The following is a 67,738-nucleotide window of genomic DNA, read 5'->3' on the forward strand; positions in this document are numbered from 1 at the left end:
AAGTGCGCAAAAGTTGAGAGAATTTGAGCAGTCCACCTAAAGGCTTGTTTGGCTGCTTGCAAATCCGCATTTCTACTAATTCCGCCTGAGAGATTTTTTAGTGTGACCATCACACGAGGTGGTATATTACGTGTTCCTATATAAATGGTGAGTTATGTGTGTTAAAAGGTTAATAACTTAAAAATTAAAAATTTCCACAACTTGCATAAAAATACGTGATATACCATCCGTGTTCCCGTTACAACTAAAAATATATCCAAATCACCATCCTAAATGAGTAAGTTGACACTTGGCAGGACTAAAATGCAAGTCAACAATGGCTTTTAGCAGGTAGGTGAAAGTGAAAGTGAAAGGGAAAGAGATGTACTGCCTAAACAATACCATAATCTTAATTATTGACTGTGATTTGTGCCTGATTAGTAAACCAAGACTGTACTTGGCTTGGGAAAATATGCATTACTAGACCTAACTATGCTCGTACTATTTGTCGAAACTTCTCGTATCAGACGATAACATACGATCAAGTGTTACATCGTTCGGACTATTATTTAAATAATAGTATACAAATTATGTAAACAGATGGCATGAGTATAGTATACAAGTTTAACGTTTTAAAAAAAATTTCCATATTCTTTTATCATGTGACAAAGACACATCTACAAGTGATAATGTAAATTTTTTACTCCTTAGTACACTAATAATCGTATTTAATTATTGTGCACCAATAAGTCATGAAAGTACCATTAGTACCAATAAATCAATTTGTATATATGCAATGTAAAAGTGATATGCACATGAAGCAAATATTTTTTTTTGGTTTAAGAGTCAAACAAACTACGTTTAAGTATTCATTTTTGAGTTTTAATTTGATTGAAATTTTGATTCTTAAAGATAATTTGTAAGTATTGGTTAATAAACGTTTGTAGGTAACTTCATTAGACTTTTGTTTTTATTTGATACTTAAACCTTTATTTTAGACGAAAGTGCCAAGTTATATAAATGGACAATGTGAATTGAACCAATACTTAACAATTTTAATTCAAAGACCAAAACTCTAATAAAGCCACCGTCCAAAGATCAATACTCCAATTTTATCATATATTTTATAATGCAATATTACTTATAGTCTATAGCTTGTTGGTTCTGGAATGAGATTCACTTCGGATCTCTGTGTTTAGAGTCCGCTGATCAAGACATTCCCACCGTTGGAGATCCAGACCGTTCAAGTTTTTGAGTTTTTATGAAGTGGGTTAGTGAGATAGGTTAATAGAAACCATAAAATTAAAATTTAGTGGTTCAGATTTCTCAATTTGCATATTTCACACACAAAAATCTGGAGTGGTTCATAACATTTCACATCCATTTGTTGAAAAAAGGTTTACGGTACGAAATTCTTTCTATGCGTGCCCTAAATATGGTTATAAACTGAACGTGCCTCATTCTTAACAGTATGCAACGATAAAACTTTGAGTGTGACTCAAATTGAAAGAAAACATAAATAAAATTGTTGAGCGTGATAATTATACCATCACCTGATGTTATTAAAATATGGGTGAATAATAAATTTAATACGGTAAAACCCTTTAAATTAAGAATCATATTATTCATACACTTATTTTTACTTTTCACATAATTCTCTTAACTTTTAACAATCTGATCGACAAAAAAAAAGTATGTAAATGCGGCTACCATACGCAGGTCTTATGCTGTGCGTATACGGTACCCACTACCCAGCCAGGCCTTTCTTTCTGTTTGCGTGAGAGTGCGTATTACGCTTCCGGCCTCGCTGGACCAACAGGCCCAAAACCCAAAAGAAAACCAAAAAGGAAAAATGAAAAAAAATCACGAAAAGCAATCAAATATTATTAACAGTTCCAAACAAGTTTACTTAATAATACTGAGAGATCCAGAGGATTGTCATTGGATTATCTTTGTAAGCATCCTGAAGATTTTTAAATCATATTTGTTCATAGTATTTTGTACGATTAGAAATCATTATAATTTTTTTATTTAAAATTAAATATAAACAGTATGTGATAAAAATTGATTGCATAATATACGATGAATATATGTGATTGAAAGATTTTCGAGATGCTGAGAGAGAGAGTCATGACTGCAGTATCAGTGTCTGCTTAACAGCCAAGCGTCCCTTCCCCACTCCCTCCCCAGCTTCCTTTATTTAATTAATCTGAAATTAAATCTAATCTCTTTCTCTCTTTCTCTCTTTCTCTCTCCTCTCCACAACCAGATTTAAATCACAATCTAGAGAGAGAAAATCAAACCCAAAGAGCAAAACCCACTCCCTTTCTCTATCTAAAAAAATCACATCATTTTTTGCAAAGCTCCAACACTCTCTCGTTCTATCCTCCTCTCTCTCTGTACATCTGCGCCTCTGTGTATTTTGTCTGCGATTTGAAACCCTAGGCATTTCGGATCCCGAGCTACATTTGGATGTGAAGGAGCGTGCGCCACTCAGATCGGGCTATGGAGGAGTTTTCCGGCGACGGAGGTTTGACTCCGATGACGGATTACAGTAACGGACCGGTTCACGGCGCTACGCCGACACCGCCGCCGCTGACGGTGTCCGGATCGTTCAAGGAGGGGAAGAGCTCCTCGCGGAGGAGAGGATTCAGGAAACCGAGTATGGATGGCGACGAGTTGATAAACCTCTTGCACGGCTCGGATCCGGTCAAGGTCGAGCTCAATCGGCTCGAGAATGAAGTCAGAGGTGCGAATGCGGCTCGATCCGCTGCTTTTCTCGAGATTTGCAGTCGGTTTTCCCCTAGATTCCTGGTGTCGTTTTGCCGTTTTTTACTGTCGTTTTTGTGTGTGTTTTGCAGATAAGGACCGGGAGCTAGGAGAGGCACAGGCTCAGATCAAGGCTCTCAAGCTCTCTGATAGAGCCAGAGAAAAAGCTTGTGAAGAGGTTATTTTCGTCATTTTATATTACTCTGATTTTTCCTTGGTGTGCGTACAACTATTATGTTTAAACATTGGCTTAGTCTTAATTTTTCCTTAATTGTAGAACATTACATTTAGCCCAATATTTCCCTTCAATTTTGTGGTATATGTATTGGAAATTTTCGGAGTAGACGACTTAGATTAATTACTACGGTTAATATGGAATCTAAGTTCTATTAACTGATGGGCAATGGTTACTTTATTATTTGGATCCCATTTCTGGAGTACTACTTGTTCTTCCTGCTATAACTTTCATATTAGTTGCCTATTCAGAAATTAACATGTTTTCATTCCTTTTTTGGTTCTGGGGTAAATGTATTTTAATTCGAGTGAAGTTATGGTAATTGCGTTGGCAATTATAAATATGTCGCCGAAATGGTTGCTGAATTTTCTTCTTGTCTATGTTTTTGTTACATTGCAGCTCACTGATGAGCTGTCAAAGGTGGAAGAAAAGCTGAAGTTAACTGAATCACTTCTAGAAAGCAAAGTATGATTTGAATCTGAATCTTTTCTTAAGTTTTTTTTAAGTGTTGCTAACTTTGGTTTCTATTATGTATGCTTGTTATCACAATTCTACATCGCCAAAAAATGTTTTGCAGAATCTTGAAATAAAGAAAATCAATGATGAGAAGAAAGCTTCCATGGCTGCTCAGTTCGCAGCTGAAGCTACTCTACGGAGGGTTCATGCTGCTCAAAAGGATGATGATATGCCTCCGATTGAAGCCATTCTTGCACCTCTGGAGGCTGAGCTAAAGCTTGCCCGGCAAGAGGTACATTCTCTCTTACCCGAGGAGAACACGATTCATGTGGTACTTGTAGGTGTAATTGATTAGTTATATTTAATTCTTACAGATTGCGAAGCTTCAAGATGATAACAAAGCTCTGGATCGCCTTACCAAATCAAAAGAAGCAGCTTTACTTGAGGCTGAGAGGACTGTTCAGGTTGCCTTGGCTAAGGCCTCCATGGTGGATGACCTTCAAAATAAAAACCAAGAGTTGATGAAACAGATAGAAATTTGTCAGGTAGTGCAAGATAATGCATGATATTTCCTTTTTAAAGTGGATTAGACATTTTTTTTTCCTTTTGGGAGCAGTGTTTGGAATTGTATAATTGTAGTTTCACACTCTCGTTGTTTGACTAGTATGATTTATTTGGTATTTCTGCTGCTTCTGTGTGCTAGGAAGAAAATAAGATTTTAGACAAGATGCATAGACAAAAGGTTGCTGAGGTTGAAAAGCTTACTCAGACTGTGCGGGAGTTGGAAGAGGCTGTTCTTGCTGGTGGTGCAGCGGCAAATGCTGTGAGGGATTATCAGCGGAAGTTTCAGGAGATGAATGTAATACGCCAAACATATTTAAATGCTCAATTTACCTGTAATATGCAGTTGAAAGCATTCTTAAGATTTAAGAGGTTTGGGTTTTCTTTCTCAGGAGGAAAGAAAAACTCTAGACCGGGAGTTGGCCCGTGCAAAAGTAACAGCAAATAGAGTAGCTGTAGTGGTAGCAAATGAGTGGAAAGACGCTAATGACAAAGTGATGCCTGTAAAACAGTGGCTGGAGGAACGGAGATTCTTGCAGGTAGTGTTTTCTATCTTCCTTTTGGGGTTAGCTTTTGGCTTCTTACTGGCTTTCTGAATTCTGTGTTTGGCTTCCACCATTTACCGTAATGACCAAACTGTGTTCTTACAGGGAGAAATGCAGCAACTTCGTGACAAGCTTGCCATAACTGAGCGAGCTGCCAAGTCTGAAGCTCAATTGAAAGTAATAATCTGGTTCTGCAACCAATTCCAAATCTGTTTTCAGTTTAAATTTGGGGTGTTATGTATAGTAAAAGTTCTCTCTCTGCTTTTAACAGGAAAAATATCATATGCGACTTAAAGTGCTTGAGGAGAGTGTGAGAGGTAACAGTCTTAACCGCAGTACAGCAGAGGGAAGAAGTACAAGCAATGGACCCTCTCGACGTCAGTCCCTGGGTGGGGCTGATAACCCTCCAAAATTAACTTCCAATGGCTTTTTATCCAAGAGAGCTCCTGTCAGGTCTTTGACCTCCAGCACCAGTTCAGTGTTAAAGCATGCTAAGGGCACATCAAAATCATTTGATGGTGGTACAAGATCATTGGACAGGGGTAAGGTTAACTTGAATGGTACAGGCCCCAGTTTCTCCGTCAACCAATCTTGTGAGGGTACAAAGGATGGCGAAGCACAAAATAACTGGAAGGGAAATTCAGATGATAAGCCTGAGTTCTCAACAGTGGATACAGAGGATAGTGTCCCAGGGGTTTTGTATGATTTGTTGCAGAAAGAGGTTGTGGCTTTGAGGAAAGCTGGTCACGAGAAAGATCAAAGCCTGAAAGACAAGGATGACGCTATTGAGGTCGGTACTCTTTTCTATCAGTCTCCTAGTTCTGTAATGTACACTCTTGGTTAAGTGTTTGGTTATGATTATCGTCTTTCAGATGTTAGCCAAGAAGGTAGATACCTTGACTAAAGCAATGGAGGTTGAAGCAAAGAAAATGAGAAGAGAAGTTGCTGCCATGGAGAAGGAGGTAGCTGCCATGCGTGTGGACAAAGAACATGAGAATAGGGCCAAGCGGTTTGGTCATACTAAAAGTTCCGTCAGCAGTGCTCAGGTGCTCTCTGGAAGGTACTTAATTTCAATCGCTTACCACCTGTGGTGTCTCAGATCACATTAGTTGTTCGGTAACTTTGGTTGTACCATTGAAGATATGCCATTTGCTTCGGTTGAAGCAAAGAAAATGATAGTGTTGTCTCTGTTGTGATTATTGGTCTCACCAAACTCGTAGAGATTTACATGTTTCACATACTGTGCAGGGGTCTCGCACGAAGTGGGTTAACACGCAGCACCCAATGACAAAAATCCAAATTTGCAGCTGCAGAAAGGCATTAATCCTCAGAGGCCTTGTTGTTCCTCCGTCGTTTTTCCACTTTTTAATTTTATTTTATCCTGTCCCTTCCCCCCTACTGCGATTGATTATAAGATAGTAGCTGGCATGCCGATGAAACTGTGTTCACCAAAAGCTGGTAAAGGAGAGCAACCTCGGAGAAAGAAGTTGTCGGAATGCCTGCCTCTGACGTAGATTGTTATTCCCGTGCTTGTTAGAGAGAGGAGCATAAGAAAAGAGAAAGGGAAGAAGAAGATTATTGACTTTTGGGCTAACCTACCGTTTGTGGCGTCGTCTCGTGAGTGGGCAATGGTTGTGTTGTATAGGTAGCTTATTGGGTTTTGTTACGTTGTTGTATGTTTTGCAGTTTATATTTGTAATTGCAGAAGCTAGTGTGATTGCTGTTGGTTAAGGGCTTTGTTAATATTCTTGTAACCAGATCAAGATTAGATCTTTTGTTGCTTGTGTTACTTCATCTATACTCCACTGTTGGTTTATCTCTCTATCTCTCTATCTTGTAGACATGTTAAAAGTTCTTGGACACTCTTAGTCTTACCTTACGAGCGGATTTTTGAGGGACGGATCTACCGGTATGTCTAACAATTGAGTTTTGGTTTCACCACGCAAATGAATTTGGACACTCTCCGAACCTTGGTGTCCGAAGCCTAAAGATCAAGAAATTTGGGCACTTAGTTTGTAAAAAGAGAAAGTGGAGCCCTTAGGCCATCTCCAACTGATCCGGCCAAAGGGTTATGGGGTTAAAAATAGATTGAAATTACATGAAAATCGTCTTCAACCCAGGGCTAGGCCAAATGGCTCGTGGGCCTCATCGGGCCAAAAATGTGAAATTCGGCCAACCGGTTGGCCCAAACTAGCCAACCAGCCCCGGGCTGGCCCAATAATTCAAATCCAATGGCTACTTGGCTTCAACATAACGCTAGCTAGCAACGGCTAGCTGAAGCCAGGTGACCGTTGGATTTGAAATTTTTTTTTTGTTTGGGGACAAAATTTAAAAAATAAAAAATTCTAATTTTTTTCTATAACTACCTAAGTCATTAAACTTAAACTACATTAAACAACACAATCTCCACCCTAGTACCAATTGGGGGAGTTATTCAAACATAAACAACATTAAAAAAAAAACATTCATACAACCAATTACATCTTGACACATGGCACTCGAAATCCTATCTGAAAAATTATTGAGATTACATATCGACAAGAAATCTAGAGAGTTACTCACATATCAACACGTGGTGCTCGAAATCCTATCCGAAAAATTATTGAGATTATGTATTGACAAGAAATCTGGAGAGTTACTCACTTTAGCGACACATGTTACTCAAAATCATATCCGAAAAATTATTGAGATTACATCTCAAAAAACTATTGAGGTAGTTTAATTTAAGTAACTATATTAATTCAATTAAAATAATAAATTATGTTTGGCCTATGATCCTTTGGTCCTTTTGGTTCGAGATGGTTTTTTGTCATAGGGCTATGTTTGGCCTTATGACCCTTTGGCCCCATCGGTTGGAGATGGTAAGAAATATGGCTTGACACTGTTCATTAAAATATTCATTTATTGGAGGGCTATAGGGTTAAAGGGAGCCCTTTAGCCATCTTTCAGATGGAGATGGTCTTAGTTTGTGTGAGGAGGGTTGGGGGCCATTAGATGTAATTTGAGTGATCTGAATTGCCTTGTCCTTGGACACTTCATAGGTCCATGCAAATGGGCCCCAACTTTGCCGAAAGGGCAACATATAGCTTAAACTAAGATGATCAGTTGTATAGGCATATTTTCCAGTCATTGAAGATGATTGAATATCTAGGTTAGACCAATTGGTCAAAAGTAGTATATGCATTGGTTAAGAGAAGTTTATGCATTCCTTTCCGCTAAAGTAATTTAATTTTTCAACAAAACAAAAAAAGAATTAGAGTAATTTATTTGGAATGTTGCCTTGTGCAAGAAAAGTCAAGAGGAAATTGTAGCAATGGTCATTCAACTAAAAATTCATGACTAGTGGTTATTTAACTCATCAAAACATGCAGTTATGGTCATTTTAGTCAACTCCGTTAGAATTTCCGTCAAAATAAGTCAGGTGCCTCACACATGAGGCTGAATCCAATCGTAGTAAGGGTTCCTCAACTTTAACCCAATTATAGCAGTGGTCCTTCAACATGAGTCATTTTGATGAAATTCTGACGGAGTTTACGAGAAGGACCATAAATGCACGTTTTGATAAGTTAAGAGATCAATGATTATGAATTTTTAGTTTATGGACCATTGCTTTAATTATGTTAAAATTGAGAAACCATTGCTATAATTTTCTCAAAAGACAAACACCAAAACTCAAAAGCAGCTCCACCGAGAAAAATAAAAATCGGTGTGTATTTTCATAAGTGGGCTTGGGTGTCTAACTTTAGTGGGCCTCCGGCTATAAAAGCCCGTAATTGTATACATATTTCGTTGTTTTCCGGCTATTTTTATTTACACTCACCACGAAACGAATCAATCGCCCGCCCAGAACTGAAAAGCGCGCCAAGAACCCGCGCATAACAATTCTCATGGCCATCGACTCTCTCGTCCTCGGTAGTTCTACCCCTCCACCTTCTTCCCCAATACTCTCTCTGCGTTTTCTTTCTTCTGTTAATATTTTTTTGCCCTAAAATTGAATCTTCTGATGTACTCAGGCGCCGGGCAAGAGGTCGGTAAGAGCTGCGTGGTGGTGACAATCAATGGGAAGCGAATCATGTTCGACTGCGGAATGCACATGGGCTATCTCGACCACCGCCGCTACCCCGATTTCTCTCGCATTCCCAAATCGCAGAACGAGTCGAACTTCGATCACTCCATTACTTGCATCATCATCACCCACTTGTAAGAACTCAAATTTATTTTTATAATTATTGATGGTTTATTCGAGTTAGCTCAGTATTTGTTGATTTTTTGCAATTGGGTGACGCAGTCACTTAGATCACGTTGGGGCTCTTCCTTACTTCACCGAGGTCTGCGGTTATCAGGGTCCAATTTACATGACGGTAAGGTGCTCGATGAAATGTCTCCGTGAATTCATATTTTGGTGGTGGTGTTGTAATGATTTTTCGTGATTGTGCTGCAGTATCCGACAAAGGCACTGTCTCCTATAATGTTGGAGGACTATCGAAAAGTGATGGTGGAGCGAAGGGGTGAGGAAGAGCAGTTTTCGTCTCATCACATTGCCGAGTGCATGAAGAAAGGTACATAACCTTTTCATATGATTTTGTAGTAAGTTCCTTGAACATTGGAACCGATTCATGTTTTTGTTGTTCGGGGGTGTTTTCTGTATGGCTCCTCAATGCAGTAATACCTGTGGATCTGAAGCAGACAGTGCAGGTTGATAAAGACCTTCAAATCCGTGCATACTATGCAGGACATGTAAGGCTTGTTTATCTCTCATATTGAATGCATTGTGTCTTGATAGCCATGTTTTCGTGCACCGCAACTGAATTATACCTCTACTATTTGATGTGTCATTCCTTGAGTCCTAATAACTTATTATACTTCTAAGGTTCTTGGAGCGGCAATGTTTTACGCAAAGGTGGGAGACGCCACTATGGTGTACACAGGAGACTATAATATGACACCAGATAGGCATCTTGGAGCAGCTCAAATTGACCGACTAAATTTGGACCTTCTTATTTCAGAGTATGGGATGTCTTTCTTTTGTATATTGTTTGGACTTTGCACCTCAACAATTGTTGCACATTCAACTTTTTCTTTGATCTCCTTTGTTGACGAACTTAGGGTACAAAACTTATGCTGCATGAAATTTTTGTTTCCCGTGGACTTGCTTATAAGTAGGCTTCTCCTAATATTTTCCTGTCACAGATCCACTTATGCAACAACCATTCGCGATTCAAAATATGCCCGGGAAAGAGAATTTCTCAGAGCTGTAAGTAAATGATAAAGTAGAAGTGTCAACAGTTCATGTTATAGTTTTAACTTGAATTACGAGAGTCATAATAATCAAACTATCGGTCCTTTGATATGCAACTCCTTGCTTTAAGCATCAATTTGCATACATGTTTTCATGCATGCATTCATTTGTAAAACCTGGTGGCAGTCAAAATTGGATACAAAAGTTTTCTTGCGTTTGTCCCTTAAAGGCAGTTTTGCTGGTTATTTTTAATGTAATTTAATTCAGGTTCATAAATGTGTTGCTGCCGGTGGAAAAGTTCTAATTCCAACTTTTGCTCTTGGAAGAGCTCAGGTATTATGCCACACCAATTCTAATTCCTTGTATCTTTATGTTTTATCTTGTTCTGTTTCTTTTTGTGCTAATGTTTTGGTAGCCAATGCTGAGCCCTGCTTGTGAAATTTGTTCGGAAAGTAATCTAATATTTTGTAGGAACTCTGTATCTTGTTGGAAGATTACTGGGAGCGCATGAATCTAAAGGTTCCTATTTACTTCTCAGCAGGTTTGCACTAGCTGCTGTTCTTTCCTCTCCACATCTATTAACTGTTTGCAGGAACTGTATGCTTTTCTGTCAAATGCTAATTTTCATTGCTTGCATAATTACATCAATTGGATTAGAATATTTTGAGACCTATACAAGGGGTAATTGAATCTTTGAGATGATTCTAGAAACCTATCGACGTGCCTGAAAATCTTTTACAGTTTCTCAATTTCTGGGAGTGCCTTCATTTTCCTATTGGTATATAGTGGTGTATCAAATTTCTACTGACGATGTTAATTCTTTCAGGTTTGACCCTTCAAGCCAATATGTACTATAAGATGCTTATCAGTTGGACCAGTCAGAAAGTCAAAGAAACGTACTCCACGCATAATGCCTTTGATTTTAAGAACGGTACTTTTTTTATCTGACTTGCTGAAAGATTAAAGTAGTAGTTTATGAGAAATCAAGATACGATGTTGCAACGTGTAATCGAAAAAAAGAAGATACAATCTTACTCTTTGGGATTGAAGCAGAACAGATTAAGAGTGAGTAATTTGTCAAGTACCAATATAAGATGTTCATGAAAAGGGGGAACTGCTCAGCACTATTATGCACATATGATCACTCTATATTTTAAGTAAACTTTACGAGAATTGATTCTGGAAAATATTATTCCATTGCTTGATATCTAATTGTTTAACGAGGCCTCCATCTTACTCTTATTGTTTTGAATGTTAAAGCTCACAAGTTCGACCGTTCGATGATGCATGCTCCTGGACCCTGTGTTCTGTTTGCCACACCAGGGATGATCAGTGGTGGCTTTTCACTTGAGGTTTTCAAGCACTGGGCTCCTTCGGCGATGAATCTTGTTACACTGCCCGGGTAATTGCCTCTTTCTGTTTCATATGTTTTAAATATCAAATTTTATGCTCAGATATCAGTACTAAACTTCTGGGTTGGAATTTGAACCTTTCAGTCATTGTTCCTCTTTTCTTTTCTAGGTATTGCGTGGCTGGAACCATAGGGCATAAATTGATGTCGGGAAAACCCACCAAAATTGATCTGGACAAGGACACACAAATTGATGTTCGATGCCAGGTTCACCTTTATATTCCTTGAGTTTCGATTTAAGTCCCGTTACAGAGTGTGATTATCTGCGTGCGAAAATCACTTTCTGGAGTGTTTGGCTTTTGATATTTTGATTGTTGCTTACATATACAAGTCTTATACATTCTTTTGGCGTTACCAGATTCATCAGTTGTCTTTCAGTCCTCACACAGACGCCAAAGGAATTATGGATCTTGTAAAATTTCTCTCCCCTAAGCACGTCATACTTGTTCATGGCGAGAAGCCGAGGATGGCGATTCTAAAAGGAAAAATCCAGTCGGAGCTGGGAATTCAGTGTTACGACCCTGCAAACAATGAGACCGTGTCAGTCCCATCAACCCACTACGCGAAAGCAGTAGCTTCCGACACGTTCATCCAAAGCTGTTCGAATCCAAACTTCAAGTTCTCGAAAAGAAGTTCAGAAGATGAACATGGTTTGAGTTTGGGAACCAGAAATTCGACTCCAGGACTGCAAGTAAGCGATGAGAGGGCAGCAGAAGGGGTTTTGGTTATGGAGAAAAGCAAAAAAACCAAGGTAGTACACCAAGAGGAGCTTATGCTTATGTTAGGAGAGAAAAAGCACCAAGTACAATTTGCTTATTGCTGCCTTGTTCAGACTGGCAACTTGAAAGAGGCCAAAAGCACTTCTGGAAACGACGATCAGCTTTGCAAATCTGAGAGAGGCTCTCGGCTTCTCCGCAGATTATCTGCGAAACTTTCAAATGAGTTTTCTGAGGGGAACATCCAAGACTTTGAGGATCACCTTGAAGTGGCATCGTTTCGCGCATCCGTTTGCTTGAAGGAAAACTGCCCTCACAGATTACTGGATGGCCATGGCGTTCGGAATAAATCTGAAGAAGCAGTTTATTTCTGCTGCAGTTGGGCAATGGCAGATGAGAAGCTTGCATGGCAAGTCATTTCAATCTGTCAAAACTTCTCCATGCATGAGCAAAACAAGGGGGCTTCTACCCTGTAGGCAGTCCCCGATGGTCGGGGACTTATTTACCCTTGGAACGTCACGGTGACAGTGTCTCAAATTAATAATCTATTATAGTAGAATATTAAGCACACGACAGAGCGTTATTGGCTTGAGATCGTTTCAGATGGTGGCAGATCTCGAGAGGAGCACGTGTGAAGAGAACAAACGTACGACACATCGTGCGCCGCTATCAGAGAACAAACCGCGTGTTGTCCAACCCTATCAGCACGTGGTGGTAGATCCTTTTGGAGACTTCTCTGGGTTGGATGCTGCAGCTGCTGCTTGTTTGGTTGACCCCGTTGACTTGTAGGTGGGTGAGTGGTAAGGAAGCTAGTAGGTTTATTTATTTATTTATTTTTTTCCGAGTATATCGATATTTTTACATTAAGGGAAGGGGGTTTGGCTAACCAAATGATGGGCAACCTAATTTGGTATTAAATTCGTCATCCATGAGATATTCGAACCTAAAATCTATCACTTGCAAGTAAAGAGGAATACCATAAGACTGTAGTACTGAATGGCGAAAGAAAGCTAGTAGTTAGTTCCTTTATTTATCCGTTCAAAATATGAATATGTGTATGCATGTAGATCGCCTGCATTTATTGGATGGGGTTTTCACAGTAAAAATGCATGAAAAGCATGAAAGTCATGAATTAACCACCTGTTTTTTGCTTCTTTATCAAATGGGAATTGTGTTCATAAGTTTCAACCAAAAGACCCACATGAAGGGCTGGTTTGAAGTTACTTTAAAAAAATTGATGTTAATGGGTGTAAAATAGTAGAAACAAAAGCAGTTCGCCCATGCTTTTAAAATTTTTATTTTTTATTTTTTTACAGGAGGCAGGTGAATGATATCAATTAATAAGAAAAAAAATGGTACCAATTAATAAAACTTTTATGTTAAAAATCTTGCCTTCGTCTCTTTTTTCGCTTTTGTTATACTTTTTTCACAATAGTTTATTAAACACTTATTTATTCTCACATGGTAACAGAATCAGCTTTGAAAAAAAATATAGCATATATGGAAAAAATAGAAAAAAGTGTGATTCAAAAATAGAAAAAAAAAAGGAATAATTTTTGAAAAGGAATTGAAATATAGTGAAATTGAAATAAAGGGAAGAAGAAGTTGATTTCAAACGGAGCGGTTAAGGGCGTCGTGGTGCGTTGGCATTTGGCGCAAAAAACAAACTCAACGGAGGACTCTATGGGCGTAAAATTACCAAAAAAACCAGCAAAAACCCTCACCTGCCATTCAACAGCACAAGCACAGCGTCGTGGAGATTCTGAGACTTCGAGACCTCGCAGACTCTGGAAATTCCTGAATTATCCCTCACCTCCTCCATCTTTGTCAACTCACTCTCTCCATCCCACTCAATTCAGTCTGCACTCCACAAATTTTATTGAAATTATAAATTAATCGTCATGTCTTTCTTTTTCTCCCAATAGCAATCGCCAATTGAATTTCAATTTCCATCACAAAACATGGCGTCGGAATCTTCAGCTGCGGCGGCGGCGGAAGCCGAGTCACGTGCGCCGCTTCTTGTTTCGCGCCAGGGGAGCAGCGGCCGCGAGTCGTCCGACCTCGGCTCCCCGACCGCTCGGTCCGCCATGCTGGCGATGCTGCTGGGGCGGGCTACCGGGCGCAGGGGGCCGTCGATGCTAGTGCGGGAGACGGCGGCGCGGGAGCTGGACGAGCGGCGCGCCGACTGGGGGTACTCGAAGCCGGTCGTGGCTCTCGACATGATGTGGAACACGGCGTTCGTGGTGGTGTCCGTGGTGATGCTGTTTTGGACGAAGGACGAGCGGCCTAACACGCCGATCCGGCTGTGGATCTGCGGGTATGTGCTGCAGTGTATTGTGCACGTGGTGCTGGTGTGGGTGGAGTACCGGAGGAGGAATAATATTGCTCGGAGGCTTAGTAGGAGGAACCAGGAGGCCCAGCAGGAGGAGCACCAGGTCGATATCGATGCTGTTGATACCGACGATGAAGAAGCAGCCGGGGAATTGGCGAATTTCACTCGCTCCAGGTTCCATTTTTCTTGCTTTTTATTTTTTGAACAAAAAATATTATTTACGCTAAAAGAGAGTGGTAGTCAGGTTAGTAATAATGTGATTCAAATTTACATTTCGCGAGAATCGAACATAATACCACTCATTTACAACTGAAGTGAAGGGGAATACCACTAGGTCATAGTACCAAGTGACTACTAATTTTGTTGGAATTTATGGAGTTCAAATTGGACGGTAGAAAGCAGTTTAATTGATTAGTAATTCTGATTAATGGGCTGCTGTTTCATAATATTATGTATTAAATTGGAGATTAGTGAATATACTTAGACTACTTTATTTCCATCTGTTTGAAGAAATGGGATTGAAACTTGACCCAAAAGAAAGAAGAAGAAAGTTGAAAAAGCACCTTAAACTGGAAACTGGTGTCAAAGTTGATCAGTGCAAGAGACGGTCCTATAACATTGTTTTAATCCCGCAGCTATGATGGCTTTGTTATGAAAACCCCAACTTAACTCGACCATCGAAACTCCAATATAGACATAATTCATAATTCTCTCTAGTATTCATATTGTTTGGAAATGATGCAAGCAACATATGCATTCTTGTTCGATTTGACCGCTGTTATGATTGCTTTCTATGGTATTTGATTCCAGGCCCTAGCCTTATCTGCAATTAGAGTTTTCATCATGTTTGCTGACCTATAAACTGTTTTATATGGCCTAGCGTCTCTAAACGATGCGAAACAGTGAATACAATGGTGTCATTTCTCTGGTGGATAGTTGGTTTCTATTGGGTAGTCTCTGGTGGTGAAGTTCTTCTGCAAAATGCTCCACATTTGTACTGGTATTTCTGTAATCCATCTATCGAGACTTGTTCCTTGACCTGAAAATATAGGCATCATGTGTGTTTGGCTGTGTTTATGGAGATATTTCCTTTTTTATGACTTGGTAATTTAATCTGTTTCAACAAATGGTTCTTTAGGAATTTATTAGTTTCACCAGAAGTGGAGTTATGACATTATAATGTTAGCGGTGAATACAGAAGCTGGAGGAAGGCATATCACGTCGAAAACCTTACTGTTAATTACTATAGTGACCGTCAACTTCTAACTGCTATATCTGCTTCTGAATTTGCACAGGTTGGCTGTGGTTTTTCTGGCATTTGATGTCTTTTTTGCCATCTTCTGTGTTGTCCTGGCATGTTTGATTGGAGTTGCTCTTTGTTGCTGTTTGCCATGCATCATTGCAATTCTTTACGCCGTTGCAGGACAGGTATGAAGAGAGAACCTATAACTATGATTCCAAATTTTCTCGACAAAATGGTGGAGTTGTCATTGCTTATTCTTGGCTATTTTTTTGGTGTGACAATGTAGGAAGGTGCGTCCGAATCAGATCTCAGTATTCTGCCAAAATACAGGTTTCGAGTGAGCAGTGAGGAAAAACCTAGTGTTGGAGCTGGGAAAATGATTCCGGTAGAAACAAGCAGTGGGTACCTAGCAGTTGAGCGTGTTCTTTTATCTGAGGATGCGGTATGTTATGGCATTATGCATTGCAATTACATTTCAGTCATTAGTGAAAAAATCCATTTGTCCTACTTAGCAAGTCAGATATATGTCTACATATGCGTATTATTGCATTTGCAACGTCTTAATTTCTGACGAATTAAATGCTTTAAAGATTTATGGTTTTTCCCTTTTATTCTTTTCAGGAGTGTTGTATATGTCTCAGCCCGTATGAGGATGGGACAGAGCTTCATACGCTTCCCTGTAACCATCATTTCCACGCGACGTGCATTGTGAAATGGCTTAAAATGAATGCAACATGTCCTCTCTGCAAGTTCAACATTCTCAAGGGAAATGAACCGGTTTAAAGGATCGATGGGACACTGCAAGTGCCGTATGTACAGAAACTGTGAAGTCTGCAAAGCTTTTTAAATAGTTTATCGATATGAATTACAGCATAGTAAACTGGACATCATTTTGTCTGTTTTCCGGCCATTTGGAGTCGCTTTTGATTCATTCAGTTTTTGTCCGTGCGGTTTCACGCCTGTGCAAAAAATGGAGATACAGGTAACAGGCTTCAAAATCTTGTTAATCTGTTACATTGGGTTCCTTTCCGAGCAAGGAAAAACGATTGTTTTGGATGTTTATGTATTCATGTTTGTTGTTCCGAGGTTGCTAAGAGTTCAACGATTGTTTTGCATATTTACACAAGCTGTGATTCTTGCTTGCTTCAGTCGAATCGACCCGTGCGATTCCTCCTCCTCCATTTTCCTGCAACTGCATTTCCGTGTCGGTGCAACTTTACGACTTCCAGAAGACCAAAAGATGACACATGAACCTTTTGTATAGTTCCCGGTAGCCCGGCGAACTAAATCTGAGTGCAGTGCGTGGCTACCCAGCGTGACATACCACAAAACAAACAGTGGAATTGATTGAATATGTCGTAGCACTGCGTAGACATAAAACCAAGCCAAACTCGCGTAATCCGCACAACAAATACCTTTGTACGCTACTATATGCGCCACTGGAAGCCCTTGGCTTCCAAACCTTTGCGAAAAGGGAAAGGTCGCCGATAAGATCTACAGACCTTGTGTCGACAAGTTTCATCCGGAAAACGCAGCGGTGGGTTCAACCAACCTTTACTAGCACTGCAGGAGTTAAACCTGTTAATCTTTGTAGGAAAAAAAACGTCTCACATGTGCAAGATAAAAAAGGAATGAGGCTAACCGCTACGAGGTAGATTAGTGGTTTGTGGTGAATTTCAGATCCGAATTGTTGATCCTGATAGCCAAGAAGAAGCTGATATAACTTTATGTGTCTTCTTAGTCCTTGAGAGTAGATTGTCGTTGTTTTACCACTAACTGGTCCCTTAAATAAAACAAGGAATAACGTTTTTTTTTTATAATAGAAAAACATAACAGGCACCCAATTAAAAATAAACAAGCGACTAAAATTCTTGTTGGATTACATAATAGGCACCCAATCACTTAACGATTGTACCAGATACATATATTCATAGTCCGTCCTAATAATAGAAGTCCCCATGTGTTTTTTTATTTTAAACAAATAATATTATTTAGACTGAGAGGATGATTGAGTGAGCTAACCATAATGCTATTCAAATTCGCATTTGATGAGAATCCAAATGCATGTTTAATTATGTAATAATAATCTTCCACACCATAACTGCGAGACCCATGAAAATCAGGCTGAAACGGATCCTCCGGTTTATTCCAAAGCAGCTTTTAAATTGCCCGCCACAAAGAAAGCCTCCCCAAAATCCTATTTTACAAATCTTCCCCCGCACTGCAACTAATGTCTGTCGTAGCCGTGTGAACATTTTGCTCCCGAATTCAAGACTTCCTCTGTTTGGTTCCCGAGAAAGGGAGGGAAAACCGGCTCAACATTTCAGTTTTACCTCCCTGGAAGAGTTTCAATCTCTCAAATTTGCCCGTTCAAAGTGCTAGGGTTTCGAACGCCATGCCCTGGGAGGATGAAATCGTTATGCGCGATGTCACCCATGCGGGCCTCGTCGTCGGCGACCGCATTGGCCGTGAAGTCGCGTCGCAGCTCGATCTTGAAGAAGCCCTAGAAGCTTCCCGATACGCCAGTCACCCCTATTCTACTCATCCCAGAGAGGTAATTTCCGTAATTTATGCGAATTAAAATCTTCGATTTTTGTGGTAGAAGTTTTATATTTATGGCTCAGATTAGTTTTAGGCTCATTGTTTCTCTTGTAAGATTTTCGCCTTTGTTATTCGTATGGCTGCATTTGATCTTTGAGAAGTATATATTCCCAAGTATAATTGCATACCAATTATTGTTAGTATAACCTTGAACTGGATCATTGTTCTTGAACTGAAGCATCGGCATTAACTTTGTACTTGGTAATGATAGAACTTCTTGAATTTATTGTATTTTTTTTGGTTATTCAGCACTACCGCACTGGTGGATCACTAAGTGTATTATTCAGTTCTTTTCTCCAAAGCTTTACAATGATGTTTACCTCCATTGCAGTGGCCACCTTTGGTTGAGGTGGTGGATAATTGGGAGTTGCCTCTGGTACTTATTGAAAGATACAATGCAGCTGGTGGGGAAGGAAATTCATTATGTGGGATATTTCCCGAGATTCGTAGGGCATGGGCATCAGTAGATAGCTCCTTGTTTCTCTGGCGTGTCGACAAGTGGTGAGTGTATAGTCAAATGATAATACTACTAATAGAAAAACTATGAAAGTAAAGAATTTCAAGGTGTGGATATCATAACTAGCATCATACTTGTAGCTTTTTGACCACTGGTCCATGGTTTTCATCTCCACACTTTTATTAAATCCCCCTGACATTCTCTATTTATCAGGGATGGACAATGTCCGGAATATAGTGGGGAGGATCAAGCTATTTGTGCTGTTGGCCTTGCTAAATCTAAACCTGGTGTTTTCATTGAAGCTATTCAGTATCTTTTGATTTTAGCAACCCCTGTTGAGGTATGTTGGTTATTATCTGGTTTATTTTATGTCTATATTCCCATAGGTACAATTCCTACAACTGAAAACTGAATTCCAGGCATTGCCCAGTTGATCCCACATAGATTGTGGTGTTAAGATTAATTGCCGCTTTAGAATTTCATTTCTTACTTTTTTCCTGTGAAGTTAGTGATGACTGCTTAAAATTATTACCAGTGGGTATACATTGCTTTTAATTATACTTAGATATTTTTATAAGTTGGATTACTAAGACATACTTGTTTATCTAAACTAAGGATAGAGTTTTCCCTAAGCAAGTTGGTGGTTGCAGTTCGAGTCTTGGAAAAAACAATCTGGAGACATGGGTATGGCTTGGCAGAAGTCTCCAGTATTGGTCTGCCTCTCTCTTTAGAAGATATTTAACTTGCGAATTGAATATTCAGTAATAATTAGGTACAAATTTTTATTTTTCTGTTTTTGACTTCATTGACTTTTGTTTAAGCTGTATCTTCTTTTTGATACTTGCCATCAAGGGTTTCTTTTAATTTGTAGCATAGAACTTTTAACCATTTATAGGTTGAAGTTTGTAGTTTTCCTTACTGGTCTCTGCCTTTTATCAGTTAAATCTTGTAGGAGTATGTTGCTCTGGAGGGGCTGATGGCACAGATCCATATGCAGAGGTCTCACTACAGCCATTGCCAGAGTATACAGTACCATCTGACGGAATCACAATGACATGTATCACGTGTACTGACAAGGGTCGTATTTTCCTTGCTGGGCGCGATGGGCACATTTATGAGCTACATTATACGACTGGATCAGGCTGGCAAAAGCGTTGTCGGAAAGTTTGTCTGACTGCTGGTATAGGAAGTGTTATTTCAAGGTTGGTTGGACTATCTTATTTTTTTCCCTTCTTTGCACTCTTCAAAGTTATAATTATGCTGGTGGTTTTTCCAATTTCCACCTAAAAGTTTGAAGTTGGATATTCTTTTCAAAGATAACATATTAACAGGACATGTTTTTTTTGTTTTTTTTTTTTTCAGATGGGTAGTACCTAATGTTTTTAAGTTTGGAGCTGTTGACCCCATTGTTGAAATGGTTTTTGATAATGAAAGACACATCCTGTATGCACGGACTGAAGAAATGAAACTTCAGGTGTATATTGTGGGGCAAAATGCTGATGGGCCATTGAAGAAAGTGGCAGAAGAAAGGAATCTGATAAATCAGAGGGATCAATATGGGGGTAGACAATCAACTGGACCTAGAAGTTCAAATCGATTGACAAAGTCATCAATAGTCTGCATATCACCATTGTCTACACTGGAATCCAAGTCTCTACACCTTGTTGCTGTTTTGTCAGATGGCAGAAGGATGTATCTTACCACTTCTCCATCTAGTGGTAATCTTGGTGGGTTCAATACAAACCATTATAAACCTACATGTTTAAAAGTTGTGACGACAAGGCCTTCTCCTCCGCTAGGGGTCAGTGGTGGACTTGCCTTTGGAAGCATGTCTCTTGCGGGTAGATCTCAGAACGATGATCTCTCCCTAAAGGTTGAGGCAGGACATTATTGTGCTGGTACTCTTGTCCTTTCTGATTCATCTCCAGCAACCACATCTTCTCTTCTCATTGTGAGCCGCGATTCAACCGCACAGTCAACTGGGTTAAGTACTTCAGGGATAAGTTCAAGGAGTTCTCGGGCATTGCGGGAATCCGTATCTTCTTTACCAGTTGAAGGACGAATGCTTTCTGTAGCAGATGTTTTCCCCTTGCCTGATACTGCAACAACTGTACTGTCCCTATATTCAGAAATCGAATACGGTGGATATGAAGGCTTGGATGAGTCCTGTGAAAAGGTATCTGGAAAGCTTTGGGCCAGAGGAGACCTTTCAATCCAACATATATTGCCAAGGAGGCGTGTTGTTGTTTTCAGTACTATGGGAATGATGGAAATAGTTTTCAATCGACCTGTGGACATTCTGAGGAGGTTGTTTGAGGCCAACACCCCCAGGTCAATCTTAGAAGAATTCTTCAATCGTTTTGGAGCTAGTGAGGCTGCTGCAATGTGTCTAATGCTTGCAGCTAGGATAGTACATTCAGAAACTCTTGTAAGCAATGTTGTTGCACAGAAGGCGGCTGAAGCTTTTGAAGACCCAAGATTAGTTGGGATGCCACAACTTGGGGGTAGCAGTGCATTATCTAGTACTAGAACAACTGCTGGGGGATTCAGCATGGGGCAAGTTGTTCAGGAGGCTGAGCCTGTGTTTTCAGGTGCACATGAAGGGCTCTGTTTGTGCGCTGCAAGGTTGCTATTTCCTCTGTGGGAACTTCCTGTCATGGTTATAAAGGGTGGTTTAGGTTCTGCAGATACTATGTCAGAAGATGGGTTAGTCGTATGCAGACTGTCTCTTGAGGCTATGCAAGTCCTTGAAAACAAGATTCGTTCGCTAGAGAATTTTTTGAGGTCCAGAAGGAGCCAAAGGAGGGGACTTTATGGTTGTGTTGCTGGTTTAGGAGATCTGACTGGTTCTATTCTTTATGGAGCTGGTTCAGAATTAGGTGGTGGTGACCGTGGTATGGTGAGGAACTTATTCGGTGCTTACTCAAGGAACACTGAGTTCAGTGAAGGTGGTATGTCTAATAAAAGGCAGAGATTACCATATAGTCCTGCTGAACTAGCAGCAATGGAGGTAGTTTTCTTATATATTTAATGTACCAAGGTGTTTGTTTATACAGTCTTTTTTCTTTCCTTTTCCTAATTTTTATTTATCTTTTATCCTACAGGTGAGGGCAATGGAATGCATCAGGCAGTTAATTCTTAGATCCAGTGAAGCCCTGTTTCTGCTCCAGCTTCTTTCACAGCACCATGTCACACGCCTGGTTCAGGGGCTTGAAGCTAACACAAGACATAAATTAATTGGAATGACATTTCATCAGTTAGTTTGTTCGGAGGAAGGTGACCACCTTGTGACAAGGCTAATATCTGCACTTGTGGAGGTAATGCAATTTTACTTTTAACATTGAGGAATCTCACTTTGGCAAAGTTTCCTTTTCTTTCCCTTGCTTGTTTATCAGGTTTATTTATTTATTTATTGCAACTCTTCATTCTGATATTTTCTTGTCATTCATTGCTCCAGTATTATACCAGTCCTGATGGCAGGGGGCCAGTAGATGATATTAGTGGGAGATTACGGGAAGGCTGTCCAAGCTATTATAAGGAGTCTGATTACAAGTTTTTTCTAGCTGTGGAGTGTCTTGAGAGAGCTGCTGTAACTCCAGATCCTGAGAAGGAGAGTCTTGCTAGAGAAGCCTTCAATTTCTTAAGTAAAGTTCCAGAATCTGCTGATTTGCGAACTGTTTGCAAACGGTTTGAGGATTTGAGGTCAATTTCTTGGGACTAAACCCAGTGCTGCCCAGTGCTGTTTTGTTTGGTTGTCTATACTTAGGTCATTATGTCTTAGACCTAAAATTGATTATGTTGCAGGTTTTATGAAGCAGTGGTTCGCTTGCCTTTACAAAAGGCACAGGCTCTTGACCCAGCTGGTGATGCTTTTAATGACCAAATTGATGCAGCAGTTAGAGAGCATGCACTTGCTCAACGTGAACAGTGCTATGAGATTGTCATCAGTGCATTGCGTTCTCTGAAAGGCGAGCCTTCTCAGAGGGAGTTTGGTTCTCCTTTGAGGCCTGCTGCACGATCTGTCCTTGATCAGGTCTCTCGGAACAAATATATTTCCCAGATTGTTCAGCTGGGCATTCAGTCCCCTGACAGATTATTTCACGAGTATTTATATCATGCTATGATTGATTTGGGCCTTGAAAATGCATTGTTGGAGTATGGAGGTCCTGATTTGGTGCCATTTCTAGAAAGTGCTATTTCTGGGGTAACATTGGCCGGTTCTCCAATTGGTCACTCAGGAACAAGCATCCCATCCCATCAAGCCAAATATTCTGAACTGTTGGCACGGTATTATGTCTTGAAGAGGCAGCATCTGCTTGCAGCTCGTGTATTACTGAGACTGGCAGAGAGGCGCTCAAATGACACGGTGGATGTTCCCGCTCTAGATCAGAGGTTAACATATTTGTCCTTCTTTAGTTCTCACTGGAGACCCGAGTTGTTGTGGTGCCTTTTCCAAACACTCTAACAGGGTTTTATATTTACCAGAAAATATAGCTAAATAGTTTGTGATGTTTTTCTTTGGGTCTCTTTGTGTTTGTGTTGGGAGTTTTTAGTGCAAGCCGTCGTCCTAAGTAATGGGGGTAAGGTCGCACTTGGTGCGATGGCAAGTGCCTTCGCCTATGAGCGGTAGGTCTCGGGTTCGAGACTTGGGAGCAGCCTCTCCATAAATGGGGGTAAGGCTAGCCGACATTCACCTCTCCTAGACCTTGCATAAAGCGGGAGCCTTGTGCACTGGGTACGACCGTCGTCCTAAGTAATGGTTTTTGTCAATTCCAGGTATCATTACCTAAGTAATGCAGTCCTACAGGCAAAAAATGCAAGTAACAATGATGGCATGGTAGGTTCTGCTCGAAGTGCTTATGATGATGGGTTGTTAGATTTGTTGGAAGGAAAGCTTTCTGTCCTTCGTTTTCAGATAAAGATCAAGGAGGAACTTGAGGCTTTTGCTTCCAGGATAGAAGCTTTGCCTGATGCATTGGAGCCTGTCCAAAGCGGAACTTCTGGTGATGCCAATCTTGCAATTATTGCACGAGAAAAGGCCAAGGAGCTATCATTAGATTTAAAGAATATAACTCAGCTCTACAATGAATACGCTCTTCCATTTGAATTTTGGGAGGTACTTGGTTTCTTCTGCTTGTCAATCACTCTGTTATTTCAAATTGCACCTTACTGCTTAATGAGTTGGGGAAATCTCGTTTTCATTTATAACTGAATTTTTGCTTTTCCTCTGCTGCACACAGATATGTCTAGAAATGCTATACTTTGCATACGATTCTGGTGATGCCGATAGTAGCATCGTACGGGAGACTTGGGCTAGATTGATTGATCAAGCTCTTTCAAGGGGTGGCATTGCTGAAGCTTGTGCAGTTTTGAAGAGAGTTGGTTCTCACATTTATCCTGGAGATGGAGCTGGTTTACCCTTAGACACATTGTGTCTACACCTCGAGAAAGCTGCAATGGTATATTAGAGAAACTCACACACACAAACTCTAACTCATATATGCACGCAGGCACAAGTAGCTATAGAAGTTTGATTACTTAAAAAATTAAAGAGTTACGTGATTTTTCATTTTATTTTGTTTCATGTCTTTGTAGGATCGACTGGAATCAGGGGTTGAATCGGTTGGGGATGAAGATGTGGCAAGGGCTCTTCTTGCTGCATGCAAGGGTGCAACTGAGCCTGTATTGAACACTTATGACCAACTGTTGACGAGTGGTGCTATTTTGCCTTCACCAAACCTTAGGTTACGCCTTCTCCGATCAGTGCTAGTAGTACTCCGAGAGTGGGCAATGTCTGTGTTTGCACAGAGAATGGGTACTAGTGCTACTGGAGCTTCGTTAATTTTTGGTGGAACTTTTTCGATGGAGCAAACCGCAGTCCTCAACCAAGGGGTTCGAGATAAGATCTCAGGTGCAGCAAACAGGTAAGCATTTTCTTCGCTAAACATCGTTAAGAGTTTCAATCTATGATTATGTTCCGAGGTTAAGTTCTTTTGTTCCTGCTGTACGTGAAATTTCAGGTATATGACGGAGGTACGAAGGTTGGCCCTTCCACAAAGCCAGACTGAAGCTGTTTACCATGGCTTTCGAGAACTCGAAGAATCGCTGATAAGTCCCTTTTCTTTTGATCGGTTTTGATTGTTCATTGTACCATATACAGTGTACGAAAATTTTCTTTTTACTTACAACATTTTTTTCTTTTAAATTATGTTGTAATTTTCTGCAAAAGCGATGCAGCGATGAACAAGGAATGACACTTTAGTTTTTTTTTTTTTTTTTTTTTTTTTGAACAATTTTTTTTTTCTTTTTAAGAAAATAAACTCAAATTACATAGTGTTCTAAAAAAGTACTTAAAAAAATAAAGCACTTTTCCGTGTTCATGTTGCACTTTTAGATCTTGGGCCTCGTGATACAATATTGGATTTAGATTTTGTTATTCAATTAAGGACAGTGGTTAAAAATTTGTAATACAAGTTATTTCGTAACATCATATAATTATTATAAATTTACTTTAAAGATTTCGACAGAATAAAATATTATTTAGAGCTTTAGATTTGTGGGTCAATTTATCTTAATAATTAAAAAACTAATCTGAAGATAATATTTTAATAAATACACTGAAAATGGTTTATTATTCAACTAAACTGAAAATAATTTACTTATAAGGGGCGTTAAGTTTTATGACCAAATTTGTTATTTTTCTTTGTATTACGTCAATGTACCATCTGATGTGACATGAAGTTAAAATTACAACTCATAGTCAACAAGATAAAAGAATTAAATTGTTAGATTAAGTCGTGATTAGGCAGATTTGGAATAAATAATCGTTGATGAACTAGTAGAGAAACCAAATACAGACATTTTCAGCCGATCATCCATCATCATCAAAAAACGAGGGTACATCCGTCTTTTCGACCAACAACCAGATTTCCAACCTCCGTTAGCAGCACCTCCCGAGACCGCCCCCACCCCCAATAGTCAATACAGAGAGAGAGAGAGAAAAAAAAAAAAAAAAAAAAAAGAGAGAGAGAGGACTGCCACGACTAAGACTAGAAGGCACAGACAAACAGCCCAAAAACCAAATAAAGAAATAAAATATTAGAAATTATAAGCGAAAAAAAGAATACGAAAAGCAAAGCAAAAACTTCCGTAGAAATTTTGCGTAGCAGTTTTCTTCAATTTCCGATTCGTTTCAAATTTCTGCAGATCTGATTTTCCACCGGAGTTATCGGATTCCTGAAGTCTTGGATTCCGGCGAAAACCCTAGAGAAATGTTCCGATTGGAGCAGGAGAAGATCCGGAAGAATTTGACGCCCGAATTCTGTGTGCTTCGATCGGTGAATTCATTTATTTGAAAAAATTGTAATTCCAAGGGTTTGACATGGCCGACGCTCTCTCGGTGATTCCCGCGGGCGTCCTCCGCAACCTCGCGGACAAGCTCTACGAGAAGCGCAAGAATGCCGCTCTTGAGGTCTCCTTCTTGCATCGATTCGTTATGTTGCTAGGTTTTCGAGTTGTTGCAATTAGATCTTGAAATTGTATTTTAATTTGTTTCGTGTGCAGGTTGAGGGAATAGTGAAACAGCTCACGAATGCCGGGGATCACGATAAGATTACGGCTGTGATCAATTTGCTCACTACGGAATTCACTTACTCGCCGCAAGCGAATCACCGGAAGGTATTGGTGTTGGTGTCAATTTCAATTTGCCAGTTGGTTGTTTTATAGACTAATTTGAAGTTCAATTTGTGTGCTTATCCTTTTCCATGTTGTTAAAGTTTCAAGTACACGGATTTTGAATATATTTGTTGAATTTTGTATAGGGAGGATTGATAGGATTAGCTGCTGCAACAGTTGGGTTGACCATTGAAGCGGCTCAGCATCTTGAGGTAAGGGTTTGGGTACACATTGATCGATTTTTAATTTACCAAAAAAGGGTATAGATCCTGGATATGTGTGTAATTAAGTTTCCCAAGTTAGTTATAGCAAGGGTTACAGATAGGATACTTAGTTTTGCTAATTAAAATTAGCAATTAACATGGGCACAGTGTGCTAATCTTTCACTCTAGATGACTAAATCACTGATTGTTAACCCACCATAATGTTGTTTTGTGGAAGATGCAATCAAACTAAGATGAGGATAACTAAGCTTGATGAACCTAAGTGAATTATCAAAGATTCATTTAGAAATATTTGTAACTTGTAAACTTGTAAGTCTTTCAAAAGTTATCTTAATTGAATTGAATGCCCGCTGAATATAGTGGATTTACATATAAGCCTAAAACGAGTAGTGATTTGTTGCGGGAAGCATGATGCCAAAGTTTGGATCTTCTCTTTCTGAAAAGTATGAGTTTCATAGCTATAATATGCATTTCTGACTTGATTTAAGTTACAAATTCTTCTTGGTGTTGAATATTTCTTCTGCTTCTGATTCACCCTGCCAGCAAATTGTGCCACCTGTGCTTAATTCCTTTTCGGACCAAGATAGCAGAGTTCGTTATTATGCTTGTGAAGCGCTATATAACATTGCAAAGGTGGCTGAATTTTTAACTTATTATTCTGTTTTTCTCACCTGGCCTTGATTTAATTTAATTTGATTTTTACTGGCTTGCAGGTTGTAAGAGGAGATTTTATCATATTCTTTAATCAGATATTTGATGCCTTGTGTAAGCTTTCAACAGACTCGGATGCTAACGTACAAAGTGCTGCTCATCTTTTAGATCGGCTTGTAAAGGTACATAAACTTCAAAATATAGGCTTTTGTCTACCCCTAAAACATCAGATTTTCTCAATTGTTTGTCTTCAAAATAGGCATTTATTTCTGTTATATTAACTTCAACTTTTTATTTGGAAGCAGGATATTGTTACTGAAAGTGATCAATTCAGGTAATATTCTTGATCTGGATTTGTCTCTCAAAACATTCTTACAACACTTACAATGTACCTTTGTTTTAATGTTCTTTCCCTTTCACAGCATTGAAGAATTTATTCCACTGTTGAGGGAGCGTATGAATGTCCTGAATCCCTATGTTCGTCAGTTTTTGGTTGGATGGATCACTGTCTTAGACAGTGTTCCAGATATTGACATGCTGGGATTTCTTCCTGATTTTCTTGATGGTAATTGTTTATACTATGAAAGATTGATGTGCTTCTCTCATTTCTCATCTTTTCCGATAATTGCATATGAACTCACAGTTTGCTTATAAATCTCAGGCTTGTTCAATATGTTAAGTGATTCAAGCCATGAGATTAGGCAACAAGCTGATTCAGCACTTTCAGAGTTTCTCCAAGAGATCAAGAACTCCCCAGTAAGACTTCTAACTGTTGATGAACCAATCCTGCAATGATGTTTGTAGTATGTGTTTCACTATTTACTTTTTTTTAGAACCTGTGCCAGTCTTTTCCATATGATCAGTTTTCTTCTTTTACTGAATTGATAAAAGTATATATCTTGTTCATTTGTAATTTTCTGACTCGAGCAGTGCTACTCTTGAAGTCTGTAGATTATGGTCGCATGGCTGAAATACTGGTACAGAGGGCTGCTTCACCGGATGAATTTACTCGGTTAACAGCTATCACATGGGTAAGTATGAGTAAACTAGAGAAGTATTTACTCATTGGTATCATTGTCCTCTGGTATTCTTATAAATAAAAATAAAAAGGCTTTTCTCGATATTCAGAAAGATAACTAGTCTGTTTGACCTGTATTATATTGAAAGCCTTACACATGTGCTTTCTGCTGTGCAGATAAATGAGTTTGTAAAACTTGGTGGGGACCAGCTTGTTCCCTATTATGCTGATATTCTGGGAGCGATTTTACCCTGCATATCTGATAAAGAAGAGAAAATTAGAGTGGTAGGTTTATTCTCCTCTTCCTATATATCTGGTTTCACTGCTTCAACATATTTCCTCCACTGAACTCCTTTTCCCTCTCTCAACTAAAGGTTGCTCGTGAAACCAATGAGGAGATTCGTGCCATTAAGGCTGATCCAGCTGAAGGGTTTGACGTTGGAGCAATCCTCTCTATTGCAAGGAGGTGTAGTTTTTCCACCAAAACAAGCTTGGGTTATATGTTTTTAGAATTTACCTTTTTTATTTTATGGGTATAATTAGGGCTTCAGTTTGTTGTGGAGCTGCTGTCCATTCGGAAGTTGGGTTTTATATTTTTATGATAAAACATTTATTATGCTTAATTTTTTTTTGTATTGATTTGAGAATATTTTCTGATCAGGCAATTATCTAGTGAATGGGAGGCTACTAGAATCGAAGCACTGCACTGGATTTCAAACCTTTTAAACAGACATCGCGCTGAGGTAATTTAGCACTTCTTGAGTTGTTTGTACTTCCAGTTGCTTGATTGTTTCTTACCTGTCTTCCCATAATGTTTAATCAAGGGAGGAGGTACCATAACTGGGTTAATAGTTAGGAAATTTCTCGAAATTCTGATTTTTAGTTAGCGTGGGCAATGTTTCTTTGTCATATCATAGGTTACTGTTATCAGGGCCTGTATTTTTTCTATTAGAAATATATGATTTTAAAATTTCCTTGAAACAGGTTCTAACTTTTCTGAACGACATATTTAACACCCTTTTGGAAGCGCTCTCAGATGCTTCTGATCAGGTAATCCTTTTATTCTGATGGATATTTTTCTCTTATTGTTCCAAGTTATATTTTCTATTCTTTCTTTGGTTGCAATTTTCATTTAAGGTGTTATTGTCAACTCCCACTGTTTCTGTATTTTGGCACTTGTTATCTTCAACATATAATTCATGTGGATCCTTCGATTTGTTGATTGACTATTACTTAAGGTTGTCAGAGGAAAAAAGATGATTGAAAAACAATACTGCTAAGATAAAGCTATTCTAAACTTATATTTCCAATAGTGATGGTTACAATGAAATGGACTTGGTGTATTGTGTTTGAAAATTGGCTTTTTGAAATATGGTAAGAGAAGTGATTATTCTAAGAAAGTTCCTCCGTGTTTGAAGTCATAAAGGTTGTAGTCCCCCTCAGGTAATTAAAAGGAAATTTAATATTCTTTCAATTATTTATATTTATTTTGGTTTCAATTATTGATATTGGCCATAATGTGTTTGAAGTCGTAACATTTGTTCTGTTTGGTTCAACCCTTGAAGTTATGATTACTGTCAGTTGTTTTGTTAATGGGCTACGATGTCGTGCACCAAATAATAGTGTTGTTACTTTCGTTCATTCTCTCTCTGTGCTTTGCGATTATCATCTGCTGACTTAACTATATTATACTTTTCTTTCTTAGTTACTTGTCCAGAGGCATTTTGAACTTTGTAAAAATATAGTTATTCAGTTATCGTGTAATATTTCATTTCCAATTATGGGCTTTAGCTGTCTCCTAGTATGCTAGAATGTAGGTTATTTATTGCTTTATGGTGTCCAGAAACATGCATGAAAAGCTAACTGACTCCATGTGTGTATCTAATGTTGCAAGTCTGGATTATGTCCAGGTGGTTCTCTTGGTCCTAGAAGTTCATGCATGCATAGCAAAAGATCCACAACACTTCCGCCAGCTTGTTGTGTTCCTTGTGCATAATTTTCGTGTGGATAACTCTCTTCTAGAAAAGTGAGTCTCTCCCTCTCCCTCTCTCCTCCCTCCATGTGCTGTAGCTAATTTTAAATCTGTGATAATATGTTTCTTGTTTTAACTCCGGTCCTTATTTTGTTTTCCTTCCCCAAGACGTGGTGCGTTGATTATTCGCCGACTTTGTGTGCTTTTAGATGCTGAAAGGGTCTACCGAGAACTGTCTACTATACTAGAAGCAGAGTCAGACCTGGATTTTGCATCTGTTATGGTTCAGGTTGTTATTTATCACACTACTTAGAGCAACATGTGCATGAGTGACCCAAATGGAGCAACGATCGCATGGGACATGATAAATGAGCTCGTACATTGTATTGCCCAGAATTAAAATGTTTTTCTCCTGACTGAGGCATTTAAAAAGACCAATTTTATTGTATACTTGTGTTCTTTATTCAAGAGTTCTTTCTTCTGTGTTCTGTCTAGCCTAATCTTTTTTTATCCCCGTGTTCCTTTTCCTTGTTCAGGCTTTGAACTTGATTTTACTTACATCGTCCGAGTTGGCTGAGCTTCGAGATCTTTTGAAAAGATCACTTGTGAATCCTTCTGGGAAGGACTTATTTGTTTCCTTATATGCTTCATGGTGCCACTCACCCATGGCAATTATAAGCCTCTGCTTATTAGCTCAGGTGAGGCTCTAGAGCTTTATCACCTATGGTCACCCCTTTCATTTAAAAATCTGTGTTTGCGTGTGAGCATTGGATTTCTTGTCCTGAACATGTCGTGTTGTTTTTTTCATGACAGACATATCAGCATGCGAGTACTGTGATTCAGTCTCTGGTGGAGGAAGATATTAATGTCAAGTTTTTGGTCCAGCTGGATAAATTGATTCGGTTACTAGAAACTCCAATCTTTGCGTATCTTAGATTACAGGTGCAGTATTGAAATGCTTCTCTTTTTCTTAGCATTGGAGTCCTCCTGTGGCATCCGTCATGTTTACCCTCATCATTTTGTGTTTGCTTTCTCAAACTGGCATGAGTTTGAGTGCCTGAGCTCGTATTTTGATTCTTGCAGCTTCTTGAACCTGGAAGACATATGTGGTTGTTAAAAACCTTGTATGGTCTTCTGATGTTGCTTCCTCAGGTATAAACTAAACGTTCTTTTTATGCTATTTAAGGATAATTTTGATTGTGTGCCAAATTGTTTTCTGGTGGTATTCAGTAATTAAACTATCATTAAGCATAAACAATTGAGATCAAAGCCTAGTATTTTGAAACTCCTTCAATCTGTGCACTGCGAGAATTTTTGTTTTTGTGATTGATATTTGTTACGTGTTTTAAGTTTCATTTGATGCTTCATTGCAGCAAAGTGCCGCCTTTAAAATTCTACGGACGCGTTTAAAAACTGTCCCTTCATACGCATTCAACAGTGAGCAACTCAGACGAACTTCTTCAGGGAATCCCCATCAGATTCTACCTCACATGCCAACTTGTTCGCAGATCATTGAAGACGGGGACATAAACCAGGACAGTAAGAGTTCTCATAATGGAATAAACTTTGCTTTAAGACTACAGCAGTTTGAGCAAATGCATCAGCAACATCGTCAGCATGCAAAAGTGCAGGCACAATCACACAGTACTTCCACAGCTTCTTCAACACCGAAGGTTTGTTGAGTTTCTTCCATTTGGGGAACATTGCTGTTGAGAAAAATAGTATTTCGATGAGTGTTTTCAGCATATGTTTATTTGAGGGCCGTATTGGTAGGCAAGATTCGTTATCGTTATATATGTAATAGGGTTTTGTTGGAATTACATTGCTGCCTTGTTGTACATGCAGGATGTGCAAAGACCTGAAGAACAAAGCCATAGCCGATCGCCTTCATCAGATGTGAATAGGCTTCCTTCCAGATCTCGGAGGGCCCCGGGGCAGTTACAATTATAACGTTGCTGCACCTAGACACTGGCCGAGGCGATATTGTACTCATCTGAGGAAGGAGGAAGCGTAGGAGCCGTGGATGACCGGATCTGGTATAGTTTGTAAAATTGTATATCGTAGTAGTTTGTTGTTAAAACTCATGGAGGTTGGGATGGTAAAAATTGGGTTTCGAATTGAGTTGAGCTCAGCTGTAAGCTCGAGCTATTCTTTCGGACTTGTGTAAGCGAGCGGGGATGCACCCCTACGTGGTTGTGTTATTTTTTTATCGAAAACCACGTGGGGGTAAGAAAGGAGGGAGGTATTTCATTTAGAAGATTCAGTTTGTTTTCTTAATACCCACCTGTTACAGCAGTTTTATAAATGTCGAGAGCTACTTCTTCTTGTACACCTTTGATCTGATCCTGAATTTTTTTTTTTTTTTTTAAAATGAGAAAGAAAAAAATATATAGTTTAATGTCTAGTATTTATATTTAATCGATCGATGCACTATTGTTTTCGCCAAACTCTGTTTCTTGATTTCTTTCATTTCGTCGGCCAAAATATCTTGAAAATGATCTTCACGAATTCAGAGTGTGATGGTTTTAGTAGATTTTCTAGAAGGCATGTTGGTCAATTTTCTCCCAAAATTTGTACGGAGCTTGAACATTAAGTTTAGCTAATGCCCATGAACATTTATACTTCGCTAATTTCCCTCCGTAAATTTTAGTTTAGCCAATTACCCTTGAACCTTTATAAATATTTAATTTTCTAACCATCTTGATCATGAGGATAAAACATAACAACTATATGAAGGCAAAAAAAAGGAAAATTAGATGAATGAATTTTTTGGGAACTTCAACGAAAAGCTCACAGTGTTGTTCACTTTAACTAAAAATCATATTTTTACACTAAAAAGTCAATTATAGTACTATTCACTTTATCCTTTATTTTGTCCTTATCGTTAAAACTCAAAGTTTTCAAGTTCTTTTCATTAGTTTTTCTTTTTAAAAAAAAAAAAAGAAATCTAACGCAGAGGAGGAAATCGGGTACCTAAAAAATTTTAGGCATGTAATCAATTAAAATTAAAGTTTGGTTGGGAAATTGACTAATATAAAAGTTCTAAGATATAATTGGTTAAAATGAAAATGTAAGAGAAAAATTGAACCCACTATACAAATTTAGTGGACAAATAGACAAATAACTCTTTCTAAAATATGTTTTAGCATGGAATTTTCTCCCACAAGAGATCTTAAGACACCGATGGTTTCAAAAATCAAATCCAATTAAAATAACAAGATAAGTAATATAGCAACACACATGCCGTATTACAACTTGGAAATTTTACAATACAGGGGAAAGGGAGGAACGTCCAGAAATCAGAGCCTTCTGCTGCACCGTGAACCGGAAGCGATGCGCTCCGAATCGAATCAAGTCCTCGATCGATCCGCTAGGTTTTCGAGTTGTCATTTCACGGGGGCAATTGTTTCATCATAACAAGAAAGAACGTTCCATCTAATACAAGCATCCTTCTTACACATCCATTCAGGCACAACAATTGAACTGCACCGGAAGCTTTGATCCTTCGTATCGTAAAAATGAAGAAATGCTTGAGATAGCGCTCCGGATTTTATCAAGACCTCACCGGTGTGGAATGCGCATAAACAACTGTAAGGGTATGCAACGTCGAAAACCTCCTTAACCCACACTTGATTTTGGTAGTCCTTCAAAATCCACAACTGTGACGCTGCACTACATGAAGTCGAACTTCTCCCCATGTCATATGTGAGAGCTAAACATCCACCCACATCAACAACTGCCCAAAAATGATGGCGGATACTACAGACTTCTCGAGGAAATGGGATGACTTTGAATCTTTGCTCCCCTAGGTCAAATACCACTATACATTTCTCTTCCTCGTGTATCCAATGTATGGCTCCGTGAAGGCACACACTTCTCATGTCAATGTGCCAAAAAGTATGATCAAATGGCAGATCATCGTGCTCTACCTCTACGCACCTCCACGACTCCGCACTACCCAGTGTGAAAACTTGGAGGCTAATAACTGCAACCGCCCTATAAAAATTGGCAGGCTCTTGGTGTAAAAACCTGCATAGCTTGACTTGGACAACCATGTACTCGTTTCTAACAGGACTGAATCCAAAGCCATATCCAACCTCGACTCCGCAGGGTTTGATGTCCGGTGAAGTAGATTGGTGGCTGGTGGGTGAATTGGAAATGGTGGGGAGGGTCATAGACTCTCGGGTGCAGGGGTTAAATACACGAATGCGGTGCTCACGAAAGAAGATAAAACAAGCCAAGCCGTTGGTACACAGTATAATGGGGAGACTGGATTCTTGGGGCTCTAGTGTTAGAAGGTGGGTGGCGCCGGCGGGTGAGGGGCTGCCATCTTTGTTGATTTGGAGGGACATAATGTGTTGCCGCTTCGTGTCGATGTGCCTGAGATCGAGGAGGAGCAGACTGGTGTTTCGATTGGAATGCAAGTTCCGGTAGGCAATGAGAAAAGAAGGGTTTCGGGTGATGAGAGCGAGCCACGCCTTGCAAACACATTTGAACCGCATCAGAGACTTGGCTGGTAGCTTTGGGAGTATTCGAAAACATATGATTTCATTTGGGAGCTCTGCAACTAGTGATTGAATTTTCGGAACTTCATCGCCTTTCGCTTCAGCTACTTCCATGGTGATTTTTCGGCCGGGGATTCCGAATCCCGACCAAATTTCCGGTTTTCAATTTAAAAAAAAAACAAAATACAAATGCGAAATGTAAACGAAATGGTTATCAAACAGATCTTATGAAATATGGAGTTTTCAATAATTCAGCGTGTGAACATATAAACAAAAAAGATCAAAACAGAGAAACGGAGAGATCAAAGCGACCAATTAGTAGAGGAAGTTTTACCAGATCCCTTCTTCTCTTTGGTTTTATGGCCACCGTGAGGATCGCCGTCTGCCGCAGCGATAAGCGTGTCTGCGCTAACAACAGTCCCAGAAGCTTCTGCTGTACAACGAAAATGGCGAGATATATGTTCTTTTTCTTCATGGACACGTACACGAGAGATTTTTCAGCGTGCGTTGTTGGCCCGTTTTACTTTTTATGATTAAAACTTTGAAAAGAGATTATTTTTTTATTCAACCAATATTCTAATTAATTAGGATGTCGGTATCCAAACCATTTTTTATTCAATTGATACTAGTAAAAAACACACTTTATGTGTGAGAAGTACATTTTTTTTTTTTTTTTTTTTTTTATGGGAGGAGTAAATTTTTTTTACACGGAATTGACAGGGATTTGAAAAAAGAAATAAACAGTTCAATTTGACTGTGAGGTTTAAAAAAAAAAAAAAACGTGTTTGTACAAAAACCATTGATCTTCGTATCATAAAAGTGAACCCGTGGAAAAAATTGAATAAAGACCTCACCTGTGTGGATCGTATACAAAGAATCAAATCCCTTGAATGTTGACTCCCTCGGTAAGACGGCAACCCAAACTTGATTTTGGTAGTCCTTCAAAATCCATACCTAAGGTACCGTTTGGTACGTGAGACGGGACGGAACACAGTGGGACGATGCGTTCCGTCCTACGTTTGGTGTGTCTAAAAACCGCGGAATAGATTATCCCATGGAACGAAAATTGGCTAATTTTTTGTTCCACCTTCTCCTCTGGAACGATTGGTTTCACAACCGTGAAACACAAATTTATAACATTTTAAGATAAAATTGCCCCTTATCTTTTTCAATATTTACACTATCCATGGAAGATCCGTTCCGTTCTGTCCCGTCTGCGTACCAAACGGACCATTAACGTCGTCCTCAATTTTCTTGAGTTCCAAGGCTTCTTAGAGCAAGACATCCACCAATGTCCACAATTGTCCCGGGATTGCATACGTATCCGCCGCTAGCATCTTCTTTAGGAAGAGGAATGGCTCTGAATCTCTCCACTCCAAGATCGAATACCAGTGTTTTATCATGACATACCCTGTGGAGGCCTCCATGAAGGAACACTCTTTCACTGCACATGAAGCGCGTCAGACGTACTTTTAGGAAGAGGACTTGCAGACGCACTTGAAGCTAGCACGTCAGAGACTTGGCCGGCGTGTTTGAAACCACATGATTTCGTTAGGGAGCTGCGGAAGTTTTGATCGAACGCGACCATTACCTTCAACTTCAACTACTTCCATGACAACCTCGAAACACAAACCTTCTACTCTCTTGCAAAAATCTCAATACTCAGCCAAGCAATAGGTATTGGTACGTTAGTGAGTGTGTGTTCTGTGGGAGTAGTGGCCAAAGAAAAACCATAATCCTTGTACAACTCTGAGTTTCAAACTAAGCAAACCAGAGTTTCAATCCCAAAATAATTGGAACTCCAACAATTGTATTCGGACTTCTTCATACCAATTTCAAACTCTTAGGCCATCTCCAACCGACCCGACCAAATGACAATAGGACCAAAAATAGCAAAGAATGACATGAAAACCGTCTCCAACCGAGGACTAGGCCAAAGGGCTTGTGAGCCCCACTGTGCCCAAACCCTCAAATCAGGCCAACGGGCTGACCATTGCCAGCCAGCCAGCCAGCTCTAGCCCAACCCTCTAGTGCCAAAATGTCAAGCTTGACATTTTGCCAACCCTCCTGCTCAGCCTATTTGAATACCAATGGCTACTTGGTGTCAGCATAATGCCAGCTAACTAACGTCATGCTGCCGTTAGGTTACGGTTGAAATTTGAATTTTTTTTTTGGGATGAATTTTAAAAAAAAAAATTCTATTTTTTTTTTCCCTATAAACACCTACACCATTCATACAACATTGAAAGCTGAAGATAAGAAGTGTCACGTAGATAATAATCCTATCTAAAATCTGCACAACCAATTACATCTCGACACGTGGCACTCGAAATCCTATCCAAAAAATTATTAAAATTACATAAAGATAAGAAATCTGGAGAGTTAATTACTTTAGCAACATGTGTCATTCGAAATTTTATCCGAAGAATTATAGAGATTATACGAAAATCTGGAGAGTTACTCACGTTAGTGACACGTGTCACTCGAAATTCTATCCAAAAAATTATAGAGATTATATAAAGATAAGAAATCCGAAAACCTTATTTTAATATGATAGTTTAATTTAATTAACCATATTAATTTAATTAAAATAATAAGGCATATGACCCTTTGACCCCCTCGGTTGGAGATAGTTTTTTGTTAAATGACTATGTTTGGCATATGGCCCTTTGATCCCCTCAATTGGAGATGGTATAAAATATGACCTAACACTGTTCATTAAGATATAATTTATTGCAAGAATATAGAGCTAAAGGAACCTTTTGACCCTCTTTTGGTTGAAAATGACCTTGGAGATTAGCACTAGGCTGTAGGAATCACACACATACTCTAACAAGAGACACAAAGCGGAGAGAGCAGCAGTTATCTTCCTAAAAGGGTTTTGAAGGTAAAATATGAGATGATAATTTTTTATTGCGTTAAGCAATTGGGAAAGTGTGAATGTTTCTCAAAATTTGTATTTTGAAGGACAGATTCATTAGGAGAAAATTTTTAGGTGTGCCAAAAATAAGATTTAGTACATCAAATGTCATTATATATGTGGTTAGAAATTTTTTTGTCCAACCACTTGTATTATGACACTTAGTATACCAATGTATTCCAACACACCGAAAATTTGAAAAGATGGATGATTATAATATGGTGACAATTTAGAGAAATTCGATGGATCAGGATCCTCTCCTGAGCAGATGGAGAGGATCCTCCTGACCAGGCTCATCGGGCCGTTCAATTTCTATCCAACGGTTATAATTATTATAACTTTTAGAATGACCTCCTGTTTGTAGCCGTTGGAAAAAAATTGAACGGTCCGATGAACCTGGTCAGGAGATCCTCTCCAAGGATTTGAGATAATATTTCGGGTAAGGGCTATAGAATCTGTAGTTACAAATACAACATACAATATACAATATACATAGCCTACAATCAACTGTCGATTACAGCAGCACCTCTTCAAATATGAACAATAACTGTTACTTCAACAGACAAACAAGTAAACAACTCCCTATATGGCGTATTCGTGCTTACAAAGCGTAGATTTTCTCAAGGTCGGAGTTATATTCATCGTCAGGATCTGAGATATTTGCCGAGTAGACCGACCACGAGAAGGACTTGCTTCCACTGGCCCGTTTGATGCGTCTCTGAGAGTCCCGCCGGAATGCCCCAAAGTGTTGTCGGAAAACAAAGTAGGACATGCTTGCAAGAGTTGCAATAAGAATTGGCACTCCCACAACGGTTATGGTGATGGCCATCCATGAACTCCCCTCTCCGACCACAACATAAGCTATCGACAGAAACGCCCCACAGGTGCAAGCACAGGCAGCCCACATTAGTTTGTTAACCACCGACACAACTTGCTTCTGAGCCCCCGTGTCCCAGGCCACCAAGGTGATCTGAACCACAACAACGGCTAGTGAGATGAAGAGAGAGGTGGCATTCAATAGATAGAACACTTTGAAACCAACTTCATCGGCTATTTTAGCCTTCCCTGCTTCCGGTCCAGACTGTACATATTGGCCGGGGAAGTTGAAAATGGCCAAGAAAGCTATTGATGCAAACAGAACAGCAACCACTGTGATAGAATTGGTCGTGTTCTGGACAGCTTCCCTATGAAGCTTCTTTAGTTCTTTGGCGATGCCAGAAACTCGCCGTCGGGTTGTTTCATTTTGTATGAGCTGTGAGTGCACCTCATGCTTGATATCGCTCACAGTTCTTTTCAGCTCCATTGCTTCATCCACTTGGCCGACATGTTTTGCATACTTGGCACCAGCTTCCGCCAGTGTTTCTGTAATTTCTAATTTAGATTCTCCATACTGTAGTTTATCTGCCAAATCCATTGCAGTTTCGTAATGATTATTAATGACGTTGACATCAATAGCCGTATAGCTCAGCAAGACGCTCACTATCTGCAAGAAAGAGGACAAAATATCATCACAGGTGGAGCCAAAAAAGATGAATATACACGTAGAAAGACAAACATATGCAATTGGATTCACCACTTTTGAGGATGTAATGCTATATTTAGAAATTCCACCAAGTGCTTTCCTCATCGAAGAAGAAAACACGAACTTATCACAAAAGTTTCAATGAAGCAAAACAGGATCCCAATATTTTATTTTTAATTGGTATATTCTCACATAATTACCCATTATCCATCTTAACTCTTTGTCATCTCACATCTTCTCTATAGTCCACATGTAGATATAACCTACACGTCCAAAAAGGCATGGATATTATCCGTCTTGGCTGTAGCACACACAACTCAAGCACAGACTCCTTGACAATCTGTACTGTACTGTACTGATGAAACTCCATGACAAAGAACTAGCTCCTAAACCCAATTTAGACTTACAGTTACCTGGTAAATAAAGCAAAGTAATAGATAAATCCAACGGAAGGAAGAAATAGTTAATGACAAGGATTTTACGAGCTGATATATTTTCATCCTACATACAATTTCAACATAATGACTGGGACTTAATGAGTTCATGCATTTTTCATAAATAGAATGTCAATATGAAGATACCTGTGGACGGCATTTCCTTGTGGCTATGTGCACAGCTGTATTTCCCTTCTTGTCACGTTCATTCAGTATAGAATTGTCAGCGTCCAATATCTCCTCTACAACTGGAGTACACTGACCTTTTACAGCCATATGGAGTGCAGTTTGACCCTTTTTATCCTTTATGCATACTATTCCTGGATCTCGTTCTATAAGTGCTTTCACAATATCGAGCAAGCCATACCTTCCAGCTGTATGTAATGCAGTTTTACCATTTTTCCTTACTATCCTCACTGAGCTGATGTCGGCATCCAAGATGGCGTTGACCACATCTAAATGGTCCTGAACGGCAGCTGAATAAAGAGGGCTAGTGTTTGAAGAATCACACAGCTTACAAAGCTCCGGCCAACTTCCCAATAGTGCCTTCACAATACCTGAATAAATAACAGTCAATAACATATTACCGAATTAAAAAACAAAAAATAAAAATCCTTTCACCATAGTTTTAAACTTCAAATACCAAACTCAACCTCAAATGGCCAAAATGTCATAAACTTCTCATATATTAAATCTCTGCATATCCAGTAAATGTAAAGCAGATCAAGAGAAGAGTTTACAACCCTAGCAAACGAAGTTCACCAGTTATATCATTTTACTAACAAGAGTTCAACGATTACGAATTTCGCTTACGTGAGAATTCACAATCCATTCATATAACCGGAAAGTATTGATGTCATAACGCAGAGCAAGAATTCAGCTTGCAGCGCAGCACAGAGACTCCAATTAATCCATCAAATAATTTAATTTAGGAAGGAAATTATCACTAATTACTGAACTTGTACACAAACAATCAGTAATTATTATGATCATCCAGCACATACAAGGATCAACCCCAATTAAAAAACTCATAATCTCAACAAAAACCCATTTCAAGAAACCAATTCATTCAATCCCAGAACAAAGTTATACGAACAGTGAGAGTTAAAAATCAATTTACCCAAGTAGCCACGCTTGGCGGCGACATGAAAGGCGTTCATATCATGCTTGGACCTGATCTTGACAACCTCGACACCACAGACCTTAAGCAAGTAACCAAACACCTCTTCCAGATTATTGTCCGCGGCCACGTACAGCGCAGTCTCGCCAGCGTCGTTCTGCATCGCCATCAGATCAGAGACCAGCGACCCTTTTGAGGAGGGGTCGTCCTTGGCGAGCTTCTCCACCACCTGAGTCACCGCCGCAAGGTCGCCGGATCGAACGGCGGAGAAGAAGGATTGGTGGGTGAGGAAACGCACGGACTTTGAGTCCATCGTGATTGAAAAGATTCAGTCTTTGGATAAGTCTCTGTTGGGCTTCATCAATGGAGGGCGGAGGAGGATGAGCCGACCAGGTGTTACTCTGTGTAAACGAGTACTGAGAGATAATGGGTGATGATGATTGTCTTGAAATTCAGATACTGCCTCGTTGGGGCAGTAATGATTGACTTTTTTTTTTTTTATCTTGGATTAAACTAGTGCTGATTGATTAATGATGTTCTTTATATATATATATATATATATATATATATATATATATATATATATATATATATATATATATATTTTGTCAAAGGATAATATTATTAGATACGAACAGAAATGTTTACATCAATAGTCAGAGTATTAAATAACCAATCAGGCTCCAAGCAATTTCACGAATAAAAACCCCCCATACGCGTGACAAACTTTGCCACCAAATGCACAGCCTCATTACAGGCCCGAGGAGTATAAAGAAATTCCACATAACCCAATTGGTTTTTACTATACTCAATGTCCCATAATATTCCTTCAATGCTAGCCTCCGGCGGTATAAGGCCAGTTAACATCTCCACAAGCATCTTCGAGTCAGTTTCAATCTGAATCCTTCCATAACCTCTCTCCATACAAGCCAACAAACCCCACCTCACCGCCTCTACTTCCACCATCAAACTAGACTGTAAAGTGGGGTTCCTTTTGGGAGGACATCATGTGGAGGTGTGGGAGGAATTTTTTTAGCATGTCAAGTACACAGATTGATATATTAAGTGTTATAATATAATTAGTTTTGTTTTTTTTTTTTAAGTTTCCACTCATTTGTTTTACCGTGTTTCTGTTCCAATAAAAAAGCAGAGTGCGGAGGGAGAGAGAGGGTTGAATGTTAGGGAGCTTAAGATTTCAAGTCAACTCATTCAGGAGTGCATTGCCGTTGGTATCACATCAGACTTAATATATTTTAATTATTTAAATTACATACTAATAAAACTAATAAAACACTCTTCATTAACCAAAAGAACGTAAAAATACAATTTAATCCTCTACTACAGAATAAAATTAGGAATAATAAAATAAATTTTACAATTTTTTCAAAAACTTACCCAAAGACGATCTTAACATCCTCCAATTTAAAATAAAAAATAAAAACTTCTCTCTCTAATTCCATGCTCTTCTTTTTCTCCCTTTTTCCTTTCTATTTTAAAACAAAAATAAAAATTATATTCACACACAAAGTGTGACGCATTATGCTAGTGCTTTATTAAGATAATTATTTGTAATTAAGAAATGTAAACAATTGTCATAATTTGATTCTACCCTGTCCACACGCAATTACGTGCCTCTTTTACTATTTTATCACGCAATCATGCACAATGCTAAAGCGGGCTGACCGGGCTATATTCTGGGCCAGTTGACACGCAGTTTAGGCCCGTTTCAATTGAGTTATAGGTGTTATTTGGGCCGAGACTTAAAATCCAAACTTGTCTCAAACCGGTAGATAATAGTGCTAGGCCCGAATGGCCTAGCCCGAACCATTAACAACACATATACAAAAAGTTAATTATTTTACGTATGGTTTATGTTATAAATATGTAAAAGTTAGAAAGATAACTTTTACTAATGACGGGAGCGAAGTAACTGTAAAATATCACACTGAAATTATAGCATAAGAGGATAACAAATAAAATAGGGAGGGATAGATACTAAAGTTATTAATCTTTCCTTTTTCTCTGTATATCTTTTTGTCCTTTAACAGCAGTCGGAGCGCTCTATTTATAGAGCAACTCCATCTTATTACAGTTTGAAATTTACAATACATCTTTTGAAAAATGATCTCCTTTATTTCCAAAGTACACATCTCAACACTGCCAATGTTTTCATTAATCTTCCAATGTTGAAAATCCAATATGTATAGGCATTGAAAAATCTACCAAGGTTTTCAATATCACTGTGGGCATTCACTGACGCACCAGCATTTTCAACCTTTTTTTCTTTAAGTTTGCTCAAGGTTTAAATTGCATTCCTTATGCTTAGCCCACTTTAGGGTTTAGGATTTTTTTTTGTCCCAGCCTAATTTTTTATTTTTTATTTTTTATGCCCAGCTTTTTTTTTTTTTTTGACGTTTTTTTTTTTATTTTTAATTTTTTCCTACATAATTTTTCACATATTTTTCATCATTTTATACTATCTTACTTCATTTTATTTCAATTCTTCACATTTCATACTATAGCCCTTTGACCCTTTGTTGGAGATGATTTTTTATCACAAGACTATGTTGAGGCTATGACTTTCTGACCATTCGGTTGAAGATGGTAAAAAATATGATCATGCATTATTTATTAAAATATTAATTTATTAGAGAACCAGAAGGCTAAACGAACTATCTGCCGCTCATTCGGTTGGAGATGATGGTTGAGTGGGTGCCGTGTGGATACCGTTGCGTGCACCGAGTCATTGAGTTGGTGTGCACTGTAACTACTGTAATTTCAATTCACGGCTAATCCTTCTCTCTCTCTCTCTCTCTCTCTCTCTCCTCTCCCTCCCCGTCTCTCTCTCTTCCAAAATTAGCAAGGATTCATCAGAGTAAAACTCAACAGAAAACAAAGAGGCGTGACAGAGAGAGAGATTCAGTTGGATTCCGTTATGTTTCCCCCACCATCTCCCTAACCAAACTCTCTCTCTCTCCTCTTTCTCTCTCCTCACACATTTTCTCACTCCAATTTCATATAAAATCCCCAAAAACAAAAATCAATTCCCAATTCCCCAATTTTCGAATTCAGCCAACCCCAAATCTGAATTTCGAATTTTGTTCCTTCCATTGGTTTCGGTTTCCGGTTGTTTTTCCAATCCAGATGGGTTTCAAATCCCTCTTCTCCCGGAAGAAGAAATCCAGTCCCGACGTCGCCGCTGCCCACCCCGACGTCGCCGCTACCCACCCCGCCGCCTCCGCTGCCCACCCCGCCGCCGCTTCAGCCCACTCGCGAACCCCCTCCTTCCATTCGCGCGCCCAGATTGCCGAGCTCGACCAAGTCTTCAAGAAATTCGATGTCAATGGCGACGGAAAGATCTCGTCTTCCGAGCTCGGAGCCATCATGAGCAGCCTGGGGCAGCCGTCCTCCGACGAGGAGCTCAACAGCATGATCTCCGAGGTCGATTCCGACGGCGACGGCTTCATCAACTTCAAAGAGTTCGTTGAGCTCAACACCAAAGGGGTCGACTCCGCCGAGGCCCTCGAAAATCTCAAAGACGCTTTCTCCGTCTACGACATTGACGGGAACGGGTCTATTTCGGCGGAGGAATTGTACGAAGTGCTCCGGAGCTTGGGAGATGAATGTTCGATCGACGAGTGCCGGCAGATGATCGGCGGCGTCGACAGTGACGGCGATGGTATGATCAGTTTCGAGGAGTTTAAGGTCATGATGATGACGGGATCGCGTTACATTGATCCGGCTTCAGGTTGATCATCAACGTCAAATTAATTGATGACACTCCCACTTTTTTGGATTGATTCATCTCATCTGTTATTGCCATTGTTTTTTGTTTTTGTTCAGTTAATTGGTAGGATTTTTATGATTAAATAAGAATTTGATTTATTTAATCATATTAACATTTTCATCCTTGTTTTTAATTCGGATATAATCCATGTTGAAATGTTAATACTTTATAATTTGGTATGCAAGTGGGATGTGTCTACTTTTTTTTTTTTTGAATGGGCTCAAGTCTTCCTTTGGCAATGGAAACTAATAGGGACGCGAATTCGAACTTGGAAGTACAATGGTATAGTTAATTTGGTTGCGCCCAAATTTGCAATTCTCGTGTAGTTTGAGATGTCATACTGGATAAAGAGTAAAACTAAAATGATGATTCTTTCTTTTAAAGGAGAGTCATTTACTAATACGGTAGTCAAATTCCCACAATTTGAGTCTTTCCGAGTTACACAATTGAGAATGCTCAATGAATCTTTCACGTCGGGTTGAAAATTTTGAGTTTGATTTAAACTCAGTGTAATGAGTCGGAAACTTGACACCGGTAATAGTGATTCTGATCATTGAGTGTAATGTATGAGTCTTATAAGTTGATTCTAATAAAAGTAAGAAGAACTAGCATTGTGATAAAGTAAATGAGATTTTCAATGAGCCTAGTACACATGCACATACACATACACTCTTTAGCATTGTTCGTACTTCAATCAACGAAGAAAATAGGGGAAGATTTTCAATGAGCCTAGTACACATGCACATACGTTATACGTCATTATACAAGTAGAGGAATACTTGAAAAAAAAAATGAAAAAAAACTTCCATCCACTTATATAATTACATGTGGTATACCACTCTACATTCGGGCACATTAAAAAATCTTTTCTCTCAAACAATGGTCACACACATGAAGTTGACACATAACGTATTCAAAATAGAATGGATTTGACAATAATGTAACATCTGAGTCCAATAATTTAAGCATAGAAATATGTAATGAAAATTGTTTGGCATGGTAATGCCCAATGTTTCAGTTTTTATTCGGTAGGCACCTGCCGAATTTTTTTCAAATTCGGTACACATCTGCCGAACTTATCGCTCGACTTTCCGTCACTCGCTGTTCCCCTAGTTAACTTGGCCATAACTTTTCGAGGAAATTAATCCATGACCAAAACATCGAAAACTCTCAAAGATCCTCACCCGCACTAGGAAGAAGGAATGAAGTGTGGCTCGACCATGGCAGCTTCCAAGATGTTAATGGCTTCCTTTACCGCCTTCCGCCCTCTAACTTGCGCTGCCTCTGCCTCCTATCCTGCGCGCCTGGCTCCACACCCGCCGGACCTGATCAAGTGGGTCCGTCGGGAAGGAGGGTTCGTGCACGAGGCCGTGAAGATAGCTCAAGATAGTTCATTTGGTCTTGGATTGGTGGCTTCTGAGGAAATCCCAAAGGGTTCCGAACTAATTGTTCTTCCGGAGCACGTACCGTTGAGATTTGGCTCAATTGAATCGGACGGCGGAGATGGGGTCGACTCTGTTCTCGACGATTTGGCTCGCCTAGTTCCTGGTAAGCATTTTTAGCTTTCCCATTTGATTGGTTTTGCGATAATATATTAATATTTTGGTGTAATATGCTTTTTGTTTAATGGGTTTTTCGCATTTTGCTATATTTTGATTCATTTGGTTCAAAAGAGTGGTAAAGGTTTGAACTTTGACGTACATATGTACTAAACTGGCGCGGAATTGAAGTATCATTTCTACGGGATTTTGAATGCTTAGTGGCATCCTGTGTTTATCTAAAGTTACGATGATAAATCGCAAATGCGGGTTAGATGAGTTGGTCATGGCAGTGTGCTACGTCTCCTTGCACCCAAGTTTGAATCTCTATCCCCGTAGTTAGGAATATCGCCTTATCAAAAATGTTAAAATTGTTAATTCTGTGTGTGAGTAATTAGCGGTAGATTGCCATATCAAAATGCCTCCTCAGATGTAGGTGAGTTCTTCGGGTATATTTCCGTGTATGAATATTTTGAACCAGATGTTTGCTTACGTAAAACCCTGCTACTTTTCTATAGCATTTAGGTTTTCTTTATTCTGTTTAGGTTGGTAACTTAAAAGTTTTTTACACTCGGCTGTAGTGAGTTTTGAATATGAGTAAATCGAACACTGTGGAAGCATTTGGCAGAGGAACTATGGGCAATGAAATTGGGTTTGAAGCTTCTGCAAGAAAGAGCTAAAACTGGATCCTTCTGGTGGCCATACATCAGCAGCCTTCCTGAAACGTTCAATATACCCATCTTCTTCCCTGGCGAGGACATAAAGAATTTGCAGTATGCTCCACTTCTTTACCAGGTATCTTATTTGACCACCTAAATACCAATATTTACTTGTATACTAAGCAATATAAGACCTGCAACTAAAAATAGGCTGGTAAGCTATTGTGATATCTTAAAGAAAATGTAGGTTTATGTTTATGGTTTGATATTGCCCCGGACCTTTTTATGAATTGTGTTCAACAATTGGGAGGATTGTTAGGCATGCATTGAGACGGTATGTGTTTAATTTGCCTGCGAACTTTCTGTGAGATCCCTAAACCTTTATCCAACAAAGCAAGAGATGGACATGTCCTCTAATTTACCATAGTTTAGTCTCTGAGTTGCTGTCTTTTTTGCTGTTGGCTCTGCTTTGTTCCACATAGATTTTGTTTACTTGTGGTCATTGAAGAAGAGAATTGCACTTCAAGCTGTCTTTTTAATCCTATGATTTGGGATTCATACAATATCTGACATTAGAGGCATGTCCATGTTCAACAACATGAGTCAGATAGCTTGTGTTGAGATTCTTATCTTGATCTTGATGACCACTCGGTTTCCACAACAAGCTTTGAAGGTTTAGTAATTTCCTACTGCAGGTGAACAAGAGATGCAGATTTCTTCTTGATTTTGAAAAAGAAGTCAAACATGCTCTGGAAAATCTGAAACCAAACGATCACCCTTTTGGTGGCCAATCTGTAGATGCATCCTCCCTTGGATGGGCAATGTCAGCAGTTTCGTCTCGGGCATTCCGTTTATATGGTAAAAAGCTTCGAGGTGGGAACTATGATATCCCGATGATGCTTCCTCTCATTGATATGTGCAACCATAGTTTCAACCCAAATGCCGCAATAGTTCAGGACCAAGATAACAGGAACATGAAGATGCTAGTAAAGGTTTTATTTTATTGTTGTTTCTTTAATGTCATTCCCGAATTCTCCATTGGAATTGCAGTTGAAGATTTACTCATCGAGATTCTCCTCTCAATCCAGGTTGTAGCAGAAACAGAGATCAAGGAGAACGATGGTTTAGCACTCAACTATGGATGTTTAAACAATGATCTTTTCCTTTTGGATTATGGATTTGTGATACCTTCAAACCCCTATGACTCTATTGAGCTCAAATATGATGGAGCACTTCTGGATGCTGCAAGTATGGCTGCCGGAGTATCGTCGCCCAACTTCAATGCACCATCTCCATGGCAGAAAGAAATTTTATGCCAGCTAAAGTTAGATGGGGAAGCTCCGCTTCTTAAGGTACCTGCTTCCCTGAAAAATATATAATTACCGTCATCGGATTGATCATGGTAGTTATACTACAATCATGAAAAGACTTTTTTTAGACCTTCTCGTACACAAATTTGTAATATTTAACCGTTTCTTCTCATCTCTTGCTTAATAGGTATGCTTAGGGGGCTCGGAACTGGTTGAGGGGCGCTTGTTGGCAGCCTTAAGAGTTGTTCTTGCTGATGACATAGAAACAGTTCAGAAGCAAGATTTAAATAAACTTAAATCTATGTCAGCCGAAGCTCCCCTTGGTATTGCAAATGAATTAGCTGTTTTTCGCACCGTTATTGCGTTATGTGTGATTGCACTGGGACATTTCCCAACCAAAATCATGGAAGATGAATCCCTGTTGAGTAAAGGTGTTTCAGATTCTACTGAGCTGGCTATCCAGTTCAGAATTCAGAAAAAATCGGCGATCATAGACGTGATGAGAAATCTCACAAGGAGGGTGAAGTTACTTGCATCGAAAGAAACTGCCACTGCTCAAGGCTGAATTACTGCAGTAAAGTTGGCATGTTTGCCCACAAACACTCTTACTCTTAGTCATGTTTGTTGCCTCCGTTCTTTTTAGCTACTTTGTTCACAATATCTTTCTTCTCTTTAGTAAAAATGTGGTTTTTCGTTAAAGTGAACAGTACTAAGAGTTTTTCGTTAAGGGACCTTTATAGAATGCTTGAAAATATTGGTTTGTCTAGTTTTAACCCCGCTGACTGAATGAATCAATGCAACTCTACTTAGCTGGTTTTTCGTTCTTTATTGGAATGGTCGAACGAGACATGACGGGGCGGTTTTTGTACCGGCCATGAGCTTACCAGTTGAATTATGCTGGAAAATGTCAGCAAATTGAAGGAAATGACTCTTTCTAATCACAGAAAAAGGATGTTTTGAACTTTTTACGCATCGACGAAGAATATTCTCAGATGATAAGATGAGAAAAACAAAACACAGATTAATTCGCAAAATTCTACTGGTAAAACGAAGCATATGATGTCGGATCGTCCTCCGAAACTGCAAAACTTACAGAAATAAATTTTTAAAAAGTATATAATCATGAAATTAAACAAAGAAACGATGAGACCAGACAAGCAGGAAATTAACATTAATTTCACTATTCCTTAAATTTCCCACAACAAAACTTCTACCTGTACAACTAACGTAGTAAAAGTAAAACTGCAAAACCCCAGAATACCGTAAGAAGGAAAACCAGAAAACAAACAGTAAGAAGGAAAAAACCACGAAAAAGTTTAACTATAAAGCGTCGCCACCATCACCATGCAGACGCAGGCAGGGCAACCCCTACGAGGTTATCCCTATGTGGCCAGCCCCAGCGGCGAACGCGAGCGCTGCCGGGTAATCTCCCGCATAATCACGCGTCTCAGCCTCGCCTCTGCAGGCTGCTGCAGAGACGGGTGCTTGATCTTCTCAAACTCCTGCTTGATCTTCATCACTTGGCTGTGAATTGGGACAGCCATGTAGCTGTAGGTCCCCTCTTCGTCCATGCTCCCGTTGTCGTCGTTGTTTTCGCCCGTCGTCTTGGTGGTGATGTTCTTGTTCTCCATAAAAAGACTCAGCACAACAAACGCTCTCGTTTTCTTATGGCGTTAAGAAATCACACCTTCGGCCTTGTGTATCTGTTTTTTTTTTTTTTTTTTTTTTTGTTTATTGGGGAGTTATGAACGTTTTGATTGCTTTAAATATTGGGAAGAAAGAAACGAAAAGCGACAAGATTTGTTCATGAATAGTGTGAAAAGGGAAGTTAAGATATTTAGTAACTTCCTCCGAATTAAATCAATTTGAGACGTGTTTACACAAGATTCTGGTATTCCTTTTTTTCTAACGCACGTTTCTCTTTCATTATAACCGTTGAATTAAATAAGTTAAGGGTGTATTTTGCTCACCACTCTCAAGTGACGATAATGCTCACTAATTTGGGGTCGGAACTATCATTTTGGCCTTAGTGGTTGGAGCACTTGACCATTTTTTTATCATTTTTGTGAATTTATTTGTTTAATTACTTATAATCTTATTGGTGGAGAGGGTCAGTGCCCCCCTTTGGTTTCTTTGTCAACTATTGGGTTGTAGGTATCCTCGTGACTGTACTAGTTTGATTAGTAGCTTAATCCAGACATTAGTTGGGTCATTTGTGGTCAAAGAACAATGGCAGAGTCCGAGAGAGAGAGAGCGAGCGAGAGAGAGAAATTGGGCGGCTGCAGGGGCGGAGCCACCAAGGGACTAGGGTAGTCCCCGGCACATCCTGACTTCATCTGAGGTGTGAACCTCATGGAAGAAGATGAAGCAAACGACGTCATTAAGCTGTTTTGATTTTAAATCTTTTTGGCTGTCTAATGAAACGATAAGTTTGACATAGGAGTTTTAAAAGAGGTGTACAATTTTAAATGGAAAAAGCAACCCCACTTCTGGTTCGATTATCTCACCTAACGGTAATATACACCATATAATTTTCTAAAGCAACCCACCTTCTTTATTTGCAGACCTCTCCCCCTTTTCCTTCTTTTTCTACTTCTTTGTATTTTCTTTAGCCTTCCACAATCTACATCTTACTTGGTTGTCAGGGTTTTTACATTTTTTTCTTCTTAGTATTGAATTTAAGAGAATTTTTTCAGTTTTGTGAGGATTACACAAATTACATATGTCAACATGTTATGAATTTAACTTTTTACACACATTTATATATATATATATATATATATTTGTGAAAGACCCCTCCTCATTCAGAATTCTGGCTCCGTCACTGGGTGGCTGGCCGAACAAAGCCACCGGCCTTCCACGCTTGTTTGAAGGATGTTCGTCCTTTGACTTGATAATGAAGAACAATAATGCACCAAATCAAGGTAATTAAATAATTAATGCATGCAACTTGACTTCCATGCCTTTCTTATAAATTATAGAAAATGATTTTTATCACGACTAGTCCTTGAAATTGGACCTTTCAATTAAAATGGTCTCTGAAATAAAACGTTTATCAATTTGGTCCTTGAAAATGGGTTTCGCAAATCATTTGGTCATTCTGTTAGCTTTCCATCAAATTTTCTGTTAGTGTGCCACATCAGCATAATAATAAAAAATTTAACAAAAAGATAATTACGAGACCCATTTTTAGGAACTAAATTAATGAATTTTTTATTTTAGAGAGCATTTTGATTGGAAGGTCCAATTTCATGGACCAATCGTGATTAACCCTTCTAAACAATATTTGAGTCTCGCGAATCAAAATCCTAAATCTTTACTCAACGACTTTAGGAATCACGCAATACATGTCATTTTATTATTATCAAAAACCAAAGATCGTGAATCAGTAGTATTCTTTAAAAAGATAATAACAAATGGTGTATGTATTGGATAAGAGTACAATGTCTTAACTGATCATGATCCGAGTATTATCCAAGAATTTAAAGAACAGGGGCATTTACGTGGTGATAAAAGTTTTTTTTCTTTTTGGTGAAAGTGAAATTATGGTTAAAGTTTTGAGCCTTATCCTTCTGTCATGGATGAGGATGATTCTTGTGGAACATGTGTGGAAAGCTTGTTAGGAAATATACTTGTCGATTTGTAGGGATTCTTGTCGATACAGTATGAAATACCCTTTCAAAAACAAGCTTAGTAGAAAATAAACAAAATTAAGAAATGCATGAAGTCAATTAAATACGGAAAAGCACGAAAGCAAGCGTTTACGGTTGTGTGCGCGTGTGAATGCGCATTATTCCTACTTGCAACGCAGTTCTTTTAGACTTGCTTCCTTTTGGTGTTTGCAGAGTTTAAGCAACCTACTTTATACAATTTTTTTCAACTTTCCTTTTTCTATTGAGAAATTACGGTACAAACATGAGCGAATGGACATTAGGACCTAAGGCCATCTCCAACCGAAGGGTCCAGATGGCCGAAAATAGCCCGAAAACCGTCTCCAACCGAAGGCTAGGCCAGAGAGCTCTGGAATCTGGGAGGGCCCCACGGGATCGAAGAGGGCTAGAGGGCTGGAAGGCTGGCTGGCTAGCTTTTTTTTTTTTAATGCTTTGTTATTTCTGTCGGTTATAGCCGACAGAAATAATATATACTATATTATTAGTGTCGGTTATAACCGACACTAATAGCAATGTTAGTGTAATATCATTTTGAACAGTGTCAGTTAAAACCGACACTAATTTGAATTCCAACGGCTAGCCAGTCACTAGCCGTTGTATTCAATTTTTTTTTTTTAATGAATTTAAACCTTTTTTTTTTCTATAACTTCCTATAACTTTTTTTTCTATAACTTATATTTTATAAATTTTGGTTCATATTTTTTTTAAATTCAATTTTTTTTTCCTATAACTTCTATTTCACAAAATTTGTTTCATATTTTTTTTAAATTCCATTTTTTCCTATAACTTCTATTTCACAAAATTTGTTTCATATTCCATTTTTTCCTATAACTTCTATTTCACAAAATTTATTTCATTTTTTTTTAAATTCCATTTTTTTCCTATAACTTATATTTCACAAAATTTGTTTCATATTTTTTTTTAAATTCCATTTTTTTCCTATAACTTCTATTTCACAAAATTTGTTTCATATTTTTTTTAAATTCTATTTTTTTTCCTATAACTTCCTAAGCCATTATACAACATTAAATTAAATTAAGTAACATGAAACAACATTAAACAATATGAAACAACATTAAATAACATTAACAACATAAAAATTATACAACATGAATTTAAGTTGTAGTTTTTAAATAATAAATTATGTTTGGCCCTATGGCCATTTGGCCCTCAGTTGGAGATAGTTTTTTTATGATAGGGCTAAAACGAGCCCTTTGGCCATCAATTGGAGATGGAGGCAAATATGGCCATGTATTGTTCATTAAAATATTATTATCTTGGAGAATCTTGGAAGGCCAGAGGGCTAAAACGAGCCCTCTGGCCAGCCATCAGTTGGAGATGGCCTAAGTGCTCATAGGATTACTGGAGTTTGGAAAATATACATATGAAAGTCTTTTGAGAATTCTTTGAATGTTTGGTATGAGTCTCTTTTGTGCCTAATAAGTGTTTGATGTAATGTCTGCTAGACATATCCCGATAAGTTGCGTCAACAAAATGGTTTGACCTGACGACAACAAGTTCAGGTTTTTGACAAAATGTCTCAGTGAATAAACTAAATTTTTATTTGCCAGCTTCGCACTCTGTTTCTGGCTAAAAACCTTGTATTTATCACTCAGACCCCTAAGGTTCGAATCCTAGATCTGCTACTGGATACAAACGGTATAATTTTTGAGACTGACTACGATATTTGCATGTATTTGATGTGACTTTATGAATATATTAGATTTTAAAAAATTAAGCTACTTGTAAGTGGAAGATTTTATATAAATAGCAAGTTAAATTCATGATCATGAATTATCATCGTGTTAAAAAATTAAGATAAATTTAAAGTTGAATTGTAATAAAAGAATTTGTAGTTTATTTGGGTTTTCACTTTTTCTTAATAGTTTTTTTGTTGAAGTTTCGTCTTTGTAGTTTCATTTTGTTAGCATTGCCAGTCCAATTCATCAAATGAGGCAACATTCCTACCAACTTCATTGACAAGGTATACCAAACCAAAGGTTGAACAAAATATTATAGAGACAAATTTTTAAATTTAGAAAACCACAAAATTGAAACAAAACAACCTACACAATCATGTAAGTACAACAAAAACATTATGAGTGAATTCGAGCAAAGCCCATTCCACATGAAACCGTAAGCATGCGCTCAAGCCCAGTCACTTTACTCCAGAGAGCCCAATACGAACACACAAGTAAGTGGCGGATAATTCGGGTATTAGGATATGGGGTGTGATATCTACACACCAATTTTTACTTCTCTCACATTTTTTTAGTTTTCGATCATCGGATCAGATGAATTGAAGAAGATCAACGGACATAAATTAACAAAAGGTGTGTGAGAAGTAAAAAATAGTGTGTGAATAGCATACCCCTTAGGATATAGGCATAGAAGGGGAAGCTCAAGCCTATGGTGTAATCCTAGATTCAAGTCCTTTGAATTTTCTCTAGTGCACATCAAAAGCGTACATTTAAGCACCACATTTGAACAAGTACTTTAGGTGTGCGCTAGAGAAAGGGGAAATGATTTTGCACGCCTTTTAGAACCTGCACTCCTCTCTTTTTTTATAGCCATAAATCAATAAATTATGGGATGACTCAGGGTTAGACACGAATTACAGACAGTGTTCCACATGACGCATTTTAAGTTTGATTCATGACATTGATGAATCACACGATGGTGGCTGAGGGAGGCTGAAATACCTATGTGATTCTTCTTAATCCCCAAAAAAGTAGATTGCATGACGAAACCACCAGCTAGTCCTATTTTGAAAAACGAAAAATAGATTAAGAGACCATTAAAAACAAGTGAGAATCTTTATACCAAGCACATTGTTTTGCGTTGACCTTAAATTTCGGCTTGGGAACATATTCCTTTTAAGAAATCTTAAACCTTTTTCTTATCTTTCTTCGAGTAGTTAAAATGTACCTGTGACATGAACCTTGCTTTTTTTAGCCTTCACTTAAATATAAAGTTTGAATTCGAAGTGCAGAGGACAAAAGTTTGAATGAATCGATAAAATATAAAAAGAAAGAATAATATATATATAAAAAAGAGAGGTTGAATGAATGTGGCATGATTGGTTAATAACTTAATTATATCGTGGATCTTGATGCATTTTATTTTATAAGTAGCAATGTTAATATATTTGAATGAATAATAATTGGCTCGCTAGTCGTTCAGATTCTCAATCTTGCATGTGAGCTGTTAGGAATAAAAACATAAAAAACTATACCGATTAAACTACTGCACATGAGTTGCCAGTCTATGTACATGTGATGCCCATATTATATGTATATGAGGATAAATTTTTTAGTGTGTTCAGAACACGAGACAATATGTCATAAGCACGCTTGATAATTTTTTATATGACTCGTTAACTCAACATGAAATAACACAAAAATAATAGGTTTCTGTTCAACCTGCTAATGATTCGGATCGTTATTGAGTCACCCATTAAGAAATCATTAACAAATGAGGTCGTTATCAGGTCACCCGTTACCCTCTAAGAAAACGATAAAATATTGTTTGTCAAATCTAGATATTCGATATGACAATTTATTGCATAACCCAGTTAACCCGACACGACCCATTAACAATTCGATTCGTTATTGAGTCACCTATTAAGAATTCGTTATCTTAATGGCACGATCAATTAGGATAACAGATATGACACGAACACAACAAAGATGGCCCATTTGCTAGGTATAGTCATATGTTATGATATAATCAGAGGGACACTTGGAAAAAAATTCTCATCTAATTGTATAATAACATGTGTCGTACTGCCTCATATTACAAACACATTAAAAAAAATTCATATACGAGCAAAAAATTAATTATTATTTCCGAATAGCACATTAACGTAGATAACAAAGTTTTTCGATGTGATTGTAGAACACTAACACATCATTAATATTATTATTTCATTTATGTTATAACATATATATACAATATAATTAAACTCATCTCCGAATTAATTGGTGTTACAAACACACCCTACAATTCTTTCATCTAAACTAGTAACTACTACCTACCATATATATCACATCCACTGTGTATAATGTATATGGTCGTTAGGAAACTTCCCATGTGACCGATCACCAGTGATGCGACGTGGGGGGCCAAAGTTAATAGGGTTAAGACTTTTCTTAGGTTTTAAATATATTCAATATTGTCATGCCCCCTGGTTTAATTAAGGCCCTCACCTAAATACAAGTTTAGTATTTATCCAAATCCCAACCGTCTTGATTTTGTCCTTAACGCTTGTAATTACACAAATCGAACTACGTTCTGGGTATTGTTATGCAGCATGCTCAACCCAAATGGCATATACATAAGAGTGAAGACAAAGCCTAACCTAAGAAAACAAAACTTTAGCATTCACCCTCAACTGCTCCATTACACACACACACACACACACACACACAAATATACGGCCTTTTAAGGGAAGGGATATCTTTTTTTTTAAAGTGGTTATTAGTTGTGAGACCTATTAACTTCAACTATCCGAACCGTTTATTTTATAAGTCTCGATTCATCGATTATCCGTGCAAAAATTTATTTCAATCCGAAATCATTTGCATATTTAATTATCACGATAAAATTTCAATGTTTCTTAGAGAACAAAGTGTTCGTCAATTTTTTTTTAATTCAACTAGATGCCTTAAATATTTATGATTTAGCTAATATTTGTAAGGATGATTTACGAGCCGCAACTTGAAAAATAAAACGATTCGAATTCGTTAAAATTTGATGTGATATAAGCCCCACAACTAATCTTTATTTTTATAAAAAAAAATGAGAATACATTCTCTTAAAGTCTTCCTCTCTCTCTCTCTCTCTCTCTCTCTCTCTCTCTCTCTACATATATATATATATATGGAATGGATTTGTGAAACCAATTTTTTACACAATTTTTACATACGTTTTTATGAAGCTCACTTTGTAATGTATTTCAACAATCTGAACCATCTATATTTTAGGCCATCCCTCAAAGATCATATCCACCAAAAATCACCCAAATTTAAAAGGGAACTGTTATTAGCACTTCAAAAATCTCATTTTATACTTCTTACAAGTGTATTTTTCTTTCTAATTATAGAAAGTTTGAAGTGTAAAATGAGATTTTTTTTAGTGTCAATAACAATTTCCATTTAAAATCATATCACTGCTAGATTAAAAGTTTAGGGTTTCTTTGGAGAATCGTATTCGTACATTTTCTTCACTACAAATGAATATCTTAATGATTTTGGATTTATCTAATTTTTTTAAGGATGATCTATAAATTATATTCTAAAAGATGGAAAGTTTGAATTGTTAAAATACATTATGGAGTGAACTCTACAAAATCTATATAAAAAAATTATGTAAAAAAAGTAATGTTACGAATCTGCTTCTACGTATAATCGTATATATTATGTTGGAAGTTGGAAGTCTTTGTGGTCATTCTATATGTGTTTAATCTGAGGCTTAAATTTTATATGTTTGGAGACTAAACAATGGAAGGGGACAAAACAGAGACCAGATAATTCTTAGGATGTGGGCGGAAGGAAGAGTAAGCATTTTCCACTCCATGTGAGTCCGACCAGTTCAAACGTAATAGGCTTATAATTATCAGTCTCTCTTTGAAGGCGACTTGTTTTGGATTTTGATTAATACGTATACTTTTCAATTTATAAAAATTCATTTTTCATTCACGTCTTTTTCATCTTGGCTCATTTATTCGATACTATAATATTTATGATTAAGATTTAAATAAGGCCTAATTGGATTATTAGTCCTCGTGGTGATTAGATTGTTGGAAGATAGTTCATGTGATTAAAAAAAATTAGAATTTAAGCTCATGTGGTGAAGTCTGTTAAGATTTATGACCAAAATTGAAAATTCCGTCAACTTTTTCTTAATTATTAGCACGTGAACAACACATATTAGGCTAAAACTGAACTCTCCATACACATATTAGGCTAAAACGTAACTCTCTATTAATTGTTAGCACTTGGGGTTGGCTCACGTGCTAATAATTAACAGAAAGTTGATGAAATTTCAATTTTGGGCATAAATCTTAACAGACTTCGTAATAGGGGCTTAAATCATAGTTTTTGTAATCACATGGGCTATCTTCCAACTACCCTATTACTTAGGGGACTATTAATCCAATTAAGTCTTTAAATTAAGTTACATATTAGGTAAGTCATAATTGGATATCAAACTCGTAGTATATGCAAGTCGAATTTGAAATCCTTTACTTATAAATGAAGATGAGTGTCACTAAATCGTAATATTAGTGATGATTCATTTACTTGTTTAAATAGCCAGCAATGAAAAAAAAAGTGAGATTTCACCATAAAACCAATTGACAATATAAAAACTAGCTCAACTGCTTATAGTCACATACAAAATCTATTATGTCCTCAACGTGAGATTCATACTCTAAATATTCGACAAGTAATAGTTAGATGATTATAGATATTTGAGATTGATTTTGGTAGGTTAAAATCAATGTAGAATAAACGCAAATTCAAAGTGTTTTTGCTTGTAATTATGTTGTTGTTAGTTTCAATGTGCCATAATCTAAGTGGAATATATGCAACAAAATGGCGACATTTAGATTTCTTTTGTGGCGGCATATGTTTAGAGAGGGAAATTATTGGTCCCAAATTTCTTTTCAATATTTTGCGGAAAATGTAAACTACTATTAGGATCTAATAAAGTATATCCATTGTCTATTGATACTATTCTTCTTTACTAACACTCAATCTACTCCCATATCTATTCAAATTTCCACAACTATTTAGATACGTATTTTGCATGCGCACTCTTCTGGCAGATCCATTACATAATTGTTCCTTATTTTCTTCACTTACATTGGATTTCAAAGATTCGTTTACACTTGTATTTGACTACGAAAGAAACTAAAATAAATCATGTTTATCTGATCTAAAGAAGCATGAAGCAGACCGACTTCAGGTAAGTTTTTCTCGAAGACTCTTTCTATGTCACATCAATCAAATAGATATATAGACATAACAAACTATTTATGATATCAAAGGATTTAAAATTCAGCTTATTATGGGTGTGCTATCCACACACTCCATTTTACTTCTCACACACTCCTTAATAATTTTTGTCCGTTGATCTTCTTCAATTCATCCGATCCGACGGTTGACAATTAAAAAGGTGTGTGAGAAATAAAATGGGATGTGTGGATATCACACCCCTAACATTATTCATCCATGTAAAATACGTAATCATACACATAGATCCAATATCTTATACAATGTTCGATGACTGAACCCAAATGACCTATACTATAGCTACACACAAAACATTGAAAATATACATGCATGCAGTAAGAATGAATGGCTAAAAAAGCCGTATTCCCTTTAACATTGCGAATTAGTGAACTTTCTGGAGAGGATACATATACAAATGCTCTTGGTGGCCTTCATTTAATTTCTTACTAGTATGATCTCAATCCTTGAAACTTTTGACAACGCTCTCACCCAAAAGTATAACAATGCCCGTAAAAAAGGAAAAGTTTCTTGCAAGCGCATGAGCTTATGCAAAAAGACTAATAATGAAAACAAATAAAAAAAAGGTTGTTTTATTAACATCTCACATATTGTTTAATACACCCCACATCTACCTTTTCAATCAAAAATTATCTTAGTACACCCCACATACTTTCTTATACTACCCTCACACCACAAACTTTCTACATACACCACCCCACATTCTTCACATACATTCAACATTCTCTCATTGTTCATTCTCACCACACCTTCAAATTTCAAGACTCTTGCTAAACATGTAAATGCTAATTATGAGGTTGACTACATGACATTCGATTGTTGGTTTATTTTACTGGTAGAGCACGAATCCAAAATTTGTATCCCTCTCTGTTACTCCTCTCTAGAGTCAATCTCACAAAATTTTGATCCAAAAAAGAATGATAGGACATGGGTGAATATTTTTTTTTCAAAATTATAATGGGTTTAATTCTTTTTTACTGTACAAAACTTAAAAGAAAGTAGTGCCAACTGCCAAGCTTACCACTTAGAGAAAAATTTGTTTATATTATAATGGATTTATTCAATTTTTTTTTTTTGAGAAATCAAAAATTTGTTTTGGATAGTTATAGATTTTGATAACAAAAAAAAGGTTGTAGTTCTTACAAAATCCATAATGAAGTACATTTGGTTACGAATTCGTAACATATTTTTTTAGGGTTTAGGTTTCTATCAATTTGGGGGTCAATTAGGGTTTTTAGGATTTTAGGTTTAGGGTTTAGACAACCAATTTAGAGTTAGGGTTCATATTAGTAAATAATTTGTGTATTCAATTTCTTTTAAAATTTTTAGGGTTAAATAATCATTTCATGTTAAGATACATGAGTGATTTAATAATGCATATTTATATAAAATGTATTCAAAAATATATAGGATGCTAATAAAAAAACTCATAAAAAATAACCGAGTAAAAGGCATATGCCATGATTCTCACGCGAGTAAAAGAAGGCTAGTAATGAAAAGAACTAAAATAATAACCGAAGGGCATGCCATGATTCCTCCTGAGCGTGCGGGAAAGTAGGAAGGGAAAGAGATAAAAAAATCACCGAAGTAGTAGGCGTGCCCATGATTTATACACGTGAGCATGTTCTCAGGAAGTCAACTTCCAACGGCCCAATGAATTCTCGCCGCGTGGACTCAACCAATAACAAGAGAAAGGGTCGTTGTTGGGAAACGACATAGAAGCTCTCAGAGACTCACACGAAACAAATCCGTCTCAGAAGGCGACGTGAATGTCGTCCGCAACCACAGCATGAGAAATTTTCTACATGTCTGATGTACTTACACGTAATGTTTTTTGTTCAAATTATAATACATATCCTTTAGAGAATACTAATCGTAAAGTATGACTCTACATAGATTCTCTGACATCTCATGCTTTTAGTATAATATTTTATAATGTTGATTTGATAATCAACATTAAACTACGAGATGACATGAAATATATGAAGAGTCTCACTTTTAAGAGAGCCTTCATCATTTCTCTACATGCATTTATTCTTTTTAATATAGTATTAGTTATATCGTCTATTCATATTCCGTAACACATAAAAATATACACTACATCTATATAAAAAGTGTTTCCGACACAGGTAAAAAAATTTGTCCCAACGGTTCATATATATGATACATTACCGGAGATAGCACCTACCCAATATAGTAATAAATTAGTATGGAGATAGAGAGAGAGAGACGTCGTTTTGTTATCTTGAAACGGTGGCCATCAAAGCCTTTTTCTATATATATCTACTTGGTGTGTCTTTGCCAACCCATCCTTTTTCTCTCTGCCCCCAAAATTTGAACTTACATCACATTTGCATTTCTGTCTTAACCTCCAATATTTATATAACTCGATCAACTTTTTTTGGATTTGGGATATAATAACACGACAAATCATAGCCAATCCATATTTCCAAACAACCCTTTTCCCCTTTTGTTTCTTGGCCTTTTCTGTGTTCAATTAATTAGTTTGGTTGATCAGAACTGCAGACCTAGATTCCAAAAAGATGACTTGTTTAGTTGCTCGGACGGGAAGGGAATTGCAGAGGTACAACATGGGCCGCCGGCAAGTCGTAGGGTGAAGCTCTTTTCCTTCTTCATCTTCTTCTTCTTCTTCTTCTTCTTTTCTGGTTGTTGTTGTTACTGTTGTTGTTGAGCTTTTCTTGACATGGTTTTGTTACGTTGAAAAAGTAGTGGTTGACAGAGTTCGTGTTCTTTTTCTTTCATGATGGAGAGAGAGAGAATTTTAACGTATAACTGGTTGTACATCTCTCTTGTATCTGAGAATCTCTCGTCACCGTGGGAACATACTCATAGATCTCGTACTTGTCAAATGAATCCATTAAGTTCTGCTCGGTTTATGGATTTTTCTATTGTTCCGACAATTGACTTTTTCCCGTATTTTAGCTTTAATAAAAGGTAATCACGATTAATAATATGTTTAATTTGTTTAATATTCAATGTTGCAGATGCATTCCCTATAGATACAAAGATGGCAGTGATGGTGCCATTAGCAACGAATTGGAAGTCCTTGTGATCACTTCACAGAAAGGCAATGCATTTATGTTCCCTAAGGTATAAATTACATGAGGTTATTTCGTTTCTAAATTTATTTCTTAGGTAAGTTTTCCCTTCTCCCGGAAGAGTGACTGATGCAGCAAAGCCATCGGCTGATTCCCTAAAAAAATAAAAAATTACTTTCTACCCCCATTATATATCCATAAAAAATTCAACTATGTATATTGTTTATTAATTAGGGTGGTTGGGAACTTGACGAATCCGTAGAAGAAGCTGCTTCAAGAGAGTCACTAGAAGAAGCAGGGGTCCTAGGCAATGTTGAGGTTGGTATCTTTCCTTTTTCTTTCACTTCCCTTTTCACATTTGATTGAGGAGTGAAGCAGGACAGGCGATCGAGAGTCAAACTATTGTCATTGATGATGGGATTAATGTTCTACCGCGAAATTAAATTCTTTTTTGGCAAGTGTTTTGTCCTAATTTTAGTTGTAATATATATATATGATTGCAGTGCCAATTGGGCAAATGGAGTTTCATGAGCAAAAGCCAAGAGACATATTATGAAGGGTACATGTTTCCCTTGTTTGTCAAGGAGCAACTAGATCTTTGGCCTGAGAAGAATGTACGACAAAGAATATGGGTATGATTTTGCACGTAAATCATAGTTTGATCTATATGCATAAAACTAATAATTTTTATTTAATGAGTTAATTGTTCGTACATATTAGACAGTGATTTTTCAAATTAAACAGTAAATCTTATGTGATCAAAATATTTTTATATAGATGACTACAACGAAAGCAAGAGAGGCATGCCAACATTGGTGGATGAAGGAAGCGTTGGACATTTTGGTCGAACGGCTTACCTCGGAACAGAAACAAGAGGAGGAGAATGTACTGGCTTGTTCTTTCAATTAATTAACAAATCAAGATTCTCTTGCATTGTACATAGAAATTGCTTAGAAGAAGTTTCCGTCCAGCCAAAAAACTGGACTGGTTTAGGGCAAACTTCTCAAGCAGATCAGAAAGTGTAAAAGAGGAATTAGGTTAAGTTTTTATTTAATCGTAATTTGTTTTTAGTGTTTAATTGTTGCCCCTTCTCTAAGTTTCGTAATTTGTTTTTAGTGTTTAATTGTTGCCCCTTCTCTAAGTTGCTATTCTCCATCTTCTGATGAGAGAGAGCAAATTGATGTGTTATAAATAAAGGACTAGAGGAGAAGAATTTGCAGGATATATGTGCATGATGTAGTGTTCGTTTTGAATTCAGTGCATTCAATTCAGTAGTGTTCGTTTTGCAACATGATCTTAATTTTGCGACATTTTATCACTTAAATTAAAGTTTTGACAAAATATTATTTACGTCTAGTAATCTATAACTAATCAATAATACTATGATTTAGTGTTATTTGTTTTTTAGTGAGAGATTTCAAGTTTGACTAATTATAACTGACATGTTGGGATGAATTACAGGCCCATATTCTACAAGACACATTCTGAGTTTGATTTTTGGTGCTGGTAAATCGCACAATGGTAGCCAGGGGACGTTAAACTATCCCTGTAAGTCTTTCTAGCCCTCGAAAGGGTGGACTGCTATGGCAAAATCATCAACTAGTCTCCTTTGAAAAAACAGTATAACTGACGTATTGTGTCACTTAGTCTAATATATATTCACAAATATCCTCGTATCAACAAAAAAACAAAGAAATTTATGAGGACGAAACTGAAAACTAATAATTCGCAAGGATGATAGTGAAATTATAAATAAAGTACAAGGACGTTCCTACAAATTGTCCTAAGTAGCAATCCACCATGTGCTGCGCTAGTAAACCCTGATGCAGGGTTTTAAACTTCAAACAAACATAACGGTCATCCCGTGCCTTTTCCGCCAAAATCAGAAAACCCTAAACAGATATTTGTCAAATGTACAAGCTTCTAAGAGCCGGCCATGGCTCTCTCTATCCTTTCCTCAGAACCCACTTCAAAATCCCAAAATTCCTCTCCCAAATTTCCTAATTTCACAGCCCCAGAGAAACTCTAGCTCCCAATCCAAAGCTCGACTTCATAGTCAACGAAGTCACAGAGCCTTGACGATGATTTGGTTTAAAGGGATGAATTTTGAAATTATTTTTTCTTTTCAAGTTTGAGGTTGTAAGTTTAATTCATTTGGATTGAAAAACGACTGGCATCGAGTACAAAGCTTGTGATGAAATGTTTTACTTTCTGCGTATTTCAACCGGGGCTGGTTGAGACTGTTATGTGGAAATCTTTTTAAACACCCAAGTGCTTCCTGGAAAAGGTGCTTATCCAGAAAGTGCGTTTACGACACAGAAACGCTTTTTGAGTTTTTCTTTCAAACGTAGTGAAGAGTAGTTAGAAAGAGGCCCTTGTGATGCAACCTGTTTGATATTTGAAATCTGTGGGATGCACGGCACGACATGTTAAATTTAGCAGAGGAATTCGTAGGTGGAGTTTGAAATGACTGAGAGTGTTTGTTTCGCCATTACTATTAACATTTAAGCTTGCAGTTATCATTTCAAGTGTGTGCATGATAAGGATGATTATCTTGTTTCTGAAGGCCACAGAAGTTATTTACCGACTTCGACTTGAAATACGATGTTTGTATGCTCGACCTTTGTTCATTAAATTCCCTTCGTTGCCAGGATGTTATCAACGAAAGATATCCAGATCATTTCCAGATGTGGATGCCCGAGCCTAGTTAGGAAAGTTGTTAATGTTGTGCCTTGGCCCGTCTATTAGTGTGGAAACGAGATTCAGATTACAACCTCACCAAATCACACTCAGTTGAACAAAATAAAATACAAGAAATAAAGACACCGAGAAATTTACGAGGTTCGGCAAAAACCTGCCTACGTCCTCCGAGAGATGTTGCTCTTCACTATGAGAATAACTAGTACAAGATACACTTGAGTTAAATCGACATAACCCAAACCCCAATCCCTTTGTACCCTTACAGAATTTTACTAAGAGACTCAGGCCATCTCTAACCGAGGGCTGGCCAGAGGGCTCGTTTGAGCCCTCTGGCCCTCCAAGATTCCCCAAGATATTAATATTTTAATGAATAGTACATGGCCATATTTGCCTCCGTCTCCAACCGAGGGCCAGAGGGCCAAATGGCTCATTTTAGCCCTGTCACAAAAAACCGTCTCCAACCGAGGGTCAAAGGGCCATAGGGCCAAACATAATTTATTATTTAAAAACTACAATTTAAATTCAAATCTAACGGCTAGGTGACGTCAACATGATGTCAGCTAGCCGTTGGTAGCTGACATCATGCTGACGTTAGCTAGCCATTGGATTTGAATTTTTTTTTTGCTATAAATAGGGTGGATATTGGGCTATAATTCACACAACTTTAAATTCAATCTATTTCAATTCAATCTCTTGCAATTCAATCTCTTTCAATTCAAGTTTGCAATGAATTCCAACTTTGGATCTTCATCCAATTCCAATTGGGGGTCCTCATCCAATTCCAAATTGGAAGCAAAATGGGCGCAAATGAGACGAGAAGATGAGGAGTCTGATGAAGAAGTTCAAGTAAGGCGCAACAAACAAAACATGGCGGCAACCATGGTGTGTCAGCCAACTGAGGAACAACCTCAATGGGGTGGCTCTGTTGCTGGTCGCTCTTACAAACCACGAAACAGAGCGATGGCGCATGCCAATCTGATGAACAACTACTTCAACCCCAACTCGGTGTACACAGAAGAGGATTTCAGACGTCGTTTCCTGATGAGGCGTCATGTCTTCGAGCGTTTACTTCGTGATGTCCAGCAGGTCAATCCATACTTTCGACAGAAGCGGGACAGAGCAGGCCGCCCTGATTTCTCACCTCATCAGAAGGTTACTGTTGCACTCCGAATGATGTCATATGGCTCCTCAGCTGATTCGATGGATGAAACCCATGGTATGTCTGAGTCTACATGCCTTAATACTCTTGAAGAATTTTGTAACACAATTGTTCAGGTTTACAAAGACGAGTACCTCCGAGAGCCAAATCAAGAAGATTTGAATCGGCTCCTTCACAAAGCTGAAGATCGTGGGTTTCCGGGCATGATAAGGTCATTAGACTGCATGCATTGGGATTGGAAGAACTGTCCCACTGGATGGCAATGAGGCTTTAGCGGAAGGTCGAGAAAGCCAACTGTTGTGTTAGAGGCAGTTGCCTCATATGACACATGGATCTGGCATGCTTTCTTTGGAGTCCCTGGATCCCAAAATGACATTACAGTTGTTGGGTGTTCACCCCTCTTCAATAACTTGACGGAAGGTAAAGCACCTCAACTTGACTACTACATCAACGGTCGTGAATACAATATGGGGTATTACTTGGCAGATGACATCTACCCAAAGTGGGCGACACTTGTCCAAGCAATTCCAAACCCTAGGAATGATGCAGAAAAGTTGTTTACCTTACACCAAGAGGCATACCGGAAAGATGTTGAGAGAGCTTTCGGTATTCTACAAGCACGGTGGAAGATTATCAACGAACCGGCAAGAGGGTGGAGTCGAGAAAATTTGAACTCCATCATGATGTCTTGCATCATATTACACAATATGATAGTGGAGGATGAGCGAGATGGGTATATTGATGGAGAGTGTGATGATGACCAAGAAGATCCAAATAGGTCAAGAAGGGCTCTAGCAAAAATATATGATAGGCCTAATTTGCCTTTCAATCCAAGAACTGGTAGTATCTCTATAAATGAGTATATGAGGCGCTATAGAATGATACGTTCTCATGCCACAAATAGGTACCTACAACAGGATTTTGTTGCACATCTTTGGGCCAAAAGAAGCATGGAGAAGGCTTTTCAGTTTTATGTTGTTAAATGTTTTTAAAAATGTTGTTTAAGTTTCATGTTGTTAAATGTTTTTTTATATTGTATAATTTTTATGTTGGTCAATGTTATTTAATGTTGTTTCATATTGTTTAATGTTGTTTCATGTTACTTAATTTAATGTAATGTTGTATAAATGGCCTAGGAAGTTATAGGAAAAAAATAGAATTGAAAAAAAATATGAAACAAATTTTGTGAAATAGAAGTTATAGGAAAAAAAATGGAATTTAAAAAAATATGAAACAAATTTTGTAAAATAGAAGTTATATGAAAAAAAATATGAATCAAATTTTGTAAAATAGAAGTTATAGGAAAAAAATAGAATTTAATAAAAAATATGAAACAAATTTTGTAAAATAGAAGTTATATGAAAAAAAATATGAATCAAATTTTGTAAAATAGAAGTTATAGGAAAAAAATAGAATTTAAAAAAAAATTGAAACAAATTTTGTAAAATAGAATTGAAAAAAAATATGAAACAAAATTTGATTCATATGAAAAGGAAAAAAAAAGGGAAAAAAAGAAGTTTAAATTCATAAAAAAAAAGGGCTTAATAATACAACAGCTACTAGCCGTTATATTAAAAAACATTCAAACTATTAAAAAAAAAGAATCTCTTTAATGTTGTCGGTTATAACCGACAGCAATAGGAAAACATTAAAAAAAAATAGCCAGCCCAGGGCTGGCTGGCTGGCCGAAAGCAGCCAGCCCTCCAGCCCTCCAGCCCTCTCTGATCCCGTGGGGCCCTCCCAGATTCCAGAGCCCTCTGGCCTAGCCCTCGGTTGGAGATGGTTTTAGGGCTATTTTCGGCCCTCTGGCCCTCTGGACCCTTCGGTTAGAGATGACCTCACTCTCCCCAAGAGTTTCTCACTCTCACTCTATATTTTTCTACCACCCGTTCTCATCCGAATGCACTCTCAATATAAGGTCACTCACACTCATATTTTATTCCCAACATCATGATGTCTTGAATAATCATTAAAGAAAAAGCACTACCTTTTCTCTTTTCTTACAATGATGATGTCTTTACTCATGATTATGTCTTTACATGATGATGTCCACTTCTTTGTTTAGTTTACAAGCCGAAAGGCATTTGGATTGTGGTAGTCACCATGTCTTCAATTGTTGTCAACACATGACTCATAATTACTCACAAATGTATGAGCCAAACACAACAGTTAACTCATGAAAGCGTCTAAGGGCTTATGTGGGTGTTGATGAAGGAGATGCATGCGCCTAATATCTG

At 38.0% G+C, this 67,738-nt stretch overlaps 11 protein-coding genes and 1 long non-coding RNA gene across 18 annotated transcripts in view; 9 read left to right on the forward strand and 3 right to left on the reverse strand.

The window, feature by feature from the left end:
• The first annotated feature begins 2,175 nt into the window (after positions 1-2,175).
• On the forward strand, positions 2,176-6,361 carry LOC126608063 (microtubule-associated protein 70-1). The gene is made up of 11 exons (XM_050275824.1): positions 2,176-2,728; positions 2,841-2,926; positions 3,383-3,448; positions 3,561-3,731; positions 3,814-3,984; positions 4,143-4,298; positions 4,393-4,539; positions 4,651-4,722; positions 4,817-5,335; positions 5,418-5,605; positions 5,794-6,361. The coding sequence occupies exons 1-11, from the start codon at positions 2,485-2,487 to the stop codon at positions 5,831-5,833; spliced, it is 1,860 nt and encodes a 619-aa protein (XP_050131781.1). The 5' UTR covers positions 2,176-2,484; the 3' UTR covers positions 5,834-6,361.
• Positions 6,362-8,355: 1,994 nt separating this feature from the next.
• Positions 8,356-12,908, forward strand: LOC126607243 (cleavage and polyadenylation specificity factor subunit 3-II). Its single transcript, XM_050274770.1, has 13 exons — positions 8,356-8,457; positions 8,559-8,745; positions 8,834-8,906; positions 8,987-9,104; positions 9,209-9,282; positions 9,416-9,552; positions 9,736-9,799; positions 10,052-10,117; positions 10,256-10,325; positions 10,611-10,715; positions 11,045-11,186; positions 11,306-11,402; positions 11,554-12,908. The coding sequence occupies exons 1-13, from the start codon at positions 8,433-8,435 to the stop codon at positions 12,385-12,387; spliced, it is 1,992 nt and encodes a 663-aa protein (XP_050130727.1). The 5' UTR covers positions 8,356-8,432; the 3' UTR covers positions 12,388-12,908.
• Positions 12,909-13,675: 767 nt separating this feature from the next.
• LOC126607249 (E3 ubiquitin protein ligase RIE1-like) lies at positions 13,676-16,571 on the forward strand. Its single transcript, XM_050274778.1, has 5 exons — positions 13,676-14,417; positions 15,124-15,243; positions 15,539-15,671; positions 15,773-15,928; positions 16,108-16,571. Exons 1-5 carry the CDS (start codon positions 13,873-13,875, stop codon positions 16,267-16,269), a joined length of 1,116 nt encoding a protein of 371 aa, XP_050130735.1. The 5' UTR covers positions 13,676-13,872; the 3' UTR covers positions 16,270-16,571.
• A 1,114-nt stretch (positions 16,572-17,685) lies between these two features.
• On the forward strand, positions 17,686-24,816 carry LOC126607241 (nuclear pore complex protein NUP155-like). Of its 7 annotated transcripts, none has more exons than XM_050274761.1 (12): positions 17,686-18,040; positions 18,419-18,588; positions 18,758-18,884; positions 19,484-19,746; positions 19,907-21,554; positions 21,649-21,861; positions 22,002-22,246; positions 22,349-22,936; positions 23,321-23,660; positions 23,785-24,003; positions 24,140-24,468; positions 24,565-24,816. In XM_050274761.1, exons 1-12 carry the CDS (start codon positions 17,882-17,884, stop codon positions 24,680-24,682), a joined length of 4,419 nt encoding a protein of 1,472 aa, XP_050130718.1. In that variant the 5' UTR covers positions 17,686-17,881; the 3' UTR covers positions 24,683-24,816. The 7 variants fall into 7 exon arrangements, with proteins under 7 accessions (XP_050130718.1, XP_050130725.1, XP_050130719.1 ...); XM_050274762.1 differs by having other exon boundaries at positions 17,690-18,040; positions 23,321-23,381; XM_050274766.1 differs by lacking the exons at positions 17,686-18,040; positions 18,419-18,588 and adding an exon at positions 19,195-19,316 and having other exon boundaries at positions 18,757-18,884.
• Positions 24,817-25,544: 728 nt separating this feature from the next.
• On the forward strand, positions 25,545-32,412 carry LOC126607242 (protein VAC14 homolog). Its single transcript, XM_050274769.1, has 20 exons — positions 25,545-26,015; positions 26,108-26,221; positions 26,365-26,430; positions 26,986-27,075; positions 27,156-27,275; positions 27,399-27,427; positions 27,516-27,658; positions 27,755-27,849; positions 28,038-28,124; positions 28,289-28,396; positions 28,486-28,577; positions 28,773-28,854; positions 29,096-29,161; positions 30,022-30,137; positions 30,252-30,372; positions 30,620-30,781; positions 30,897-31,025; positions 31,167-31,235; positions 31,457-31,756; positions 31,929-32,412. Exons 1-20 carry the CDS (start codon positions 25,926-25,928, stop codon positions 32,031-32,033), a joined length of 2,184 nt encoding a protein of 727 aa, XP_050130726.1. The 5' UTR covers positions 25,545-25,925; the 3' UTR covers positions 32,034-32,412.
• Positions 32,413-33,270: 858 nt separating this feature from the next.
• Positions 33,271-35,075, reverse strand: LOC126607247 (putative F-box protein At1g47790). Its single transcript, XM_050274775.1, has one exon. It carries the CDS (start codon positions 34,700-34,702, stop codon positions 33,470-33,472), a length of 1,233 nt encoding a protein of 410 aa, XP_050130732.1. The 5' UTR covers positions 34,703-35,075; the 3' UTR covers positions 33,271-33,469.
• A 2,866-nt stretch (positions 35,076-37,941) lies between these two features.
• On the reverse strand, positions 37,942-41,090 carry LOC126607244 (ankyrin repeat-containing protein At2g01680). Its single transcript, XM_050274771.1, has 3 exons — positions 40,585-41,090; positions 39,612-40,021; positions 37,942-38,991 (listed from the first exon to the last, which is right to left on the reverse strand). The coding sequence occupies exons 1-3, from the start codon at positions 40,895-40,897 to the stop codon at positions 38,110-38,112; spliced, it is 1,605 nt and encodes a 534-aa protein (XP_050130728.1). The 5' UTR covers positions 40,898-41,090; the 3' UTR covers positions 37,942-38,109.
• A 2,180-nt stretch (positions 41,091-43,270) lies between these two features.
• Positions 43,271-44,555, forward strand: LOC126607253 (probable calcium-binding protein CML25). The gene has a single exon (XM_050274784.1). It carries the CDS (start codon positions 43,729-43,731, stop codon positions 44,335-44,337), a length of 609 nt encoding a protein of 202 aa, XP_050130741.1. The 5' UTR covers positions 43,271-43,728; the 3' UTR covers positions 44,338-44,555.
• An 889-nt stretch (positions 44,556-45,444) lies between these two features.
• On the forward strand, positions 45,445-48,577 carry LOC126607246 (uncharacterized). Its single transcript, XM_050274774.1, has 5 exons — positions 45,445-45,919; positions 46,538-46,704; positions 47,264-47,560; positions 47,657-47,920; positions 48,066-48,577. The coding sequence occupies exons 1-5, from the start codon at positions 45,574-45,576 to the stop codon at positions 48,441-48,443; spliced, it is 1,452 nt and encodes a 483-aa protein (XP_050130731.1). The 5' UTR covers positions 45,445-45,573; the 3' UTR covers positions 48,444-48,577.
• A 390-nt stretch (positions 48,578-48,967) lies between these two features.
• Positions 48,968-49,642, reverse strand: LOC126607257 (uncharacterized). The gene has a single exon (XM_050274788.1). The coding sequence runs from the start codon at positions 49,507-49,509 to the stop codon at positions 49,261-49,263; it is 249 nt and encodes an 82-aa protein (XP_050130745.1). The 5' UTR covers positions 49,510-49,642; the 3' UTR covers positions 48,968-49,260.
• Positions 49,643-60,880: 11,238 nt separating this feature from the next.
• LOC126607254 (nudix hydrolase 17, mitochondrial-like) lies at positions 60,881-62,866 on the forward strand. Its single transcript, XM_050274785.1, has 5 exons — positions 60,881-61,197; positions 61,589-61,694; positions 61,877-61,960; positions 62,146-62,274; positions 62,420-62,866. Exons 1-5 carry the CDS (start codon positions 61,127-61,129, stop codon positions 62,549-62,551), a joined length of 522 nt encoding a protein of 173 aa, XP_050130742.1. The 5' UTR covers positions 60,881-61,126; the 3' UTR covers positions 62,552-62,866.
• Positions 62,867-67,422: 4,556 nt separating this feature from the next.
• The window catches only part of LOC126607258 (uncharacterized), a 1,854-nt gene continuing 1,538 nt past the window's right edge, over positions 67,423-67,738 (forward strand). Inside the window, exon 1 of the long non-coding RNA XR_007617541.1 lies at positions 67,423-67,738. This exon is cut by the window's right edge and continues 1 nt beyond it. This is a non-coding gene — a long non-coding RNA (uncharacterized LOC126607258).

The sequence above is a fragment of the Malus sylvestris genome, chromosome 16 (assembly GCF_916048215.2).
Source record: "Malus sylvestris chromosome 16, drMalSylv7.2, whole genome shotgun sequence".
Taxonomy (NCBI): Eukaryota; Viridiplantae; Streptophyta; class Magnoliopsida; order Rosales; family Rosaceae; genus Malus; species Malus sylvestris.

Bases quoted from the DNA above. Each gene is read 5' to 3' on its own strand.
- LOC126607243 (XM_050274770.1), top strand. From the start codon at position 8,433: ATGGCCATCGACTCTCTCGTCCTCG. The intron at 8,458-8,558 runs GTAGTTCTACCC...TGATGTACTCAG, and splicing joins CATCGACTCTCTCGTCCTCG to GCGCCGGGCAAGAGGTCGGT. The intron at 10,118-10,255 runs GTATTATGCCAC...AATATTTTGTAG, and splicing joins TTGCTCTTGGAAGAGCTCAG to GAACTCTGTATCTTGTTGGA.
- LOC126607257 (XM_050274788.1), bottom strand. From the start codon at position 49,509: ATGGAGAACAAGAACATCACCACCAAGACGACGGGCGAAAACAACGAC.
- LOC126607253 (XM_050274784.1), top strand. From the start codon at position 43,729: ATGGGTTTCAAATCCCTCTTCTCCCGGAAGAAGAAATCCAGTCCCGAC.
- LOC126607246 (XM_050274774.1), top strand. From the start codon at position 45,574: ATGAAGTGTGGCTCGACCATGGCAGCTTCCAAGATGTTAATGGCTTCC. The intron at 45,920-46,537 runs GTAAGCATTTTT...AGCATTTGGCAG, and splicing joins TTTGGCTCGCCTAGTTCCTG to AGGAACTATGGGCAATGAAA. The intron at 46,705-47,263 runs GTATCTTATTTG...TTCCTACTGCAG, and splicing joins ATGCTCCACTTCTTTACCAG to GTGAACAAGAGATGCAGATT.
- LOC126607247 (XM_050274775.1), bottom strand. From the start codon at position 34,702: ATGGAAGTAGCTGAAGCGAAAGGCGATGAAGTTCCGAAAATTCAATCA.
- LOC126607249 (XM_050274778.1), top strand. From the start codon at position 13,873: ATGGCGTCGGAATCTTCAGCTGCGGCGGCGGCGGAAGCCGAGTCACGT. The intron at 15,244-15,538 runs GTATTTCTGTAA...GAATTTGCACAG, and splicing joins AATGCTCCACATTTGTACTG to GTTGGCTGTGGTTTTTCTGG. The intron at 15,672-15,772 runs GTATGAAGAGAG...GTGACAATGTAG, and splicing joins TTTACGCCGTTGCAGGACAG to GAAGGTGCGTCCGAATCAGA.
- LOC126607242 (XM_050274769.1), top strand. From the start codon at position 25,926: ATGGCCGACGCTCTCTCGGTGATTCCCGCGGGCGTCCTCCGCAACCTC. The intron at 27,850-28,037 runs GTAAGACTTCTA...CTACTCTTGAAG, and splicing joins AAGAGATCAAGAACTCCCCA to TCTGTAGATTATGGTCGCAT. The intron at 28,578-28,772 runs GTGTAGTTTTTC...TTTTCTGATCAG, and splicing joins ATCCTCTCTATTGCAAGGAG to GCAATTATCTAGTGAATGGG.
- LOC126608063 (XM_050275824.1), top strand. From the start codon at position 2,485: ATGGAGGAGTTTTCCGGCGACGGAGGTTTGACTCCGATGACGGATTAC. The intron at 2,927-3,382 runs GTTATTTTCGTC...GTTACATTGCAG, and splicing joins GAGAAAAAGCTTGTGAAGAG to CTCACTGATGAGCTGTCAAA. The intron at 5,336-5,417 runs GTCGGTACTCTT...ATCGTCTTTCAG, and splicing joins ACAAGGATGACGCTATTGAG to ATGTTAGCCAAGAAGGTAGA.
- LOC126607244 (XM_050274771.1), bottom strand. From the start codon at position 40,897: ATGGACTCAAAGTCCGTGCGTTTCCTCACCCACCAATCCTTCTTCTCC. The intron at 40,022-40,584 runs GTAAATTGATTT...TTATTTATTCAG, and splicing joins CGCCAAGCGTGGCTACTTGG to GTATTGTGAAGGCACTATTG. The intron at 38,992-39,611 runs GTATCTTCATAT...TCTTTCTTGCAG, and splicing joins CAAGGAAATGCCGTCCACAG to ATAGTGAGCGTCTTGCTGAG.
- LOC126607254 (XM_050274785.1), top strand. From the start codon at position 61,127: ATGACTTGTTTAGTTGCTCGGACGGGAAGGGAATTGCAGAGGTACAAC. The intron at 61,198-61,588 runs GTGAAGCTCTTT...TCAATGTTGCAG, and splicing joins GGCCGCCGGCAAGTCGTAGG to ATGCATTCCCTATAGATACA. The intron at 61,961-62,145 runs GTTGGTATCTTT...ATATGATTGCAG, and splicing joins GGGTCCTAGGCAATGTTGAG to TGCCAATTGGGCAAATGGAG.
- LOC126607241 (XM_050274761.1), top strand. From the start codon at position 17,882: ATGCCCTGGGAGGATGAAATCGTTATGCGCGATGTCACCCATGCGGGC. The intron at 21,862-22,001 runs GTAATGCAATTT...TCATTGCTCCAG, and splicing joins TAATATCTGCACTTGTGGAG to TATTATACCAGTCCTGATGG. The intron at 22,247-22,348 runs GTCAATTTCTTG...ATTATGTTGCAG, and splicing joins AAACGGTTTGAGGATTTGAG to GTTTTATGAAGCAGTGGTTC.